General features: G+C 42.2%; 1 protein-coding gene and 4 pseudogenes across 1 annotated transcript; 3 read left to right on the forward strand and 2 right to left on the reverse strand.

The window, feature by feature from the left end:
• Positions 1-13,094: 13,094 nt before the first annotated feature.
• LOC133074431 (heterogeneous nuclear ribonucleoprotein D-like) lies at positions 13,095-13,851 on the forward strand (annotated as a pseudogene).
• Positions 13,852-27,714: 13,863 nt separating this feature from the next.
• Positions 27,715-37,257, forward strand: LOC133040055 (intelectin-2-like; annotated as a pseudogene).
• LOC133074432 (large ribosomal subunit protein uL13-like) lies at positions 37,084-44,286 on the reverse strand (annotated as a pseudogene).
• Positions 44,287-46,059: 1,773 nt separating this feature from the next.
• LOC133040056 (intelectin-2-like) lies at positions 46,060-54,400 on the forward strand (annotated as a pseudogene).
• LOC133040054 (large ribosomal subunit protein eL39-like) lies at positions 51,129-51,365 on the reverse strand. The gene has a single exon (XM_061119799.1). It carries the CDS (start codon positions 51,313-51,315, stop codon positions 51,160-51,162), a length of 156 nt encoding a protein of 51 aa, XP_060975782.1. The 5' UTR covers positions 51,316-51,365; the 3' UTR covers positions 51,129-51,159.
• Positions 54,401-72,089: the final 17,689 nt, after the last annotated feature.

Consider the following 72,089-nt stretch of genomic DNA (forward strand, 5'->3'; position numbering starts at 1 on the left):
AACTTTGTCCTATTTCAGTTCCCACTTTGCCTTTTGGGGTAAATCCCCATGGCTTACTACCTAATGTGCTTTGGCAGATGGATGTAATACATGTTCCTTCTTTTGGAAAACTATCCTTTGTGCATGTTACTGTAGATACCTTCTCCCATGTCATTGTGGCTACTGCCAGAACGGGAGAAGCCTATAAAGATGTAGTTCAACATCTTTTTGCCTGTTTTTCCTATTTAGGAATGCCAAAATCAATTAAGACAGACAATGCTCCAGCTTATACATTTAAGTCCTTTAAAAATTTCTGTGCCCAATTCGGTATATCCCACTCTACAGGAATTCCTTACAAGCAATTGTAAAAAGAACACATCAGACACTTAAGACACAAATTTCTTTCTTTTTTTTTTTTAGGGAGAGATAAAGGGCTTTCCAGAATCTGTTAGATTTGATTACCTTTACCTTGAAATAACCCTCAGGCTGAAGAGGCATGTTTTGGGGTGAGAAATTCTGCTCCCCTTCAACACAAAATAATTTACCTTGCCCCCCAAAGGACACTGAAAAGGGATAAATGCTTGATCTCACTTAGTAACTTTTCACAGAAAAAACCTTGGAAAAGACCTGATGCCGGGAAAAATAGAAAGCAAGAAGAGAACGGGACAACAGAGGACAAGACAGTTAGATGACATCATCAACTCAATGGACATGAGTTTGAGCAAGCTCTGGGAGATGGTGAAGGACAAGGAACCCTGGCATGCAGCAGCCCATGGGGTTGCAAAGAGTTGGGCATGACTGAGCAACTGAACAACAACTCTTTTCGCAATTCCCTTTCTCCCTCCCACTCACAACCCACAGAATACTGCTTTGCACCCATAGTTCTCGGGTCTGCTTAGGGACCTTGACTCTTTGTAATGCAAATTTAGTAAACTCTGCTGTTAAAGTCTTACCCTTGCCTCTCCCTGACATTCCAGCTCAACCCCATCACAAAAGTTCAAAACCAGTCTGGCTGGGATTTGCTCTCCACAAATGGGCACAAATTTCTAAATTACAGGAAGGGCAGTTCAAATACAGTTCTCCACACCACGTCTTGCAGCATGCCCTCTTTGTGCTCAATAACCTTAATGCTGATCAAGCCGGTTTAACAGCTAAGTTCCGTCACTGGAACCCAGAACAAAAAGATATGAAACCTCTAGTAGAGTGGAAAGACCTCCTTTCCAGACTATGGAAGGGACCTGATCCCTTGCTAACCAGTGGGCGAGGGTGTGCTTGTATTTTCCCCCAGGGTGCTAAGTAGCCAATTTGGATCCCGGACAGACTGATTCCCCACGTCGCAGTCCCCCAGACATCCGGTTCCCCCATTGCTTCGACCACAAAAGAAGAAGGACACTCCTCTGCCCCTGCCTCCGCCGCCCACCTAGAAGGTCCAGCAGACTCTGAAACAACCGGCAATGGAGATCCCAGAAGAACAAATGGAAACCACCAGGACGTCCTGCGCGGGCAACTCAACAAGCCTCCATACCCACATGGGGACAAAGTAAGTCACTCTGTTATCAAGCACAGGGAATAGCTTCCCTGCAGCGATCTTCAGCCTCTCCCGAAAGGGTTTTTATTGCCATGCTTGCTTTACTGTCTTGTCAGGCAAGTGCTACCTCTTCTACTTCAAAAAAATACTGGGCATATTTCCCTGATCCCCTGACCTTCCAAGTAGTTACCTGGAACAGCGACCCTATACAGGTCAACACAGACCAGCCTCATCTCTTGGGAGGATCCTATATGTCTTATGATAAAGATCACTACCCCATCAATTTTAACTATACTTTTAGGGGATTAACGGATGATCTCCCCCTTTGCTTTAACTTCCCCCATAGTCATACAAGTGATCTCATCACTCCCTCTAAGGAGGGGTGTATTAGAGCCTCCAAGAAAGCAATTCTGACAGATTCTCCAACATCAAAATTTTCAGACAAAACAGGAGATCGGCTGGTTTGGATATTACAGGCCCATATGCCTGGGGTCCTTGACCCCTATAAATCCTTGTTCCTTAATGCTCCACCAAAATATCCAAATTGTATTGATGTTGACCCGTCAGATGTCATACGGAAAACTATAGACAACCGCCTTGGATATCCAGTATGGAAATCTTGTACTTATAATTCAAAAATAGATTATAGAATACCGGGAGGCGGAAACTATTCGGTACAAGACTGGAGCAATCCAAATCCAGGTCAGAATCCAGGATCTGTTTCTGACCATGTCAGTAGGTTTAGTATTTGGAAAAATGATCCCCTCCCTTGGCCATTGGTGCCCAGCAGATGGCATTATAATCAATGTGTTCCCCCCATGTTGTCCTATACTACTAAGGGCAAAACCTTTTGGCAACCAGAAATTTGGAGAGCCCTTGCTCCCACCTCCATTGTTACTTTAACTCAGCCAGAAAACAATTCCACCTATTCTGTGCTGGCTTGTTTACCCTCCCCTTATGTTTTTTTTTTGTTTGTTTGTTTACTAATGATTCAAAAAGACTTCATATACAAATGAATTATTCAGGTGGACCAAATATAGTCTACTGTGAACCATGCATGCTCTCATCCTATTCAACCCCTCAATATAATATTTGCTCTTTTGTGGTGCTGCAACGTCCACCTTATCTTATGGTGCCTGTCACAGTGAATGCCTATTGGTATGACAATTATGGTTTAGCCGTTCTGCAACAACTACAAGATTTAATGTGTTCCCAATGGTTTGTAGGACTACTTATTCTAGGGATTTCAGCTTTGATAACAGCAATTACCTCTGTCACTGTGGCGGCAATATCCTTGACTCAACAAATACATACTGCTAAATATGTCAATGATATGTCAAAAAATGTTTCTTTAGCTCTAGCTATGCAAGAGATTATAGATAGGAAATTAGAAGGAAAAATAGATGCCCTAGAAGAAGCAGTCATGCATATTGGAACTGAGTTGCAGGCTTTAAGGGTAAAGTTAGCGTTACCTTGTCATGCCGACTATCGGTGGATCTGTATAACGCCCCTAAAAGTAAATGATACAGATTACAATTGGAAAAAGATTAAAAATCATATTTCAGGTGTATGGAATAGCTCCAGCATTAGTTTAGATCTTGAAAAGCTTCACGGTCAGATAAAAACCTTAGAACATTCCCGCCTGGACTTTACTGCTGCAGGAGCTGCTAATGATTTTTTTCATACCTTTTCTAACTTTATTACTGGAAAAAATATCCTATCAACTATTTTCAGTTACGCTGCTGTAGCAGCCCTTGTTTTACTTTTTATTATAATCCTTCCTTGCGTTGTCAGAACTCTCCGACAGAGCACTCAGAAGCTTGCGGCTAAGATCCATCTGGCTGTCTTAAAAAAAGTTAAAAAAGGGAGAGATGCCGGGAGCCAACACACGAGACCCTACCCCTAAAAAGGCCATAAGGGAGAAAACCTGACGGGCAAGGTTTTCAGGGGTTTCGAAAAGGCCAGCTCACGAGATCCCACTCATGACAAGGTCATGAGGAGAAAGCCTGGCAGGCAAGTTAGATCAGGTTTTCAGGGATTTCGAAAAGCTGCCCCCGGCGCTCACCTTAAAGATGATATCTGTCTTTCTGATACCTGCCTCAGTGGACTACTCCCTAATTTCTCTGACACAGGCAGGAAGGCCTTCCCCAATCTCTTCCCAAATAAGAATCAATTTAGAACTTTAATCAATAAGTTTCCCAGGTGGTGGTATTTTATGAGATTATCCAGGGTGAAAGGAGTGTTTTAATTTAAACTCCTTTGCTGGTAGTTTGTTAGCCAAATACATTTATGTCCTTGGTACTAATATGCATGATTGCTTATAATATCCTAATCATAGAATAGCATAAAGAGCCTGATTATATAAAAGCCCTAATAGATATAGAGCCCTTTTAAGGGGTAAAGGAGTCCTATTAGAAAACATAAGAAAAATTATTCTATAGGTGGTTATTGGGTTGTGATTTGCTTGCTGTGTTTTTCTTGCTGTGTTTTGCTTTTAATGTGCTAAGGTTGTGTTATAGAAACCATTGTTAATATAGTTAAAGATCTAGAGAAATAAGAACTTAGCCCTAGTGTGGTAACAATGAGATGGTTGTTAATTGTCAGTCAGGAGTGCTAGGCAGAAGCTGCCTCACCAAAGTCGCAGAGTCAGTATGGGGTAAACTTCTTAGATAAACGTAACTGACAACTTTTGCAGAAAGGTTAATTTTTATATTAACAAGAATATAATTCTACTCTGTACTATTTCCCTATGACACTGTTACCTTTCAGTTAAGGTCACCATAAAAACGGAAAATAGGTTTACAATCACCTGACCTGCATAAAATGTTAATAGCCCCAAGGCCAGAAGATCATGTGCTAAAAATTACTATAGAATTAGAAAGCAAAAAAATCCTGCTTTTCCTAAAAATCAAAATGATGTAATGCTAATCCTGTGTAATCATGAGTAAGCATCTTGTACCTTGAAAACGTTCTGTGAAAGGGTATAAAACCGGTTGTCAAAAAGTAAAACACAGACTTGGCCCTATCAAGGCTAGTCTCACGTGTCTTCTCTCTCTTGCTGACTCCGTTCATCCTGAGGGTACCCCCTGGATCCTGCCGAGGCTGGACCCCGGCAAAAGGATTTTGGCAATTTGATCTTTGTTTCCTCTGCCTTTTCTAAATCCAGCTTGAACACTTGGGAGTTCTCAGTTCACATACTGTTGAAGCCTTGCTTGGAGAATTTTGAGCATTACTCTGCTAGCATATGAAATGAGGTAATTTTGCAGTAGTTGGAGCATTCTTTGGCATATATACGGCTGGTGAGAAGTTGCTATATTAACATAAGGAACCCAGTTTGGCACTCTGTGATGACCTAGAGGTATGTGGTAGGGGGGGAGGGGAGGGAAGCTCAAGAAAGAGCTTCATTGGAAATTATACATATATATATGTATAGTTATAGTTGATTCACGTTGTTGTATGGCAGAAACCAACACATTATAAAGCAAATTTTCTTCAATTAAAAGATTAAAAAAAAAAAAAATAAGATCCCACAAGGTGTATGGCTCAGCCAAAAACAAACAACTTCCCCAAACCCTACGTGTGATACAAATAAAGACAAAGACCTCTGTTAAAAAAAAGTACGTATATATATATATATATATATATATATATATGTATAAAAGTTTACCAATAACTGTAGCTTTAACATTTAAATGAATAAAAATTAAATAAAATTAAACATTTGGTTGTGCTTGCCACATTTTAGGTGGTCAGCAGACACCTGTGGCTGTGGTTAGAGTATTGGACAGCCTAGAAGGAAAGGGTGAGATAATCCTTGGGGCAGCCTCTTGGACCATGCTTGTGTATGACCTTGAAAGCACATGCAGTCATCCTTTCACCTTATTTGTGAATTATGGATAATTTTTATCAAGAGTTCTGAGGGTATATAAATTATCTTGATTTTTAAAAACAGCTTTATTAAAATATAATCCACACACCATAAATGTATAGTTAAATAAATGTATAGATTAACTATACATAAACATTTATGTATAGTTAAAATGTATAGTTGGATGATTTTTTAGTATATTCACAGGGTTTTGTCACCATTATCACAATCAAGTTTAGGACATTTTTATCACCCCCAAAGAAACCCCATACCTATTGCAGTCACACCCCATTTCCCCAAACCCCCTCAGCCGTACGTAGCCACTAATTTACTTTCTCTTTCTATAGATTTGACTATTCTTAATATTTCATATATATGGTTCATTTACTTTGTAGCATGTATCAATACTTAGTTCTTTTTTATCACCAAAAATATTCTATTTTATGAATTTACTATATTGTATTTATCCACTTGCCAGTTGATGGATTTTCAGGTTATTCCTCTGATTTTTTTTGTGTTGACTGAACTGTGGATATTGTCAGCCGTTATGGGGCTGCATTCAGCTGGGAGTTTGGCAGGGGCTCCTTAGGTCTCCATGCCTCTCTCTCCACGTTGTATCTCACTCTCCATGAACCCTCTCTATCCATGAACAGGATAGCTTGGACTTCCCTATCCATGGAGACTGAGGTCCAAGAGAGGGAGTGCCACTTCTTAAGGGCTAGGCTACACCCACATGGTTTCTGCCACATTCTACTGGTCACAGAGGTGACAAGGTCAGATTTAGAGAGAGGAAAAATAGGCTACATCTTTTGATGGGAGGGATGATATGTGTGTAATTGACGGGTAAGGAATGTGGGTTACATCTTTGGATTCTATCTGCCACACCCGCATTTATCAGTCATTTTAAAATTAGGTGGGGCCATCTGACTTGTGGACAATGGGCTGTTGGCAAAAATGACATATTTCATTTCCAGGCTAAAGCAAAGAAAAACCTGCAAGATACTCCAGGTGTGTTATCTCTTCTGCAACTAAGAAGGCCTCATGGTGTAATTACTGTGACTTGCTCCATTATTTTGCAATCCCCAGACCTGCAACTGACTTTGCATTAGCAAACAATAAACCTGTGTTGTGATAAGCCACTTAATTTGGAAGCTGTTTGCTAGGGGAACATAACGGAGCTTATCCTGATGAAAACGTATTGCTTAGGTCCTTACCTCACTTCTAAACCCATTACTGCTGCTGCTGCTGCAGCTTTGACCTCATCTACTGAGCCTGCCTTCATGCTGTTGCTTCTGCTTCTCCGGATAAACTTGTTTAATATAGCTTGACTCTCGGATCTTCCACCCTTAGTGGTTGGTGTACCTGGCTTATTGGTCTTGGATTTCCCCCTTGGACCTGTTGTAGTGTCATAGCGAACAGAGGGATCTGCTTCAAAGTTAAAAATTGAAGGTCCTCATGGCCTCAGCTAGGCTTAACTGCAAAAAACTGTAGGCAGAGGGGAGATGTCTAGAAATTTTTAATTTAAAGAGTGCTTTGGGGAAAAAGACTTGAAGAATGATTTGCTTATAAGAGCAGAGTATATGGCTCTGACTTTCTGACTGATAATAAAAAAAAAATACATATATTTGGTTTTCCTCTCTATTTCTGGCACACAGCTCTAAGACCCTTGGAGTTTCTTAAGTGATGAGAAGGATACAGATATCTTCTGTTATGCAAATAAGGTGAAATTTGAGCCTCACTTAGGGATGGGGGCTGGTTGCTGGGAGAACCAACGCTGTGATTAGAGGGTTGGAACTTTCACTCCCACCTCTCTTGAGCCTTAGGGAGGGGAGAGGGGTTGGAGGTTGAATCAACCAGTGATCAATGATTTAGTCCATAAAGCCTGTGTAATGAAGCCTCCAAAAACCCCCAAAGGACAGGGTTCAGAGCTTCTGGGTTGGTGACCATGTGGAGATTTGAGAGTAGCATTCTCAGAGAGGGCGTAGAAGTTCTGAGCCTTTCTCCCATACCTTGCTCTGTGTATTTCTTCTATCTGGCTCTTCTTGAGTTATATCCTTTCATAATAAACTGATCATCTAGTAAGTAAAATGTTTCTTTGAGTTCTGTAAGCTGTTCTAGCAAATTAATTGAACCCAAGGAAGGAGTCAGTGGAAACTCTCATCTATAGCCAGTAGGTCAGAAGCACAGATGGCAATCTGGACTTGCAACTGATGTCCGAAGTGGGCAGAGGGCAGGGAAGTCTTGTCAGACTGAATCTTTAACCTCTCAATAGATAGCATCAGAATTGTGTTTAATTGTAGGACACCCAATTAGTGGTGCTTGGCAGTGTGGGGAAACCCTCCTCCTCCTACTAGAAATGGGTGCAGAATTCTTTCTTTTTTTTGGTGCAAAATTCTTAACGGCAGAGGAGTGAGGCTGAAGAAAGTGAGATCGGTTAGGGAAATGGTAGTGTATCTGTTACTGCCAAAGTCAGTAATTAAATTTACATTATATAATGTTTTATAGCTGGACTTAGATCATTTATTATTAATCATCATAATTTTATACGATAGTCATTGTTGTCTTTTTAGCTGGAATACCAAGGTTTGGGGATGCTGGTGATTTGCAGTTACTAACAGGCAAAGCCAGTACATTCATCAGTTCATTCATACAATCTTCTTTAATACAAATCCCTTTTCAGAATCCCGGCACATACAAACAAGGATGATATTTGCATGGCATTACTGAGGGAGGTGCTCCTTAGTATTGCCAATAGAGGACATTCTGGTGGTGGGCATTATACCTAAAGTCTTTTGCTAAGATAATAACTGAGAATAGGGAAGCCATGTAAATAGTATTCAAATATAATTTTAATTGAAGTGAAGATTTAAGTGGTTATGAAATATGGTTTTAGCTTTTGTATCATTATAAAAAATTACAGCCCTCAGGCTCTCCTGGGACACCTGTAACCTGTTTACACTCTACAAAGGTGCTAAGTTACAGAAGCTGGGAAACTCTGGGCAATGCACTGCCCTGTAAGCTGAGAACACAGGGATGAAGGAGACAGAATGTTTACCCACAAGAATTATGTCTAATAGGCAGAACCCAACAAAATGATTATTATGATGTAGTTTAATAAATCTGATGACAGAAGTGTATCTAGGGTACAACCTAACTCAGGCTAAGGGAGTGGAGGTATACTAATCATTTCTTTTGTTTCATTTTGTTTTTATTTTTTCACAGAAGGAAGTGTTGGGACTCAGGGCGGGCTGCCCCCAGATATGCCAAAATGGCATATTGATTATTTTTAATGGAAGATACTTAAGGAAAGGTCAATGCAAGAGGAATGCCCTGACCTTCCTCTCTGTCTCGTTGAAAGTAGAAAATAAATTTCCCATGTGAAAGGTACCCTCCTTGCACCTGGAGATATAAGGATACCCTTATCAACAGAGTTAGTGATATTGGGGCCAAGAAGTGTGTATAAACAAACTGCTACTTGAGTAATCTCTGTAGATTCTTCACTAGGTAAGCACCCAAACCCTATGTTTGTCTTGTCAATTCCTCACAAATATATTGTTTGTCTAAAAAGTCTAAAAAACTGCTTTATAGGTACCTTTCCTGGGATCTCTGTGCACACAAATTTGTTTTTTTTTTTCCCTCTTGTTAATTTGTCTGGTGTGAATTTAATTACTAGACCAGCCAAAATAACTTGAGAAGGGTGAGGGAAAGTTTCTCCCTCCCCAACAGTAACGTTTATTTGAAATTTTAACATGAAATTTTACAAATAAAATTTATATGAACACAAATCTACATTCAGTCATAAGACAGATAACAAATGATAAGTAAAAACAAAGAAAATCAGTTGGTGACTATGAAACCACGTAACTCAAATTGCGACTTGAACCAACGAGGCTGGGACTCAAATCCAGTCAAAACTCACAGTCTTCCTACTGAGATCATATACCTAGCTTCAGCATTTAATGAAGCCCAGTTTCTTGATGTCTCATTGCAGAAAGAATTCAGTGAGAAACAAAGTGACAGGTAAGAAGTGGTTTCATTTAGAGAGAAACATACTTTACAGAGTTGTGCTATCTCAGAAGGTGAGAGGCCCTGAAATATGGCATGGTTAGTATTATGGGCTGAGTAATTTCATAAACTAATGAGTGGGAGAGTTATTTCAACTCTTTTGAGGAAGGGGTAGGGATTTCCAGGAACTGGGCCACCACCCACATTTTGACCTTTGATGGTTGACCTCAGAATGGTCATGGCACTGGTCAGTCAGTCAGTTCAGTCACTCAGTCATGTCTGACTCTTTGGAACCCCATGGACTGCAGCACACCAGGCTTCCCTGTCCATCACCAACTCACATAGCTTGCTCAAACTCATATCGATGGAGTGGATGATGCCATCCAACCATCTCACTCTCTGTCATCCCCTTCTCCTTCTGCCTTCAATCTTTCCCAGCATCAGGGTATTTTCCAATGAGTCAATTCTTCACATCAGGTGGCCAAAGTATTAGAGCTTCAGCTTCAGCATCAGTACTTCCAATGAATATTCAGGACTGATTTTCTTTAGGATTGACTGATTTGATTTCCTTGCAGCCGAAGGGACTCTTAAGTCTTCTCCAGCACCACAGTTCAAAAGCATCAGTTTTTTGACACTCAGCTTTCTTTATAGGCCAACTCTCCCATCCATACATGACTACTGGAAAAACCATAGCTTTGACTAGACAGACCTTTGTCAGCAAAGTAACATCTCTGCTTTTTAATATGCTGTCTCGGTTGGTCATAGCTTTTCTTTCAAGGAGCAAGCATCTTTTAATTTTATGGCTGCAGTCACCATCTGCACTGATTTTGGAGCCCTCCAAAATAAAATCTCTCACTGTTTCCTTTATTTCCCCATCTATATACGATGAAGTGATGGGACCAGATGCCATGATCTTCATTATTTCAATGTTGAGTTTAAGCCAACTTTTTCACTCTCCTCTTTCACTTTTATCAAGAGACTCTTTAGTTTCTCTTCACTTTCTGCCATTAAGGGTGGTGTCATCTGTATATCTTCGGTTATTGACATTTCTCCCAGCAATCTTGATTCCAGCTTGTACTTCATCCAGCCTGGCATTTCACATGATGTGCTTTGCATATAAGTTAAATAAGCGGGGTGACAATATACTGCCTTGATGTACCTCTTATCCAGTTTGGAACTAGTCTATTGTTCCATGCCCAGTTCTAACTGTTGCTTCCTGACCTGCATACAGATTTCTCAGGAGGCAGGTCAGGTGGTCTGGTATTCCCATCTCTTGAAGAATTTTCCACAGTTTGTTGTGATACACATAAAGGCTTTGGTGTAGTCAACAAAGCAGAAGTAGATGTTTTTCTGGAACTCTATTGCTTTTTTGATCATCCAATGGATGTTGGCAATTTGATCTCTGGTTCCTCTGCCTTTTCGAAATCCAGCTTGTACATCAGGAAGTTCATGGTTCATGTACTGTTGAAGCCTGGCTTGCAGAATTTTGAGCATTACTTTGCCAGCATATGAGATGAGTGCAATTGTGCAGTAGTTTGAACATATTTTGGCATTGCCTTTCTTTGGGATTGGAATGAAAACTGACCTTTTCCAGTCCTGTGGCCACTGCTGAGTTTTCCAAATTTGCTGGCCCATTGAGTTGCAGCACTTTCACAGAATCATCTTTTAGGATTTGAAATAGCTCAGCTAGAATTCCACCACCTCCACTAACTTTGTGATGCTTCCCAAGGTCCATTTGACTTCTCACTCCAGGAATATCTGGCTCTAGGTGAGTGAGCAAACCATCATGGTTATCTGGGTCATTAAGATCTTTTTTGTATAGTTCTGTGTATTTTTGCAACCTCTTCTTAATATCTTCTACTTCTGTTAGGTCCATATCGTTTCTGTCCTTTATTGTGGCCATCTTTGCAGGAAATGTTCCTTTTCTATCTCTAATTTTCTTGAAGAGATCTCTAGTCTTTTCCATTCTATTGTTTTCCTCTATTTCTTTGCATTGATCACTGAGGAAGGCTTTCTTATCTCTCCTTGCTATTCTTTGGAACTCTTCATTCAGATGGGTATATCTTTCCTTTTGTCCTTTGCCATTCGCTTCTATTCTTTTCTCAGCTATTTGTAAGGCCTCCTCATACAACAATTTTACCTTCTTGCATTCCTTTTTCTTGGGGATGGTTTTGATCACCGCCTCATGTACAATGCTATGAACCTCCGTCCATAGTTCTTCAGGCACTCTATCAGATCTATTCCCTTGAATCTATTTCTCACTTCCACTGTATAATTGTAAGGGATTTAATTTAGGTTATACCTGAATGGTCTAGTGGTTTTCCCTGGTAGGTATGTCATTTAGCTTGCTAATATGTTACAATGAACATATACTGAAGGCTCATGGCCTAGTGGAAGTCAACTTGTCTTCCATCTTGGACCTGTTTGGTTCTAATCAGCTTATGTCATGTCCTCAGGCTATGTCACTCTTTTAAAGAATGTGCTTTGCCCCCTTCCCTCTTGTTTCAATTATGTGCAGTGGGACATAGTTTTGTCTTGTACAGTAGAAAATGTTTTACAAAATAATCATTTTAAATCAACAGAAGAACAATCATTAATTCCTTAGCACCTACTCTTGCTTTCTCCAATGCCCCCGACTAGCATGGCTGGAACTTGTTTTGGTGATTGTCTCCTGCTTGAGATGCATTGCCATAAGTGCTCTGTTTGCCAATATCTGCATATTCTAGTCCATATCCAGATTTCCCATAGTTCTACACAGTATCTTCATACCACCTATAGCCACTATAGTTTTGATCGCCACTATAGTTTTGATCACCACTATAGGCACTAAATAAGGTTCTGAGACTCAGTTCCTCTGTGTGTGTGTGTGTGTGTGTGTGTGTGTGTGTATAGGCTTCCCCATACCAACAAGCAATATTTAGATGCCAGCAGAGTGTCTGAGCATTTGACTCAATTTTGACACTATCTGCCCAGAGATAGAATCAGATTCCACAGGTAAAGTGCTCAGTCCCACAAGCTGTAGTTGTTTGGTCACTAAGTCACGTCCAACTCTGTGACCCCACGGACTGCAGCAAGCCAGGCTTCCCTGTCCTTCATTATTTCCCGGAGTTTGCTAAGATTCATGTCCTTTGAGTAGGTGATACTATCTAACCATCTTATCCTCTGCCGCCATCTTCTCCTTTTGCATTCAATCTTTCCCAGCATCAGGGTGAGAGGCCAAAAAAGGCAGAAACTGGGTCAATCAGGAGGCAGAGATAGTGAGGGGAAATTTTATGCAAGAGCCCTTATTGTGGTTTCCATAGGAAGAGGTAAAGCAGGACAGGCAGGTTTAGTATTGGCTAGTTTGAATAATTTCAGTGGGCTCTGGGGCACAGGAGCTGTCTCTAGTTGTCTGGTTCCTGATCCTTGGTGATTGGGGCAGGTTGATAGTGTCCTGGAATGTGAGACCCTAATAGACAGGAGACTGAGGGTACCAGCTCTGTATTGGTTGGTTTGCACACGACAGGAAAGTTCACAGGCAAGTTGTTTGCTACCCTTAGGAATTAGCTAACCCTGACAGGGATAGTTCCTCCAGGGCAAGTAAGGCCCCCAAGAAGTCAAAATATTAAAAAAATTTAAGGAATGGGTCCTTCTGCCATCATTTTAAACTCAACTCCATAAAATGCACCATCATCGCTGCTGCCTGGACTCAGGATGAGCACCAGCACCCTAACCATGCAGCATGTAAATAAGTATGATGACCCAGAAGAATTTGCAGAGGGCTACAAGATCAACATCAGTAAGGATCAGCAGGATGATAGTAAAATGTTTATTGGAGCCTTGAGTTGGTATGTAAGCAAGAAGGACCTGACTGAATACTTATCTCACTTGGTAAGCTGTAGACTGCATAATCAAAACATATCCAATTACTAGAAGATCAAGAGGACCTGGATTTGTGCTTTTCAGAGATGCTGCTAGTGTTAATAAGACTTTGGAAGTGAAAGAACACTAACTAGATGACAAGTTGATAGACCCCCCCCCCCCGCCAAAGTCAATGCTTTAAGAGGCAAGGAATCTCCTAAAAAGATTTTTGTGGGTAGTTGAGCCCAGATACTTCTGAAGAACAAATTAAAGAATACTTTGGAGATTTTGGAAGAGTTGAAATATTGAACTCTCCATGATACAAAAATAATGAAAAAATGAGGATTTTAAAAAAAATCACGTATACAGATGAAGAGCCAGTAAAGAAATTGTTAGAAAGCACATATCATCAAATTGGTTTTGTGATGAGTAAATTATTAAAAAAAAAAAAAGCACAACCCAAAGAGAAGTACAAGCAGCAATAGCAACAGGAGGAAGGGGAGCTGCAGCTGGGGGACCAGGCGGTACTAGGATCATGGTGGACATCAGGGCCAAACCCAAAACCAAATATTATGATGAAAGATATGCAAGTTACAAGAGTGCCTATGATATTGTGATTTATAGAAAATAAACTTGATCATTCAGGTGATAATCAGAATATATGAGAAATATATATTTGGTCTTCATCCACAGTTCCTGTCTTACAGTTCTCTAAACCCTTGGAGTCCATTGAGTGATAAGAGCACTGGGATAACGTTTGGTCTCTTGTCCTCAGTTCCTGAAAATGCTTCAGGGAAAGCCAAAACAATCTTGAGGAAGCAAAAACAGAGCCAGAGGAATCAGGTTCCCTGACTTCAGACTATACTACAAAACTATAGTCATCAAAACAGTGTGGTGTGACTGGCACAAAAATAGAGATATAGATCAATGGAACAAGATCAAGAGCCCGGAACTAAACCCACCCACCCATGGTCAATTAATCTATGATGAAGGAGTCATGATGACACAATTTTGAAAAGACAGTCTCTTCAACAAATGATGGTGAGAAAACTGGACGCAACAAGGAAAAAAATCAAATTAGATCATTCTTTAATGCCATACAAAAAATAAGCTCAAAATGGATTAAAGACCTAGAGATGAGACTGAGCACTATAAAACTCCTAGAGGAAAACGTAGGCAGAGCACTCCTAACATAGATGGCAGCAGTATCTTTTTTGATCTATTTTCTAGAATAATGGACATAAAAAACAAAAATAAATAAGTGGGAATTAATTAAGCCTAAAAGCTTTGGCACAGCAAAGAAAACCATAAACAAAACAAAAGACAACCTACAGACTTGGAGTAAATATTTACAAATGATGTGACTGATGAGGGATTAGTCTCCAAAATCTACTAACAGCTCATGAAGCTTAATATCATCAAAACAAACAGTCCAATCAAAAAATGGGCAGAAAACCAAAATAGGAAGTTTTCCAAAAAATACATACAGATGGCCAAGAGACACATGAAAAGATGTTCAACATTGCTAGTTATTAGAGAAACGCAAATCAAAACTACAATGAGATATCAACTCACACCAGTAAAATGGCTATCATCAAAAAATTTGCAAACATTAAGTACTGAAGAGGGTGTGGAGAGAAGAGAACCCCCCTACACTGTTGGTGGGAATGTAAATTGGTATAGCTACTATGGAGAATAGTATGGAGGTCCCTCAAAAAAGCTAAAACTAGAGTTACCACATGCCTCTGCAATCCCACTCCTGGGTATGCATCTGGAGGAAAACATGGTCTGGAAGGATACATGCACCCCAGTGTTCATTGCAATATGTTTACAGTAGCCAAGACATGGAAGAAACCTAAATGCCCATTGATAAAGGAATGGATAAGGAAGAAGTGGTACATGTATACAGTGGAATATTACCCAGCCATTAAAAAGAATGAAGTAATGCCATTTGCAACAACATGGATGTACCTAGAGATTGTGATATTGAGTGACAGAAGTAAGTCAGACAGAAGTAACTCGGACAAAGAAAAATATGATATCCCATATCCCTTATATGTAGAATCTAAAAAGAAATGATACAAATACACTTATATACAAAAATAGAAACAGACTTTCAGACTTAAAGAACAAATTTATGGTTACTGGGGGGAAGGGTGGAGGGAAGGGATAGTTAGGGAGGTTTGGAGATCAGTATGTATAACCAACCTGACTGCTATTAACAAAGTACAACATGCTGAAGCTGAGGATGGAGACTGACTTCATTTTACTTCGTTTTAATGTAAGCAGACAGCTGGGTCATGGAAATGAGATACTGAGATTAAGAAATGACAACTCAGTCTCTTTATCATAGAAACTATATATATACATATAAACTATATATATATTTCTTTTTTGACTGCACTGTGTGGCTTGTGGGATCTTAGTTCCTTAACCAGAGATTAAACTCAGGCCCTCAGCTTGAAAGCTTAGAGTCCTCACCATTGGACAGGTAGGGAATTCCCTAGAAACTATATTTTATTCATCCTTTTTGTTATTTAGTTGCTAGGTTGTCCTACTGTTTTGTGACCCCATGGATCATAGCCCACCAGGCTCCTCTCTCCGTGGGATTTCCCAGGCAAGAATACTGGAGTGGGTTGCCATTTCTTTCTCCAAGGGATCTTCCCAACCCAGGGATCAAACCTGCATCTTCTGTGTCTCCTACATTGGCAGGTGGATTCTTTACCACTGAGCCACCATGAAAGCTCTTATTCATCTTATATCCTGGCATCTATTAGGACACCTTGTTCATAGAATATATACAGTAAATGCTCTTGTATAGAGCATGGCCTAGGGGGAGAGATATAAACTCCTGGGTTAGGAAAAACATCTAAACAGGCCAGTTTGCTTGCAAAAACTCAGCCTAGACAGGAGATGGTGCAGCAAAGAAGAGTTAGGCTTCCCTGTATAAGACAACATTGGGAAGTTAGTAATTGATGTCGGAGGTTAGCGAGAGGTCTTTATAGCTCTGGGAGCCAGAGGCAGGGTCACTCTTCTGAGGGGGAAATTCAGCAGTAGGAAGTTCCTTGTTTCAGGAATGCTGAGGAACATGAGAACAGAGATGTCTAATGTCCCATATTTATTTACTTTTGGGGCTGGCAGTAATTCCTCTCTATTATCCCAAAACCTGCAGTAGCAATCTCAACAACTGCCTTGGATTGGTGATGTTTTGCAGATAAAAGGGGAGGCTTCATACTTGGTCCTAAATACAGTGTAAGGATGAGAACTGTGTGGGAGGAGAGACGTGAGAGAATTCAGCAAGAACAGGAAGTCAGAGCCAGAGGTAGCCATGAGGGGTCCCTGGGAATCCCTTGAAATCTCAGAGAGGGCATGGGGTTTTTCTAGAGTATGTAGAGCAGGAAGCTGAGTCAGCAGATTTTTTTGATTTTTTTTTTTTTTTGGTTCAATGAAAGTTGGAAGATTTGGACTTGGGGACATTCTGGCTAAAATGTGTTACATATTCATTTATTAAAACATACATTTAATAGTTTTTATTGAACACCTATGACATGGCACACACAGAGGGTAGAATAGTGAGTAAAAACAGATGTGGTCTCAGGGGTACCTTAGAGTGTTCTTCAACTCATGACTATATGGAGATGTCAAAGGGATCTATCCAATGAGACTGTCTGAAATATCACCCTTGAGAGAGAACCATGGTTTGAGATTATTTATAGACAAAGAGTCATTAAGGATGTGTTTGTAAACTGACCTAAGCCAAATTGGTTGTTCACAGTTGTTACCAAGTTCTTTTTGGTAGGTGTAAGTGATCTTGATGATTTGAGGCAGTGAAGGCTACGGGTCTGCTTTTCCACAGCCTCCCCTGCTGAACTGATAGACTACAAGGAAAGCAAATCTCAAACTGAAATCTACCATACTATTTATTATGGAAGAGGTGCAAACCAAATATACAACTTGTTCTTTGGAGTTCAGTGAAGTAACAGCACTCTGCATTTAGGCACATCAGGTTCACTAGAGCCAGATGTGACAATATTCTATTGCAGGACTAAACATTCCTTTTATTAGGATCAGGATCAGACTCCTCCTTTAAATGGCAGAATGCAAGAGTCTCAGGCTGAAGGCATAGTGCCAATCATCAGGTCTGTACAGCATTTCTAGCCCTTCCTCTAAGAGGAACATCACTCATTACCATTTCTTTTTTTCCCCAGACTTTAAACTTTTTATTTTGTATTGGGGTATAGCTGATTAACAATGCTGTGGTAGTTTCAGGTAAACAGTGAAGGGACTCAGCCATACATAGACATGTATACCCCTCTCCCATCCAGGCTGGCACATAAGCTTGAGTAGAGTTGCATGTGCTACACCATAGGTCCTTGTTGGTTTTCCATTTTGTATATAGCACTGTGTACATGTCCTTCCCAAACTCCCTAACTATTTCTTTAGCTGTCAGCAACCATAATTTCATTTTCTAAGTCTGATTCATCACTATTTCTTTGGTTAGGAACATCACCAAAGAAAAAAATGTTTATCATCTCTTATGCCAACTAAAGACTTTTCTTGGGTAGATTCAAGGGAAAGATAGTTCAAGCTCTAGTTAAAATCCTTGGGTAGTTCCAGAGTGGAGACTCCTCAGTATCTTTCAAGTAATAACCTATCACAACTTTTTTAACTGTCACAAAACATACATAACATAAAATATACCATTTTTAAGTATATTAAGTATTTAAATAGAACAGTGGTTACCAGGGGCTGAAATTAGGAGGGAGAAATAGAGGTTATTGTTTAATGAGTACAGGATGGGATGATGGAAAAGTTCTGGAGATGAACAGTGATGATGGCTGCACAACATTATTAATATATTTAATGTCTTTGAACTACATACTGAAAGTGAAAGTGAAGTCTGACTCTTTGCGACCACATGGACAAAGAAGCCTGGTAGGGACATAGACTGCCTCCGCCACAGGAGTTATGGCCCTACCAGAGTCTTTTTTTGAGCCTCCTGTAGCTGGCGATCAGAAAGCCTTTTTGGCCAGTCTTTCTCTGTAACTCTGCCTGTTCAGGCGTAAGAGGTCTCCCTTGCCTGGGGTCCTTCTCTGTTGTTCCGCGTGTCAGGCACGTAGAGTGGTCCCCCGGCTGGGATCCTACTCTGTAGATCGGCACATTAGTCACTTAAAGGAGCACCTTGGGTGGGTCCAAGTTCAGTGCGTCAAACATTTGGTGTTCCAGCCTGTCTGTTGCTCAGCTGCCGATGCTGGCGTGTGGTGAGGGAGAGGCCATGGTGGTGACTCCACCCGCTACGAGTAACTCAGCAGCATCGCCTTGCTTCCATCTATGCCTGGCTTTCCCCCACAGGCATTTCCCACCACAATCTCCTCCCTCACATCCCCTCGATCCGTCTCTCCATAGTCAACAGCAGCCCTCGCCCTGGGATTGCTCCATAATCCCTAAACTCCAGCTCCCGGATGCTGTGTCTTCCCAGGGGACCTGTGTCCCTGTCTGGGGTATGTATGGCTGCGGCAAGGACGGTCTGATTTTCACTCCATTTAGGTTACCACAGATCAGCTGTTTCACTCTCAGCCTTAAATGTTTCTCCTCTGACTCAGATGCCCCGATGTGGGGATCGGACCCCTGCTTCAGTTCCCCTACCCACCAAGGGCAGGTCCAGTCCTACTAACACTCCTGTTTTTCCCCCTAGTTCCTTCATCCTACTGAGTATTGTGTGGTTCTATATATTCTTCTCTGCTAGTCAGGTAAGCATGTCCGCTCTGAGCTGGTGTTCTGTATGCACTTCTGTGTCTGAAGGTGTATTCCTGATGTTTCCATGGACAGAGATGTATTCCATGGCCAACTACTTCTCTGCCATCATCTCCTCCATCACTTTAGTTTTTATAAATATTTAATATTGCAGAATAGCTCTTTAAAATTAGTTCTGCTAAAATTTTGTTATATTGCCAGAGAAATGTCTTGAAATTTGAGTGTACACCACCATGATAATTTATAGTATGGGTAGGCATTGACTTTAAAAACTAAAGGACCAATTGGTGATCCCTGGAAACAGGGACGTTTTGGGCAATGGTGGCATCCCCAGATCCTACTGTCATCTGAGCCCTCTTCTCTCCTCTCAAGCCCACAAGCCATTAGACACAAAGCCATAAGACTTCCAGCAGGAATGGCCCACCTCTGAAGGTGTGGGTGCCTCCCGGGAATTTTGCAATTCTCATAACACATCAGTTATATGTTATGAACACAATAGAAATATTACTAATGAAGAAGATATTTAAGACAAAAGAACATAAAATTATTTTTTTGCAATCAAGAGGGCTCAAGTGGAATAACTAGCCTTGGGAGATAGAGAATTAATTCACAAGCAGAGGTCAGATTCATTGATTTGATAATAATATACTGAGGTTTTACCCAGACAAAGTCGTGATAAATTCCAGAAGAAGGCAGGTAGATTTGGAAACAGAGGGGAATAACATTAATGCTTTATTCTTGTCAAGATCAGGGGTTGGCAAACCATTGCCCATGACCTGTTTTTTTATGGCCAGTGAGCTGAGCATGGGTTTACATATTTAAAGGTTGGGAATTCTCTGGTGGTCCAGTGGTTAGGACTCACTGCCAAAGGCCTGGGTTGGGGAGCAAAGATCCTGCAAGCCATGTGGCATGGCTGGGGAGGCAGAAGTGATTACCATTATTTCTAAATTATTTTCTAGGTTTAGTAAAACTAAGAGCAAGATTCCACAAAGTCACCATTTTTCAACCTCATTAATAATCAAAGAAATGTAGATGACAAGTTTGCTTTTAAAAAAAATTGAAATTGACAAAAACATGATAAATCATAGTTTCTAGTAGTGAACTCAGCTCATCATTCCAACCCGTTTTCCCCCTTTCTTCTAATGTCAGTACAAAATATTAAAATTTTCAGACTCCTTAGTATCTAGAGTTGCCATGATACAAGTGCTAGTGAGTAGAAGTCTAAATGTTCTTTGTTCATCCTTTATTCTTCTTTATCCCTGGAAACAGATAGGATGATTGGAGAGACAGTAGCCATTCTGTGATCAGGAGGATGGAAAAAAATTATGTGCAATAGAAGGTGAGGTAGGAATATCAAAGAAGTCAAGTATCTTCTTGAAGTAGTTGAGTCTCACACTAGTCCTTCATTGCCTACCCCTGGAATTTTTATTTTGTGATAAATAAATCCACTGAATTATTTAAGCTGCTGTGATAGGTTTTTCTATTATTTGCAGCCAAATATAATCCTTGACAAAAGGTTCACAAAATGGACTCTTGGGAATTCCCTGGTGGTCTAGTGGTTAGGACATCATGCTTCCACTGCAGGGGGCATGGGTTCTATCCCTGGTTAAGGAACTAAGATCCCTCAAGCCACACAGTGAGGTAAAAAAGAATAAAAACAAAAAACAATGGACTCTTTTAGGACAGATTTTTAGTTGCTGAAGGAGGAGTGGGGTGGGAGAGTGAAATAGATGAAGGGGATTAAGATGTACAAATTTCCAGTTATAAAAAAAGTAAGTCATGGGGATATAATGTGCTTAGTCATGGGGATAAAATGTAGGGAATTTGTTAACTTTGTGAGTTAACAGATGGTACGTAGACCTACTGTGATGACCATATTATAGTGTACATAAATGTTGAATTGCTATGTTGTATACCTAAAACTAATATAGTATGTCAATTATGCCTCCTAAAAAAAGAAATAAATGGATCCTCTAATTCTCTACAGGTAGAAACAAAAATTGGCGGAAAGTTCCAGGTGGACAATACATTAAAAAATGTTCGTAAGTGTATTTAGTCCAAATCATGGTTCCTGAAATTCACCTGGCCCTTATAAATTTATTCATATATCAGAGTCTTAGTTTTTTTTAAACTGAATACAGGTCATACAGACATTAATAACATACAGATAATAATAGTAGAGTCCTCACTTGTTTTTATAAATAATAAATGAAATAGCTTTATAGCCCTTAAAAGAGTGCCTGGATTGTGATAACTGCTTGATACTTGTTAACTATTATTACATTCTTAAGAGTTTTGAAAAGTCTACTTCAATTCAGTTTTACTCAACTATTAAAAAGAGATTTTGGGGACACTTTTGCTGAATAATCACTATACTATGAATTGTGGTAAACTCTGAATGGAACAGATGAGAACAATATGTTCACTGAGCTGTAGAGTACAGTGGGATGGAGGGTGAAGTCAAGGGAATGGCAGCGAGAGACATACACATGAGCAAATTATGCAAACGCTATGAGTGCACTTTTTTCTATACAATCTAAGAGATTAGGCATTAAAAACATTATTAGTTTAAGTTTTAGGACACACAAGGTATAAAGCTGTAATTTTGCGGCATCAGCAACAGAAAGGGGTGGGGGCAGAGCTTTAAAGAAACAGCGTTGTATAATACTGAAGTTAAGCTGTTAAAATTCAAATATGGCATTATAACTTTAGCAGATTACATGTAATCTTCATGTTGAGCACAAATTAAATAGTATAGAATATACACAAAAGAAAATGAGAAAAGAATTTAAATGTTCCACTACAAAAAAATTACCAGCTGAACACAAAGGAAGACAGTAATGAGATGATGAGAAAGGAAAATCTTTTTTTCTTTTTAGTTGGAGGAGATTTGCTTTACAGTGTTGTGTTGGTTTCTGCCATACAACAGTGGAGAAAGGAAAACCTGTAAGGTATACAGAAAACAAAACAAAATGAAAGAAGTAAATCCCCCCTTGTCAGTAATTACTTTAAATATAAATGAATTAAATTTTTCAATAAAAAGACAGAGATGGCAGAATGGATTAAAAAGTCATGATCAGGACTTCCCTGGTAGTCTAGGGGTTAAGAATCTGCCTGCCAATGCAGGGGACATGGGTTCGATCCCTGGTACTGGAAGATACCACATTCCATGGAGCAACTAAGCCTGTGTGCCACACCTACCGAAGCCCACACACCCAGAGCCTGTGCTCCACAAGCGAAGCCACCACAATGAGAAGCCCGTCACCATGAGGAGAAAGTAGCCCTTGCTCGCTGCAGCCAGAGAAAGCCCATGCACAGCAACAAAGACCCAGCACAGCCGAAAAGTTAAAAAAAGTCATGATCCAACTCTATGATATCTCCAAGAGACTCACTTTAGATCTGAAGATGCAAATAGATTGAAAGTGGATAAAAGTGAAAGGCAGGAAAAAGACATTCCATGCAAATAGTCATACTAAATCAGGCAAAATAGATTAAAAAAAAAAAAACCAGTAGCAAGAGACAAAGGACATTATACATTTATAAAGTTCAGTACAGCAAAATGATACAGCAATTATAAACATTTATACAACTAATAACATACCACTATAATATATAAAGCAAAGATGGACATAACTGAGAGATAGTTCTACAATAGGCATGCAACCCCAAAGGGAAAGAAGTGGGAAACTTAATAACCAAACCAGAACAGCCCCAGAATTCTCCTTCCAAAGAGCAGAGGAACTTTCCCTTCTCTCTCCCTCCTTTCATGAGCTTCTTGGAGTGAAGAATTCCCTGTTAAGTTGGGATCCTTTCCTTGTTTTATAAAGTCTCTAGGGATTGCTGCTGGGTCTTTTAGGAGGAAAAGCCAGTGGTGCCTCTGACCACGTATTTCACCCCACGGAGATGAAGACAGGTTTTCTCAGGACTAGACCAGGCTCAACACAGAATCAGAACTTAGGACTTGTCACAAAGTCTATGGGACTTCTATGGGAAAACAAGAAAAATTTGTTACAAAATTAAAAAAAAATTTCCATTAAAAATTAAAAAGCAAAAATATCTGTTATCAGTATTATTTTACTTGAAAGGTATTTTAACAACACCAAAATAGAAAGGCCATAATCACGGAGTAAATGTAGTTTTTTGGTTTGAATATATCTAGTTCCAAGAAAACCTATATTTTTGTTCTTATATTTTTTATGTTGTATGCCTAACACTGTCATGACCTGCCCCAATCTTCAGATGGCAATTTGTGAATCTTTGGTTTAGTACAAACCCCTCTCGTGATCAAAAAGTGTGACATTATTCATACTCTGGAGACAGTGAGCTCTTCAAGAATAAATTTTTATCTCCCTTTTCCAGTGACAAACTCAACTACCTCCTTGTATGTAATTTCATAATTTTAAGACAAGCTTTTATTATGTACCTGATTTCATTGCATTTCAAATATTTATTTATCTTTTATGCAATTCTCAAGAAAACATTGGTTGTTTCCCTTGTTTGCTAAGGTAACATTTTCTATTTTGAGGACATGAAGGAAATGAATTACTCAATAAGTCCGGGTGAACTAAGATAAAAAAGAGTTCTTAGATGTATAGGGGTAAGAATTAAACGAGTTGCGAGAATAGACCACAACTAGGCCTAAAACCTGGGTCTGCCACCAGGATGTAGTGACTAACAAACAAGCTTTCAGTATCCAAGTACACTGTGGTAGTCTGTAAGACTGAAATGCTGCTGCTGCTGCTAAGTCGCTTCAGTTGTGTCCGACTCTTAGCGACCCCATGGACTGCAACCTACCAGGTTCCTCCGTCTATGGGATTTTCCAGGCAAGGGTAATGGAGTGGGGTGCCATTGCCTTCTCCAGACTGAAATGCTAGTGTAGGGTAAAACCAAGATGGGGTTTTAAGTGAAAAATGGGTATGGTGACAATTTTTTGAAGGAGTGTAGTTTTAATTTGAAATTTTAATGTAAATTTTTCCTTTGGATATATAAATTAAGATGTAAAAAATCAGATTTCATATTCTTGAAAAATACTAAACTATGTTATTATACCCCAAATATTGGTATTTTGGAACTTAAGAGCACAGTAATTCAGAATGTCAGTACGTGAATGAACGTCTGGAAACATGCTTAGTCTAAACGTAATTAAAAAGGTATTGCTTTAGTCTCTCAAATTTTACTAGTAAAATTTTAGAAGTTTGATATGTAGTGCAGGAACAATATTTCTCAGCTCCCTCAGTTGCTAGGTTGTGTTTTTGCCACTACTTACTATATTGCGCATGAGATACTAAATAGTATATACTTGTTCTTGACTAAAGTGGATGGAGACAAAGATTTTGGGAGTGGTATATATCTATATCTTATCTATATTTATATTTCTGGAGGAGTAAATGGCAACCCACTTCAGTATTCTTACCTGGAAAATTCCTATAGTCTATGAGTCACAAAGGGTTGGACACGACTGAGTGACTAACATACACACACACATATAATTCTGTGTGTGGGTGTCCTGGTAGAAGATGATTTTTTTTTATTAATTTATTTTTTTTATATTAGTTGGAGGCTAATCACTTCACAACATTTCAGTGGGTTCTGTCATACATTGATATGAATCAGCCATAGATTCACACGCATTCCCCATCCCGATCCCCCCTCCCACCTCCCTCTCCACCCGATTCCTCTGGGTCTTCCCAGTGCACCAGGCCCGAGCACTTGTCTCATGCATCCCACCTGGGCTGGTGATCTGTTTCACCATAGATAGTATACATGCTGTTCTTTTGAAATATCCCACCCTCACATTCTCCCACAGAGTCCAAAAGTCTGTTCTGTACTTCTGTGTCTCTTTTTCTGTTTTGCATATAGGGTTATCGTTACCATCTTTCTAAATTCCATATGTATGTATTAGTATGCTGTAATGTTCTTTATCTTTCTGGCTTACTTCACTCTGTATAATGGGCTCCAGTTTCATCCATCTCATTAGGACTGGTTCAAATGAATTCTTTTTAATGGCTGAGTAATATTCCATGGTGTATATGTACCACGGCTTTCTTATCCATTCATCTGCTGATGGGCATCTAGGTTGCTTCCGTGTCCCGGCTATTATAAACAGTGCTGCAATGAACATTGGGGTGCACGTGTCTCTTTCAGATCTGGTTTCCTCAGTGTGTATGCCCAGAAGTGGGATTGCTGGGTCATATGGCAGTTCTATTTCCAGTTTTTTAAGAAATCTCCACACTGTTTTCCATAGCGGCTGTACTAGTTTGCATTCCCACCAACAGTGTAAGAGGGTTCCCTTTTCTCCACACCCTCTCCAGCATTTATTGCTTGTAGACTTTTGGATAGCAGCCATCCTGACTGGCGTGTAATGGTACCACATTGTGGTTTTGATTTGCATTTCTCTAATAATGAGTGATGTTGAGCATCTTTTCATGTGTTTGTTAGCCATCTGTATGTCTTCTTTGGAGAAATGTCTGTTTAGTTCTTTGGCCCATTTTTTGATTGGGTCATTTATTTTTCTGGAATTGAGCTGCAGGAGTTGCTTGTATATTTTTGAGATTAATCCTTTGTCTGTTTCTTCATTTGCTATTATTTTCTCCCAATCTGAGGGCTGTCTTTTCACTAGAAGATGATTTAATGATTTGTCAAGGAAATTTTTCCATACCATTTGCCTGTTGAAGACCCAGGATTAGTTATTCCTTTCACTCCTGCTTGCAAAATGACCACCTTTTCTCCCAGACCCTCCCCTTTGTAATACAGAATCAAGTCAGCTGACATTGTTTCCGAGGCCTTCCTTTAAGGCCCCAGTGCAGTCTGTACATCTCACACCTCCTGAGATACCACAGGCAGCACATTTAACATTTCCCCTAAAACAGAACACAGAACGCCATCCTTCCAACCTCCAAGATTAGTTTCCTCCTCAGACATAAATGTACCACCAAGCCAGGGCTCCGTATTTGCCTTGTTTCCTGAGGCTGGAAAAAGGACGGTGGGGACTTGTGCTCTGCCTGGTGAGGGCTTCAGCCTGAAACTGACCCTTCCTGCTCACCTCTCTTGGCTAGAACAGGTCCCAGGGCCCATTTAACTTCACAGAGGAGAGGGGCAGCCTTTCCTGTGCTCCAAACAGAGGGAATTAATCACAGTGAACAACCCAAATGATGACCTGAGAAATCCCCTGATTAAGTGGTGTTAGTGGTCATTTCCCTATGGCTGGAGCAAACAGCAGAGATGTATGGGCGATAGGTCAGTCCTCTCTCCATCTCTCCCTCCAACCCTGTCGTCTATGTCCTCAGGTGGTTGTGATGTGGTAGAGTGCACGGGTAAGTGTAAGTTGTGAATAACATTCCAGGCCTTGGACTAGATAGTGGTTTATGTGTGTGTAAAGCATTTGCCTTCCTCCGCACTGAACATGCTGGAGGGCTCCTACATCTTGGACAGCAAAGAGATGTGGGGCTGGAGGCCCAGGGATGAGAGGAAGTAATGTCCTGAACACCAGCAACTGATCCCCCAGAGCAGCCCCAGCAGCAGAGGTGGCGGAAATGAGGTATCATAGGGTCAGTGGTCAGCCAGAGTCTGGACAGTGGACAGTGCTGAAAGGAGTTGGGCTGGCTTGGGTGTGGAATGGAGATGTAGAACATTGTAAGCAGGTGTAGAACATACCCTGGGGATTATGGGCTTCAAATGTGGACAAGAAATCTCCTAATAACGGGAGGGAATGAAAGACAGAGAAATTTCAGTTTACTATGGGTGCTAGTTGAACTGAGTGGAACTCCCAGGCTGGTGGACCCTAGCAAGTTACACTGTTACACTGGAAAGAGTGAATGATAACTGCACTGTGGTTATATATGAGAATATCTCTATTAGTAAAATACAAACTTACCTATGGGCAAGAGCCTTCACGTATGTAACTTACTCTCAATTTGCTCAGAAAAAAAGTGTTTGAGTTTGTGTACACGTATAGAGAGAGGGTATATGTGATAAAGTAAATGGGTGAAACACAACAGGTAGATCTAGGCAAAAGCTATATTTGTGTTTATGAACTATTTTTATTTTTACAATATTTTCTAAATTTTCAATTATTTCTAACCCCAAATAAGTAAAAGAATGACATGACAGTATGACCTCACATAAATAGGGGTTGGAAAAAGCCCATAGTAGGACAGGAGAGTATCCATCAGCTTTTCCTGGGGGTGGAGGTGTCAGGGAAGGCTTCATGGAGAGGTTTCAGGAGAGACTGGAAGGATGACGACCTAACAGGTGTGTGAGGCCCTGGAGCATCTGACTGAGGTGGGAGCAGGACAGGCTGCAGGGAAGAACCGTGAGGTCCCGTCCATCCTGAGAGTCTGTTACGGAAGGAACACTGTGTGTGCTCTGACCCAGCCGGGCTGGCCCTCCTCATGGCGAGTGTCACCTGTGTGCCCAAGAGCGCTGCCTCCTGCCCCTCCAGCCAGTTACACAATCCTTCTCATTGCTGGGGGCCGAGGCTCAGGCAACTTCAAAGGAAGAATGCTCAAGGGTGGAGCCTGCAGCCCAGAGTAGGCTGGGATGGGAAGGGCCCATATGGTTTGCTCTCCCCAAAAGGCTCAGCACTTTGCCTACCTCAGACCTCCCTGCAGACGCAGCAGCTCTGAGACTCCTCCTGCTTGGGCGCTCTCCGCTCCTGGCACCTGCGAGGAAGGAAGGCTCAGCTCTCTGTGCTGTGAGGAAGCTGAGTCTGAGATGAGATCTGAGTGTGTGGGGAGCCACGATGCCAGCTCGGGTCTGGTCTTAGGGAGGGGGAGTTTCAGAGAAAGGAGACTGTGGTCCCTTAAGGATTTGTAGGGTTGGATGGGGTGGGCTCTATTCCAGGAGGTTCCAGAGTGCCCAGAATCCCATCATTTTCCATTTGAGGTTTTCCTTACTCAGAGAGTTCAAAGAGAAAGGATGGAAGGGAGAGAAAGGATGAACCAGCCAGTGACCCTGTGCATCTCCTTTCTACTTAGGGGACAGGAGTCAGGTTTTACCTCCTGCTGTTCCTCCCTGTGGCCACCAGAGGGCCGAGTGCAGGCAAGTCCCTCAAGAGCAGCAGTTTCATCCGCTCAAGTGTGCAGAGGAGCAGAGAGAGTAGAACCAGGTTGGATGCTGAAGTTCAGGCCCAGAGGGGGATTCATGGAGATGCAGAGAAGCCACACTTTGCAGCCAAATTGAGCTGTGGCCAGAGTGTTCATTGCTGGTCTCTCTGGATGTGTGGTCTGAAGCTAAGGCCTGTCCTGGGGCTCCATCTGTGCTTCTGTGTGGCTGCTCGGGCTCAGGGGAGTCATAGTGATGAAGACTGCTTCCTTATAGCTGCTCCTGCTCCTACGGCCTTGACCTTGGGGTTCCCAGAGGATGCTTGGTGGTCAGGGCTGTGTCCAGGGAACATCTTTCCCTAGTCCTCATCCTCACAATTTCATTTATCACAGTAGGCATAATGAGGGTTTTCATGTTTAATTGGTTGTGGAGAAGAATGCAAGTGTTGAGTATGTACTAGATTGTGGTCAGCTATTCTTAGCTGAGAGGATCCTGACCTCTGGGGCCTCACAGTCTAGTGATGAGCCTGTGAAGTGGGAAGGGGCTAGGAGCCAATGGCCAGAAAGGCTGGTGTGACGGCATGAGACTGAGAATTATCCTCACATTCTCTAGCAGGGACACTTTCTGTTGAGAAGTTCTGGGACAAGGAAACCTGTGCTCCTTACCTCTCTTTCCTTCCAAGAAGCTGCAAGGAAATCAAAGAAAGTTGCCATAAAGCAGGTGGTGAGTAATAACCCAACGCAGCATCCTTTCCTCTTAACCACTTTTTAGCTAAATAGATCTTGGTCATGGGGATCAAGAGGGGGTGTGCCTACCACTCCTGTCTGCTATGACTTCCAGCCTAGGAGATTTCTATTGGGGATTTTGAGGCTTTTGGATCCAACCTAGTTGTTAGAGACATGATCTTCTGAACATAGGGAGAATGTGCTGTTCCTGGTGATTCTTAGCACAGTGACCATAGCTCCAACAGGTGTAAGATTTTCCCCTTCTTGTAAGCTAAGAAGTTAGTTCTGTCTTAGTGTCATAGATTCTGGCAGAGAACATGAGCCTCCAGAGGCAGAGACATAGAACTTTATTACTTACAATTACAGAAGTAGCCAGAGCATCAGCTTTTTCCTGTGCTGGTGTTCTGGGTCCCATCCCATCACAGCAATGTGAGAAGGGCCAGGAGATATCTTACCATGTAGTTTGTTTGCCAAGCGGCTCATAAATTGGCTTCGTTAAGTAAATGTAAGCCTTTTTGGAGAAGACAGTTTATTTTCTCTGGGGCTGAGTACAAGGAAGAACTCTGCATTTAGGGAATACGAATCTCATATAATGGGCAGTGACCATGCCTGCTCATAGCTCTGGGTGCAGAGGCCACATCCTGGTGTGGACTTGAGATGTGGTTGGGCATGATTTCTGGCCTCTTCTGGCCAGAAGGAGGCTCTATCCTGAGGGAGATACCGTCTCTGTCTCCTAGGATGTTCGCTCTGCTGAGTCTTTGAAAAGGCAGTCAGTGTCCACAGAGAATTGTCCTCAACAAGCGGGTATTTGTGGGAGCCTTCAGGATACATTTCTGAATTCCCAGAGTCTTTCTGGTTGTGGGTCTGAGATGGACCCTATGCTCTGACAGGGTCTCTGACTGGTTCCCTCTGCAGATGGCCTGTATCACCTCCGCACTGAGAATGGTGTCGTCTACCAGACCTTCTGTGACATGACCTCTGGGGGTGGCGGCTGGACCCTGGTGGCCAGTGTGCATGAGAACAACATGCGTGGAAAATGCACTGTGGGCGATTGCTGGTCCAGTCAGCAGGGCAACAGACCTGACTACCCAGAGGGGGACGGCAACTGGGCCAATTACAACACGTTTGGGTCTGCAGAGGTGGCCACCAGTGATGACTACAAGGTACTGAGCACCCAGGTGGGAAAGGGTGGGAGCTGAGTGTGGCTGGAGCAGGGCATGCGGAAGGGAGGGTGGGAGATAGGGAGTTGGAAGTGGGGTTGGAGAAGATGAAAGATGGAAGTCCATGTCTTGAATGACAAATTCCTCTCGCCAAGGTTGCTTGTGTGGTGGGGTCTCATCATCTGCTGGAGGGAGGTGAGGTTCTGAGCACTGCTGGGCACCTGTTCCCTGGAGCCCTGAGCTCTCAGCTCCACTGAGGACTGTGTGTGGGTCTTTGGCTGGTAGCACCTCCTGGGCTGGTCAGGCTGAGTGTGGGTCCCTCTGCAGAGCTCTGGCTACTACGACATCCAGGCCCAGGACCTGGGCATCTGGCAAGTGCCCAACAAGTCCCCCTGCAGCACTGGAGGAACAGCTCCCTGCTGAGGTACCACACCAACACTGGCTTCTTCCGGAGACTGGGACAGAATCTGTCTGGACTCTACCAGGTACATGGGGCTGCTGGCTCAGGGTGGAAGCACTTATTTTAGTGAACAGAAAGTCAAGTATTTGGAAAGAAGAGTTAAGTCTGCCCTGTTCCTATCACTAAGTAGTGCTTCTGTTTGGCTTTCTTCTACCTCTGGGTCACTGCAGACTAGGGTGCTGCCTCTCAGAAGAACTCTGAGTCAGGAAGAATCCTGGGGGAGAAAATTATGGGTGGGTAAAGAGGGAGAAAAACAAGGGTCTTGAGGCTGGTTAGGGTCCTAGCTATGATTGCAGGTGGGAAGGATTCACTGTTATTCAGTCTGATTTCTGAATATGACACCCAAGGGCATTAAATCTCCTACTTCCCTACATGGCAGCTTGCCTACTGTCCCACACAACTCTGTATTTTGGTCCCTGCAGAAATTCCCAGTGAAGTATGGAGCAGGGAAGTGCTGGACTGACAATGGCCCAGCCATTCCTGTTGACTATGACTTTGGCGATGCTGAGAAAACTGTATCTTATTATTTACCAAATTGTCAGCGTGAGTATCTCCCTCCAAAACCCAGTCATCAATCCTTCCCTCCTCTCTTGGGGAAAGTGTAAATAACAATTAATGATTGCTAACATTTATGGAACACGTAGCAATACAGTATGCCAAACTGTTTTCTAGAGACTTGAGATGGTTTTGTGTCATTTAATCATCATGAAAAACCTATGAAGTTACAATTACTCTCCTCTCCATTGTAGAGGATATAAAGCCAGGCTTCTTATCCAATATGCTCCATGACTTTTATAATAGTTAAGGAAAAGGCAAGCTAATGTTCACAGGTGAGAACAACTTGGAAAGTATTGAGAAAAATTTTTGTTCTCATTTTATCAAGAACACCATGATTTATCTGGAGAACCTCCAGTTGAGAGTAAGATGATCAAGGCTCAGGCTCACAACAGTCACTTGTCTAAGGCTCATAGGAAAAATTTGTTTTTGTTCTTTATCATGTAAAAAGAACCTCATGTAAAGAGGTGAGTTCTTTTTACATGAGGCAGGTGTAAAGGTGCAGATGTGAAATACTGAGAACCCGAGCCAGGGTGTTCTTGATAAAGTGAGAACAAAAACGAATTTTTCTTGATAAATAGATGGATAGCTATTTTTGAAAGAAGACATTTTTTCAGTATGATAAAGCCATAGAACGTAAGTCTTTGGTGGGAAAATACAAGCCATCAGTTTTTACCTTTACTGTTTCAACAAGAACAGGTAATGGTAGGTAGGGCAAATAAAGTCATGGTAATTGGATGGCCTGTGTGGCTTCAGAAACAGGTGGCCGCCTCTGATCATTGCTTATTCCTGCTGGACCTCTGGGGGTCTTCTCGCTGATCTCTCAGTGGAGTCTCATTTCTCCTATGAGCCTTAGCAGAAAAGTGACCCTTGTGAGCCTGAGCCTTGGTCCTCTTACTCCAGATGGAGGAAGGTCTCTTCCAGCCAAGTTCAGAGCCTAGATGTAGCAGCCACTGTTCACAGAGGTGCTGGGCTTCATCCTTGCATCTTGGAGTGTTGGGCTATAACCCGACCTGTTGATTTAGGGAATCCCTGGTCTGATCAGTGGAAAGCTGTGTCTAGTTCCTCCTTTGCATACTTAGGCCTTTCTCTGCCTCTTCTTTTCCAGGGGAATTTGTTGCAGGGTTTGTCCAGTTTAGGGTATTTAACAATGAGAGAGCAGCCAACGCCCTGTGTGCTGGGATGAGGGTCACTGGCTGCAACACTGAGCATGTGAGTTTGTGGACAATCCCTGGGGTGTGTGTGTGTGTATGTGTGTGTACATGTGTGCGCGCGTGCATGTGTGCACGTGCATGCGTGTGTGCGCGTGCATGTGTGTGCGTGTGTGTGCATGTGTGTGTGTGCATGTGTGTGTGCGTGCATGTGTGTGTGCATGTGTGTGTGTGTGTGTACATGTGAATGTCTGATTGGGGTGTTGATGTATGTTCCTTTGGCTTGTGTTTTTATTCTTTTGCTGGTATTTTGTGGACAAACTTTTAAAATTGTTAATATTATTTTTCTGTGTATGTATAAATATTGTGCTTTAATGAACTCCTTATACAGAAATGTCACGATAAAAATATATAATTGGAAGAGATAGGGTGTCCCGTGTATACTCCATATCCATAGAAAACTATAAGGGAAGAAATAGAAATTGGAATTAAAGAAGCAGCAAGAGGAGGTGAGAAGGAGGTCTGTAGGCCATCTTGTTGGCACTGGTAAACAATATACCTGATATCACAATTTACTAGCGTGATATCCAAAATTTCCATCCCAAAGGCGTGGCATTGCCCTGAAAAAAGAAGTCTTCTGGATTGTTTTTGTTTCTTAATTCTTCAAATGACAAGAACTATTTAAACCAAACAAGGCAGGGTAAAAGTTGGATAAGGTTAGCACCACTCATCTGCAATAGAAACTCAGGTCAGTGATCTTGTTTATGAAAGCTGAGGCAGCAAGACCAGATAAGAAAAACCGAAGTGAAGTCACTCAGTCATATCCGACTCTTTGTGACCCCATGGACTGTAGCCTACCAGGATCCTCCATCCATGGGATTCTTCAGGCAAGAGTACTGGATAAAATTGTTAATATTATTTTAAAATTGAGATTCAATGGACATATGACATTATACTAGTTTCAAGCACATAACATGATGATTCTATATTTTTATGTATTGTGAAATGATCATCACAGTAACTCTAGTCAACACCCACTGCTATACATAGTTGCAAATATTTTGTCTTGTGATAACAATTTTTAATATCTATTCTCTTGGTAACTTTTTGATGAACAAAATTGTACTATTAACTATAGTCACCAGTCTGTACATTACATCCCCAGGACTTATTTTATAACTGAAAGTTTGTACCTTTGACCAATGGCTATAATTTACTGTATTGAAGTCCAATTTATCTATATTCTCAATGTATGATTAGTACTTTTATGCTGTGCTTAAGAAGCATTTCCTTACTTTGAGGTCCTGATGATATTCTCACATATTCAACATAGAAACTTTATGCTTTTATTGTTTTTCTAGTATTGAGAACACCAGAGTTTTGTTAGTGGAGACTGTCTCTGAGGGACATTCTATGGCTGGGGGCAGGAGGAGGAGGGAGTCAGAGTTCTAAGAGCAAGGATGCTCACTCAGCACATTTTCCTTCCACAGCTGTCACTCTGAGAAATGTGACCCCGAAGTCAAGGACATCTTCACTTTCCCCTGCAGTTATCAGTTTGTCCATTTGTCAGTCGAGGCGTAATAGCTGTGTCTTCATGGAAGGGCCCTTGGTTATGATTTGGAGGATTATGCAAGTGTGGGCCCTGGGAGTAGGGTGGGGAGTGTTCCCCCTACACTGCCTTTCAATGAGCCTTATCCTGTTCATTAATGCTCATTTGCATGTACCCCTACAAGCACTGATTCCTTAAAATACATGCTAGGGAACCTACAGAGTGCAGCTATTAGAGATGCAAAGCTGACAGAGTCATCTTAAGGAACTCAGACTGAGAGGGAGAGAGATATAAACGCACAATTGCAATTTCATGTGGTATTACCTGAGATAGCAACATAAACAAGGGGCCCTGGGGTCACAACACAGGAGCTTCTACCTCTGCTAATGGCACACAGTTGATTCTCCAGGAGGTGACATCTTTGCTGAATCTCAGAAGATGTGTGTAGAGTTCAATAGGCAGCAAGGGGCAGAGTAGTGTCCTTTGAGCATGAGTGACTAACATGTTCTAAATCACTGGGATTTGATACACCATGGTGTGTTGAGGGGGACATGAGCTGTTGTTTAATTTTGGAGCATTATATGCACATGGGGTAGAAGCAAGGAGCTATGCTAGAAATACCTACAGGAAGCAGAGCAATCAGGGTGTTTACATTATATCCAGGACATAGATTTTATGTTGCAGATGATGGGACATATCAGAAGAGTTCAAACAGTAGTGACCTGATCCACTTTGGTTTTGCTATGATGATGCATAGCCAGGTGAGGGACCTAGATTCAAGAGTAAGGAATTTAGAGGCAAGGAGACCATGAGGCAGGTGTAGAGGTGCAGATGTGAAATGTTGAGGACCTGAGCCAGGGTGGCCTTGATAAATTTGAAAGAGCAAGCATGGATGCATAGAGAGTGAAATCAGCAGTTCTTGATGATTAAATGACCATGGGGGATGGGAAGTGAAGGAGACTACAGACTTCAGGGTTTTGTCTTGGGTGACTGAATGTTATCACTTAAGATGGGTGACAAGAAAAGGAATAGATTCAAGGGCAACAGAGAGTGAATTAGTTTTGTTTTGCTTAAGTGGAGTTTTAGATCTAGTGATATGTAGGTGGAGATCTTCATCTGGCAGTTGGATATGGGGTTTCAACTCCAGAAAATACCTGGCTGGTCATCCAGATTTAGGATGATTATGCTGGTTCTAGCAAAAGTCAAGGGAGAAGACAGGCCATCATCGGGAGACTGAGGTGTGGACAGAATTGTGAGGAATAGCATTTGGGGGGGTCCAGGTGACTGCAGCCACAAAATTTAAAGGTGCTTGCTCCTTGGGAGAAAAGCTATGACAAACCTAGACAGCATATTTAAAAGCAGAGAAATCACTTTGCCAACCAAGTTCGTATAGTCAAAGCTATGGTTTTTCCAGTAGTCATGTATGGATGTGAGTTGGGCCATAAAGAAGGCTGAGCTCTGAAGAACTGATGCTTTTGAACTGTGGTGCTGGTGAAGACTTCTGAGAGTCCCTTGGACAGGAAGGAGATCAAATCAGTTAATCCTAAAGGAAATCAGCTCTGAATATTTATTGGAAGGACTGATGCTGAAGTTGAAGCTCCAATCCTTTGGCCACCTGATGTGAAGAGCCAACTCATTGGACAAGATTCTGATGTTGGGAAAGATTGAAAACAAATGAATAAGGGGGAGACAGAGAATGAGATGATTGGATGGCATCACCAACTCAACAGACATGAGTTTGAGCAAATTCAGGGAGATAGTGAAGGAGAGGGAAGCCTGGCATGCTGCAGCTCATGGGGTTGCAGAGTCAGACATGACTTAGCGAATGAACAACATAACAATTGAGGAAAAAGAGTGAGCAAGGGGTCTGAGAACAAACATTAAGGAAGATAGAAAGGAATTCAGGAAAGCATGGTTTCAGAGTCCACTGGAGGGAAAGGTTTGTGCAGGGGAACGGTCAAGGCACATAGGAAGAGGGCTGCAATTACAGGGGATTCGACCATTAAGAGCTCACTGGTGTGTTTAACAGACAACCCCTTACTACCTCTTCTCCCTGCCCCCCAGCGCTGCATCGGTGGAGGAGGATTCTTCCCAGAGGGCAGTCCCGCGCAGTTTGGGGATTTTTCCTCCTTTGACTGGGATGGATACGGAACTCACCGTGGTTACAGCTCCAGCCAGGAGATCACTGAGGCAGCTATGCTCCTGTTCTACCGCTGAGAGCTGTGTGGTGTAAGTCGTGGAACCCAGCTCCTAAGCCCAGACCCTCAGAAAGGGAAAAATGGAATGCTATCAAGGAGGGAGGGGTATAAACTATGTCACTTTGTGCTGTCTGTGGTTGTAAATATCACTGAGCTCCGGAGGGATGTTTTAAAATGATGCTTCCTCTTCTGGTGATTTCTACTTCAGACATTCTGTTTGGAACTTCAAGTCTCAGGTATCCCAGACATGTTTGCTTATCTTTCTAGGGAACCCCTGTGGGAGACTGAGGAGCAGGGGAAAATCATTCTCCTTAATTTTCCTACCATACTGTTATTGGTTAGTCAAATCAAGCCCTCAACATAAACATCTTAAAGAGGAAAAGATGACTATTATCTAAATTCAGTAGAAAAAAAGAGAAATTGAGGTCATAACTGTGCATTTCCTCTAGTATGACAGTTGAGACAGTGTCCCTAAAATGATTTGGCACTATTTGCAACATCTCTGTATTGGGAAGGGGTCTCACAATATCAAGAAGTTCACAGACACCTAACAGGATGTCCTGCAACTCAACCCCATTTTGACCCAATCAGGGACCAGCACCATTCAAATCAGTTTTGCTCAAGGGTCAACTGTGTTTGCTTTTTTTCAGTATCTTCCTTTTTTTTTTTTCACTTCCCTAATAAATCTTTTCCCCTTATTAGCTCATTCCAGATTTCTGTCCTTCTCCTTTATCCCTTCTTTCTTACTTCTTTGTGTTACCGCTTCTCTTATTTGTCTATCCTTATGTCAGAGTGTTACATTTCCAAACTTCAATCTGCTGGCCTGTGTGTGTAAAGCCAATATACTGACACAGGGATGTGGTGAAGGAAAGTGCAGCATTTACTGCAGGCACTAAGCAAGGAGTTTGGGTAGCTAATGCTCAAATCCTGGCCCCTGAATGCCCCACTGTCTTTCAGGGGAAAGTTTTTAAAGACAGGATGGGAAAGAGGATTGTTCTATGCAAGATCAGAAAGTCAACATTCTTCTTCTTGGTTGTTGGTGAGATTTGGGACTCAACATCATCAGTCTTCTTGTCCAGCTGATCTGGAGTCTCCCTGCTTGTGGTCAGCACACAGTTAACTTCTATCTGTTGTGGGTTTCCTTATCTGCAAATCATTTTGAAGGATATGGCTCAGAAGAGATTTGTCATCTGGAAGGAATATGTTTGGAGTCCTGGCAAACTTTTTTTTTTTTCTTTTTTGAAAAATAGGCAGTCATTTTTATGGGGCTCAGATGAGTTATCCAGGGGTCTCGAGGATCTCTGTGCATTTGTCAGTTTTCTTCTCTATGTTCTTTTCAGCCTGCTTCTGTAGCCTCATGAGCTGCTTTTTAAAATTTTTTTCCAGTAACAGATGTTGCTCTTCTTTCTCTTCTCCTCCAGTGTGGCTGCTACTGACTAGGACTTCCAGCCAGCCTCGTGAGCCAGGCAGCCTAGGTAGGCAGACTTGCACGTGGGTGTTTGTTTGCACAATCTGGCACAGTCCTGAGGATGGCAGGAATCACCATCCACTTTTCTCTTGTCATAGGGTGGTGGGATCTCATAAAGTACCCCAAGATAGTCCACAGTGACCTGGCCTTGCCGTGTTTTACAAGGTCCACCAGAAGATGCAGCTGGGGGATTGGATGTGGCAGGGGCTGCGTGAGGAATTGGTATTCATGTGCTTGCTGAAGAAGGCCGGATACTTCAGCTTGTTTCTGTAGAAACTGCCAGACATGTTGGTTTCCTCAAGTGCAGGAATACTACCTTCTGGCCCAGAAGCACCTGCTTGCCCAGGATGGCTGCCAGGCGTCCCAGGTGACTACCTTGTCATCAGGCATGAGGACCTTCCCCTCCACCATCTTTGGCAGCCACCTGGGAAAGAAACTTTTATTGCTTAAACAGGATGATGAGCCTCTAGGCATTTACTTTTTATAATTCATTAAACTGTAGATTTATGTCTGATATCCCTTTCTGTATGTTTGTCAATTTTTTACAATATTCTTTTTGAAATTTATTTATTTTAATGAAACAAAGATGAATATTTTTAGAGATAAAAAGTACAATTCACAAAGAAGATAGATATCATAAACCATTAGACACCTTAACAACAACAACAAAAATAAGGCAAAAATCAGAAGAAATACAAGGGAAAAGAAAAAATATATAATCATAGTGAGACATATTAACATTTCTCTGAGAATATTTTATCAAATACAGAAAAAAGAAGAATAGGAGCATCTTGAATGATGTCATTAATAATTTAAATATAATAGACTTATATTTTATTAATTTATATTAATCACATCCTACACAAATATATTTAAAATTTTGTATCTCACACATTGTTATTAGATGTCCATAAGACATTTAGAAAAACTGGCAAAAAGATAAATGTTACTAAATTTCAGAAAGTAGAATTCTTTCTTGAGAGTGTGATTCAGTTATACATATACACATATATTATTTTTGAAGTTATTTTCCATTTAGGTCAATATAAGATATTGACTATACATTTAACTTTTGTTGCTTGTTACATATCTATATTTTAAAATTAGAAGTCTAACATTTTATTCATACTAAGCCAAGCAAGTGGAATCAAAATATCATAAATTTTTTAGTTATACAAAAATTCATGTTTTCTAAAATATATGTATTATACATATTATTTACATATATGTGTTCAAAAGCTTTTCTACTATGCTTGATAAAGGCTTGAGAAAGAACTTCAAAATAAAAAAAAAGAAGAGATGGAGGAATTGGAAAATAAGTTAAATGAAATGGGAGCTCTGAATATGGAATAGAAAAAGTGAAACAAACTAGATAAAAATAAAAGATCTTCATACAGTCCAGTTGTTTTTAAACATGGCTGCTCATTAGAGACATATCCAGAGCTATGGCAAAAAACCAAAATCCAAAAACAAGTAACACCTGGGCATTTGTATTTTTCAAAAAATTCCAAGATAATTCTGATATGCATATGAATTTTAAAAAGTGATTACAGGTTCTTCTAGTAAATGGTAGCTTTGATGATGTAAAATTCTATAGTTTTTCTGTTGACCAATCATGATACAATGATATTAAGTAAGTAGTAGTTACATAATCACAATAGTAAAAGATGTTTATCAGTTTTCACAATCAATATCCAGACAAAAATAGAAGATAATTACAATTGTAAGCCATAATGAGAACATGATTAACCTAACAATATAAATAATTACATACAATTTTGGGGGAGTCAAGCATAGTGATGTGGTAAGTAGAAGTGCATACATGCACCTGTTTTCTTCTGCTCAGCCAGTCTATGTCTTTTGGCTGGTGCATTTAATCCATTTACATTTAAGGTAATTATCGATATGATCCTTTTATCATAATAGGTATGATCCTATTACCATTTTCTTAATTGTTTTGGGTATATTTTCTGCAAGTAGGGCTTTTCCTTCTCTTGTTTCCTGCCTAGAGAAGTTTCTTTAGCATTTGTTGTAAAGCTGGTTTGGTGGTGCTGAATTCTCTTAACTTTTGCTTGTCCGGAAAGTTTTGATCTCTCCATCAGATCTGAGGGAGAATCTCGCTGGGTAGAGGTTGTCTTGTTGGCTGTAGGTTCTTCCCTTTCATCACTTTAAATATGTCATGCTGTTCCAGCTTGTATAGTTTCTGCTGAGAATCAGTTGGTAGCCTGATGGGAGTTCCCGTGTACATTACTTGTCATCTTCCCTTTGCTGCTTTTAATATTTTATCTCTGTCTTTAGTTTTTGTCAGCTTGATTACTATGTCTTGGTGTGCTCCTCCTTGGGTTTATTCTGCCTTGGATTCTCTGTGCTTCCTGGACTTGGTTGATTACTTCCTGTCCCATGTTAGTAAAGTTTTCAGCTATTATCTCCTTGAATATTTTCTCAGGTCCTTTCTCTCTCTTTTCTTCTTCTGGAACCCCTATAATGCAAATGTTGGTGTGTTTAATGTTGTCCCAAAGATCTCTTAGGCTGTCTTCATTTCTTTTCATTATTTTTTTATATTCTGTTCTGTGGCAGTGATTTCCACTGTTCTGTCCTCCAAATTATTTATCTGGTCTTATCTGGTCTTCTGCCTCAGTTATTCTGCTTTGGGTTCCTTCCAGTGTATTATTCATCTCTGTTTGTTCTTTAGTTCTTGTAGGTCTTTGGTTAACATTCTTGCATCTTCTCAGTCTTCGCCTCCATTCTTTTTCTGAGATCCTGAATCATATTCACTACCATTATTCTGAATTCTTTTCCTGTAAGGTTTTCTATCTCCACTTCATATGGTTGTTTTCCTGGGGGTTTATCTTGTCCTTTTATCTGTCCTTTCATCTGTCATGTAACTTTCTGCCTTTTCATGCTGATTAACTTTCTGTAATGTGGTTTTGTTTTAGTCACTGTGGGATTGTGGTTCTTCTTGCTTCTTCTGTCTGCCCTCTGATGGAGGAGGCTAAGAGGCTTGTGTAAGCTTCCTGATGGGAGGGACTGGTGGTGGGAAAAACTGGGTCTTGCTTTGGTGGGCAAACTTTATTTTCTTGGGCTCCAAAATCATTGCAGATGGTGACTGTAGGCCTGAAATTAAAAGATGCTTGCTCCTTGGAAGAAAAGCTATGACAAACCTAGACAGCATATTAAAAAGCAAAGACATTACTTTACTAAGAAAGATCCATGTAGTCAAAGCTATGCTTTTTCCAGTTGTCAAGTATAGATGTGAGAGTTGGACCATAAAGAAAACTGAGCACCAAAGAATTGATGCTTTTGAACTGTGGTGTTGGAGAAGACTCTTGAGAGTCCTTTGGACTGCAAGGAGATCAAACCAGTCCATCCTAAAGGAAATCAGTCCTGAATATTCACTGGTAGGACTGATGCTGAAGCTGAAGCCCCAAAACTTTGGCCACCTGATGGCCAAAGAGAGAAGTGACTCATTGGAAAAGACCCTGATCCTGGGAAAGATTGAAGGCGGGAGGAGAAGGGGATGACAGAGGATGAGATGGTTGGATGGCATCACCGATTTGATGGACATGAGTTTGAGCAAGCTCTGGGAGTTGGTGATGGACGGAGAAACCTGGAATGCTGCGGTCCATGGGGTCACAAAGGGTCGGACATGACTGAGCAACTGAACTGAACTGAACTGACTGAACTGGTGGGCAGGGCCTTGCTCAGTAAAGCTTTAATCCAATTATCTGCTGGTAGGTGGGGTTGAGTTCTTTCACTGGTAGTTTCTTGGCCTGAGGTGACCCAGCCCTGGGGTCTATGGGCTCTATGGTAAGGTTAACGGTGACTTCCAAGAGGGTTTACACCAAGGAGAACCTTCCCAGTTCGCTGCTGCCAGTCTCCTTGTCTCTGCAGTGAGCCCCTGCTGACTCCCCAATCCTAACAGGTAGTTTTGGTTCAGTTTCCCATGGAGTCAGTACTCTGTTCCTCTGAGTCTTGGTGTGCACAAAGTTTTGTTTCCCCCAGTCCTGTGGAAGTCTTATGATCAAATCCCATTAGCCTTGGAGGCCAGATTCCTTGGGGATTCCCAGTTGTTTTGTTGGGTCCCCAGGCTGGGAAGCCTGACGTGGGGATCTGAACCTTCACAAGAGTGGGAGAACTTCTTTGGTATTATTGTTCTCCAGTTTGTGGGTCACTCACCTGGCAGGTATGGGATTTTATTTTATCATAATTGTGCCCCTCCTACCATCTCAGTGCAGCTTCTTCTTTGTTTTTGGATGTGGGGTATCTTTTTTTTGGTAGATTCCAGGGTCCTCCTGTTGATGGTTGTTCAATAGATAGTTGTGATTTTGCTGCTTTCAAAGGAGGAAATGGGCATACATTCTTCTACTCCACCATCTTGAAACAGAAGCCTACAACATTCTTTTTAACAATAGAGCGTAAACAAGTCACTGGGAGAAGCTAGACTGGATGAAGTCTGGAATGGGGATGGCTTTTGGTTTTGCTATTCTCTCTCTACACAGACAATGTTGTTGTTGTTGTTTTTTTTTTTTGGTCTACAGTGCATTTTGAATTATGTTGATTTGGACTGGTGATTGATGATAAATCTGAATTCACAAAAAGCAATTCTCTCTCAGAATCAATTGCTTATTTCTTCTATTACATTTTAATCAACGCTTCTCTACCTTACAAACATTTCTAGCATGTTACCACACACAATCCAGCTTCAATCTCTTTCTTGTCTCCCCAGTTTAGGCTGTCCTGTCCTGAAAAGGTCAGTTGGCTGCAATCCCCACCTCCTAACATTTCCCTTACTTTCCCCAGCTCCTCTTCATGGCCAGTGCTCTAACATTCCTTGCTGCTTCTATAGTTTCCCTCTTAACTTTTCTGTCTAATTCCTAACTTCTGGTGCACAGGAAGTTCAGAGATGAGAGAAATTGATCTACAGGGCACAAGGGCACTAAATGGGGAAGAGAAAGGTGCAGAGGGCAACTGCTGGGCGTTCTCACAATCCCACTGGCCAGCAGCAGTGTGTCAGTCTTCCTTCTAGATACATGAGCAATGTAAGTCTAAAGGCTATCCTGAAAGCCTGTTTTCAGGTGTTATTTATCTTAGCCCGTATCTTGCACACATAGAAACCTGAGGCAAAGATGAAAGTTCTATCATGTGAGTTGCTAGCTATTGATTCAGAAAATAAGGGTTAGGGGAAAATGGAAGAGATGAAGAAAACATTAGGAGCTATGTGATTTGTGATCACTCTGCCTATCCTTTCATAGTGATTCTGGAAGAGAAATGAAAAGGCAGTGTCCTGACCAGAAATCATCTCAGGTCCTGTGGTGCATTGTCCAGGGTGGGCGAAAGTTTGGCTGACATCTGCTATTTCTATATGAGGAACAGGAACAAGGAGGGGCAGAGAAAGAGGAACGGAGAGTGAAGGGGTCAGGGGATAAAGAAAGACCAGAGGAAAAGAGGAAGGGGGATTAAGGAAAGAGATAACCAAGTTGAGGTGCCAGGGGGAAAGGTCATTGATGAAGGAGTGAAGGAGTGAGAAGGCCTTCAAATGTCCCAGTGACACCATATGCAGCAGAAACAAGCTGTCCCCACTGAGCTCTGCTCAAATTGTAGACTCAGCAGCAAAAGAAAGGATCGTCACTGTGTTAAGCCCCTGGGTTTGGAGTGGCTTGTTGTGCCACAGTTGATAACTGATCCAACTTCCTGGTGTGGAGGTTGAGCCTGGTACTCTAGCTTAGGAATGAGTATTCTTAGTGGGATTGCGGAGGAGCTTGTGGTTTACAAGGACCCTTGCTGGCAGCAATGTGGGGACAGGATTGGAGGGGGCCAACATTGGACACAGTGAGGATTAGAAATGGTGCCTTGCAGGAGGCCATTTCAGGAGTGCAGGCCTCAGCATGAACTTGTTCTGTGGTCACCAACATCATCCCAGGTCCAGATGATTAGTTTGAGGCAATCAAAGTGATTCCATGATGGATTTTTAAATGGGTAATGGATATGGTGACATTTTTTCAGAGGAGTGTAGTTTTTTTCAATTTGAATTTTCAATTTGAATTTGAATTTCAATTTTTCAATTTCAAATTGAATTTTCAATTCAATTTCAATTTGAATTTCAATAATGCAAAGTGATCTTCATGGTTTATATTATGATATATAATTCAGATTTCATACTTTGAAAAACATGAAAGTATTTTATTTTATCCCAATATTCATATTTTGGAACTTAAGCACACTGTATTTCAGAATATAAGCACGTGAGAAACCTGTACTGCCATCATACCTCCTCTCAACCAAGCCCAGGTTGTCAGGCTGCTTGAGGTCTCATCCAGCAATTATACACCATTTTGGAAGAGGTCCCTGAGTACGTATTTAGCCACATACTCTCAATAGTCCCATGTTAGAAACAGTATTCAGCAGAGGATAAAGCCATGTACTGATGCCCAAATAATGAACATCTGGAAGATGACTCAAACCAAATGCAATTAAAAATGCATTGTTGTATTACCCTAAATTTTGCTAGTCAAATTTTAGGGGTTTGATGCACAATGTAGGAACAATATTTCTCTGCTCCTTCCCTTGGATAAGGAAGATATCTGTCACTGATTATTATAATGCAGAAGAGATACCAAATAGCAAATACATGCTCTTGACTGAGGTGGTTGGAGACAAAGATTTGGTAGCAGTATTTTTGTATATATAAGTATATAATGGTTGCCTCTGTGTGTGTGTATGTGTCCTGATTGGAGATAATTTATCAGTGAAATTTTTCACACTGTTTGCCCGTTGAAGACCCAGAATCAGTTATTCTTTTCATTCATGCTTGCTAAGTAGACCAACTTTTTCTCCCCGAGACCTTCTCCTTTGTAACACAGAACCAAGGCAGCTGACTCACAGTGCTGACGCTGTTCCCCTGAGGTCTTCCTTGAACCCTCCAGCTCAGTCAGTAGATCACACACCTCCTGAGACACCACAGGCAACACCCTTAGCATTTTCTTACAACAGAACCAGGACACCATTGTTCTAAGCTGCAAGACGAGTTTCTTCATCAGCTATAATCATATCACCAAGTCAGTGTCCCACATGTGAATTATTTCCTGATGCTGGAGAAAGGACGACATGAACTTGTGCTCTGCCTGGTAAAGGCTTCAGCCTGAAAGTAACTCTACTTATATTTCTCAGCCAGAATAAGTCTTGTGCCCTGTTTATCTTCACAGAGAAGAGGCACAGTCTTACATGTGCCTCCAAAAGAGAAGAGAATGAATCACAGTGAACAGCCCTAGTGATTACTTGAGGAATTTCCTGATGAAATGATATTAGTGGTCAATTCCTTATGGTTGTACAAAACAGCAGAGATGCATGGGAGACAGGTCAATCCTCTCTCCATCTCTCCTTCTCTCTCTCCTTTTCCCCAGCGCTAATTCAGACAGAATGATGTAGGGAAGCACATGGGTATGTGTAAGTTATTAATAACATTACCATTCTTGGGTTGGCTAGTGGTTTCTAAGTGTGTAAGGCGTTTGCTTTCTTCAGGGCTGATCATGGAGAATGACTCCTATACTCTGGACAACAAAGAGAGGTGATGTTCCAGGTCTGGGACTGAGAGGGAGGGAGCAGTGCCCTGAACATCAGCAACTGGTCCCAGAGAGCAGAGCCAGCGCCAGAGGTGATAGCAACGATGAATCTTAGGGTTTGTGGTCAGCCACGACCTGGGCAGTGAACAGTGCTGAAATGAGTCAGGCTGGCAAGGCTGTGGAATGGGGATATTTTGTTTGTTAGCCCACACAGAACATCCTCTGAGGATTATGGGCTCCAAGGCAGAAAGGAACTCTCGTAATAATGGGAGGGAATGAAAACCAGAGACATCTCAGTACCATAAGTATCAGCTCACTAGAACTTCTGGGCTGGTGGATCCTAGGAAAGTTCCAGTTTCATGAAAAAAAGTTAATGATAAGAAGTAGATGAATGCATATGGCCATATACGAGAATATCACTATTAGGAAAATACACTCCTATCTATGGGAAAGGACCTTCATGTATGTAACTTACACTTAATTTGTTTATAAAAAAAAGTTTGTGTGAATTTGTGTATGCCTATAGAGAGAGGGCATACATGATAAACCAAATGGGGTAAAATATGAACTCTAGGTGAATTTAGTTAAAAGCTGAATGTGTACTTTTGTACTGTTCTTATTTTTTCAATGTTCTGTAAATTTTCAATTATTTCTAACCCAAAAGTAAGTAAAAGAATGACATGACAGTGTGACAACATGTCATAATTAGGAGCTGGACACAGTAGTCCTGGAGAGGGACTACTCTGGGGAGAGAGGACAGGGGACCCCCAGCTTTGCGTGGGGATGGGGGTGTCAAGGAAGGCTTCATGGAGAGGTTTCAGGAGAGACTGGAAGGATGACGACCTGACAGGTGTGTGAGGCCCTGGAGCATCTGACTGAGGTGGGAGCAGGACAGGCTGCAGGGAAGAACCGTGAGGTCCCGTCCATCCTGAGAGTCTGTTACGGAAGGAACACTGTGTGCTCTGACCCAGCAGGGCTGGCCCTCCTCATGGCGAGTGTCACCTGTGTGCCCACGAGTGCTGCCTCCTGTCCCTCCAGCCAGTCACACACTCCTTCTCATAGCCAGGGGCCGAGGCCCAGGAACCTTCAAGGGAAGACAGCTTGAGGGTGGGGCCTTTGGCCTGAAGTGGGCTGGGATGGGCAGGGCCGGCGTGGTTTGCTCTCCCGTTAAAGGCTCAGCACTTCACCCACCTCAGGACTCTGCAGAGCCAGTAAGTAGCTCTGAGTCTCCACCTGAGTCTCAGCTCCTGGCACCTGTCAGGAAGGAAGGAGGGATTCTCTGAGTCTGAGACAAGATCTGAGTGTGTGGGGAGCCATGATGCTGGTTCAGGTCTTGGTCTCAGAGACGGAAATTTTTAGAGAAAGGAGGGTTGGATGAGGTGGGGGCTATTCCAGGAGGTTCAAGAATGCCCAGAATCCCATCATTTTCCATCTGAGGTTTCCTTACTCATAAAGTTCTAAGAGCAAGGATGGAAGGAGAAAAAAAAATGGACCTGCCAATGACTGTGCATCTCTCTCTTCAGGAGCCAAGGGCCAGATTGTATCTCCTGCTGTTCCTCTCTGTGGCCACCAGAGGGCCGAGTACGGGTAAGTCTCTCAGGAGCAGCAGTTTGATCAGCTACCCAGGTGTGCAGAGGAGCAGAAATAGAGCTGGGCTGGATGCTGGAGTCCTGGTCCAGAGGGGGCGTCATGGAGATGCAGTCAAGTCACACTTTGCAGCCAACTTGAGCTGCAGTCTGAGTGTTGATAGCTTGTCTCTGCAAGGTTCCTGGGGCCCCGGTCTGTGCCTCTGTGTGGCTGAGGGGGCTCAGGGGAGCCGTGGTGAAGACTGTGCTTCCTTTTAGCTACTCTGGCTCATATGGCCTTGGCCTCTGGGTTCCTGGAGGGAGCTGGTGAGGGTTGTGCCAAGGAGGTGAGGGTTGTGCCAATGTGTGGTACCCATTCTCACAAGTCCATTGGTCAAGGTGGGCATAATGATATTAATAGTTTTCATTTTTAATTAGTGGAGCAGAACAATGCAAGTGTAAAGCCTTACTAGATCGGGAGTCAGTTAGTCTTAGCAGAGAGGACCCTGACCTCTGTGGCCTCACAGTCCAGTGATGAGCTGGTGAAGTGGGCAGGGGCTGAGAGTTGATGCCCTGGAAGGTTGGCGTTGAGCGGCTCCAGACTAATAATGAGAATTATCTTTCATCCTCTAGCAGTGTCCTGTTCTCCTGAGATGTTTTGGGAGAGTAAAACCTGTGTCCCTTTGCGGTCTTTCCTGCCTCAAAGCTGCAAGGAAATCAAAGAAATTTGTAGTGAAACAGGTGGTAAGTAATAAACCAACCTCGTACCCTCTTGTTTTAGGCACTTTTAAGCTGAACAGATCCGCGTCATGGAGACGAGGAAGAGTGTGCCTATCTCTTCTGTCTTCTCTGACTCCAGCTTCCAGCCAAGGTTATTTCCAGTGGGAATACTGAGGGTTTTCTGTCCAACCCAAGGACAGCAAACATGATCTTGTGAACACAAAGAGAAATGCAGTGTTCCTAGTGACTCTTAAGGTGGTGGCAGGAGCAATGATGGGTCTAAGATTTTCATTTTCCCCTTCTTGTAAGCTGAAGATTTTGCCAGTCACAGTGTCACAGATGCTGGTAGAAAATGTGAAATTCCTAACAGTGAGACAAGAAAATTCATTATTCACATTCATAGCAGTAGTCAGAGTATCAGCATTTTCTTGTGCTGGTTTCCTGAGCCTCAGTCCCAACAGAATGATGGGAAGAGGGCCAGGAGACAGCTGCACGGGTAGTTTGTTTGCCAAGCGGGCCGACAAATTGGGCTTGTCAAGAAACAACCACCATTTTTTCCATCAGAGAATTTATTCTCTCAAGGGCTGGGTCCAGGAGAGGAACTCTGTACCTAGGAAATCTGAATCTCATGGCAGTGACCATGCCTGCCCTTTGCTCTGAGTTGCAAAGGCCACATCCTGATGTAGACTTGAGATGTGGTCAGGAGCTGATTTCTGGACTCTCCTGGTCAGAAGGAGGCTCCGTCCAGAGGGACATATCATCTCTGTCTTCTAAGGATTTAGTTTTTGGAAAGGTAGCATGGAACAAAGGCAGTTAGTGTCCACAGAGAATTGTCCTCAACAAGCGGGTATTTGTGGGAGCCTTCAGGATGCATTTCTGAATTACCAGAGTCTTTCTGGTTGTGGGTCTGAGATGGACCCTGTGCTCTAGACATATGGTCTCTGACTGGTTCCCTCTGCAGATGGCCTGTATCACCTCCGCACTGAGAATGGTGTTGTCTACCAGACCTTCTGGGGGTGGTGGCTGGACCCTGGTGGCCAGTGTGCATGAGAACCGCATGCTCGGGAAGTGCACGTTGGGCGATTTCTGGTCCAGTCAGCAGGGCAACAGGGCTGACTACCCAGAGGGGGACGGCAGCTGGGCCAATTACAACACGTTTTGATCTGCAGAGGCGGCCACCAGTGATGACTACAGGGTGGGTGGCACTGAGCACCCAGCTGAGAAAGGGTAGGGAGCGGGGTGTGGCTGGAGCAGAGCATGCAGAAGGGAGGGTGGGAGATGGGGATGTGGAGGTGGGGCTGGAGAAGAAGAAAGACAGAAGTCTGTGCTTTGAATCCCAATCTCTTGGAACCAAGGCTGTTTGGGTGGTGGGGCCTCATTGTCTACTGGAGATGGGGGTATCTGAGCACTGCTGGGCACCTGCCCCCCCTGGAGACCTGAGCTCTCAGCTCAAGGGAGGGCTGTGTGTGAGGGTCTTTGGCTGGTGGCACCTCCTGGGTCAGTAAACCTGAGTGCGTCTCCCTCTGCAGAACCCTGGCTACTACGACATCCAGGCCCAGGACCTGGGCATCTGGCACGTGCCCAACAGGTCCACCCTGCAGCACTGGAGGAACAGCTCCCTGCTGAGGTACCACACCGATACTGGCTTCTTCCGGAGACTGGGACAGAATCTGTCTGGACTCTACCAGGTACATGGGGCTGCTGGCTGGGGGTGGGGGCACTACCTTTGGTGGACAGAGAGCCAAGTGTTTGGGGTGAGGAGTATGTCTGCTCTGAGTCCCTGATCACTAGCAGATACTCATGCTTGGCTGTTTCTTCCACCTGTGGGTCAGCTGAAATCATGTGCTACCTCTGCTGGGCAAGAGAAGAAGCCTTAGGGGAGGAGAGAGGGTGAAGGACAAGGGTCTTGAGGCTGGGCTAAGGGCAGGGAGAAGGACTCACTATTATTCAGGCTGATTTCTGCAGAATAACACCTGAGGGCTCTGAATCCCTTATTCCCAATGTGGCAGCTTTTTTCCCTGTCCTCACACAAGCTGCATTTTGGGTCTCTGAAGAAATATCTAGTGAAGTACAGAGCAGGGAGTTGTCAGACTGACAACGGCCCAGCCATTCCTGTGGTCTATGACTCTGGTAATGCTGAGAAAACTGCATCTTATTACTCACCATATGGTCAGTGTGAATATCTATCTCCTTCCAAACCCCATTCATCAGTTCTTTCCTGCTCTCTTGGAGGAAATTATAAATCACAACAATGATCAGTTTCTAGCATTTACTGAACACTTATCAACACAGTGTCTCTCTCCTTTCCAGGAACTTGACCTTGTTCTGTGTCATTTAATCATCATGAGAAAAGTATGAAGTTAAAATTCTTATCCTCTCCATTCTACAGGATGTAAACCCAGGCTTCTTAACCAACACCCTGTATGATTCTTAGAATAGTAAAGACTAGGCTAATATTCCCTGGTGAGAGCAACTATCAAAGTGGTGAAGAAAATTTTTTTTTTTTATGATGGATAGACATTAAAGAAGACATTTTTTCAGGTAATAAATCCATAGAACATAAGTTGTTGGTGCGAAAATAAGAGCCATCACCTTTAAAAAATTTATTTATTTTTTAATTGAAGGATAATTGCTTTACAGAATTTTGTTGTTTTCTGTCAAACTTCGACATGAATCAGCCATAGGTATACATACATCCCCTCTCTCTTGAACATCTGAAGAGGTTCTCCCTCCCATCTCCCTCCACATCCCACCCCTCTACGTTGATACGGAGCCCCTGTTTGAGTTTTCTGAGACATACAGCAAATTCCCATTGGCTATCTATTTTACATATGGTAATATAAGTTTCCATGTTACTCTCTCGATACCTCTCACCCTCTCATCCCCTCTCCCCATGTCCATAAGTCTGTTCTCTATGTCTGTTTCTCTACTGCTGCCCTGAAAATAAATTCTTCAGTAGCATCTTTCTAGATTCTGTATATATGTGTTAGTATAATATGTTTATCTTTCTCCTTCTGACTTACTTCACTCTGTGTAATAGGCTCTAGGTTCATCCACCTCATTAGAACTGACTCAGATGTGTTCCTTTTTATGGCTGAGTAATATTCCATTGTGTATATGTACCAAAACTTCTTTATCCATTCATCTGTCGATGGACATCTAGGTTGCTTCCATGTTCTAGCTATTGTAAATAGTGCTGCAATGAACAATGGGATACATGTGTCTTTTTCAATTTTGGTTTCCTCAGGGTATATGCCTAGGAGTAGAATTTCTGGGTCATATGGTGGTTTTATTCCTAGTTTTTTAAAAAGAATCTCCATACTGTCTTCCATAGTGGTAGTATTAATCTACACTCCCACCAACAGTGCCAGAGTGTTCCCTTTTCTCCAAACCCTCTCCAGGATTTACTGTTTGTAGATTTTTTGATGATGGCCATTCTGACCAGTGTGAGGTATTATCGCCTTGTAGTTTTGATTTGCATTTCTCTAATAATGAGCGATGTTGAGCATCTTTTCATGTGTTTGTTAGCCATCTGTGTGTCTTCTTTGGAGAAATGTCTGTTTATGTCTTTTCCCACTTTTTGATTGCGTTGTTTGTTTTCCTGGTATTGAGTTGTATGAGCTGCTTGTATATTTTGGAAATTAACCCTTAGTCAGTTGTTTCATTTGCACTATTTTCTCCCATGCTGAGAGTTATCTTTTCACCTTGCTTATAGTTTCCTTTGCTGTGCAAAAGCTTTTAAGTTTAATCAGGTCCTACTTGTTTCCTTTTGTTTTTATTTCCATTACTTTAGGAGGTGGGTCATAGAGAATCTTGCTTTGATTTATGTCATTGAGTGTTCTGCCTATGTTTTCCTCCAAGAGTTTTTTTTTTTCCCCCAAAGTAATGTATCATATTTATTACTGGTCTCAGACTGATAGTGAGGAAATAAGAAACATCAGGAGCCAAGCATTATAGTAGTGATGTTCTCACTGTGATATGGCTGCTTAAATAAGTGATCTTAACATGTGTGCCACTTGTTATGTGAGGCTTCTTATAGACCCAGCTTGGTTCTTCTCCAATGTCTTCTCTTGGAGTTGTACCTAATTTTATTGCCAGTTTTCATTCGAATCCATTGAGAAATGGGACGATTCTGCTTTTGCTTCTTGGCCAGGAATCGCTTGATCCTGAAAGTCTTGTGAGAAGACATGGTGCGGACAGAACTCAACCGCACATAGGATGGCGGAGAAGAGAAAAGAGCCCTCCAAGAGTTTTATAGTTTCTGGTCTTACATTTAGGTCTTTAATCCATTTTGAGTTTATCTTTGTGTATGGTGTTAGGAGGTGTTCTAATTTCATTCTTTTACATGTAGCTCTCCAGTTTTCCCAGCACCATTTATTGAAGAGACTATCTTTGCCCCATTGTATATTCTTGCCTCCTTTGTCAAAAATAAGGTACCCATAGGTGCATGGGTTTATTTCTGGGCTTGCTTTCTTGTTTGATTGGTCTGTATTTCTGTTTTTGTGCCAGTTACCATACTGTCTTGATGACTGTAGCTTTGTAGTATAATCTGAAGTCAGGAAGGTTGATTCCACTAGCTCCATTCTTCTTTCTCAAGACTGCTTTGGCTAGTCGGGATCTTTTGTGTTTCCATATAAATTGTAAATTTTTTTGTCCTACTTCTGTGAAAAATGCCATTGGTAATTTGATAGGGATCACATTGAATCTGTAGATTGCATTTGGTAGTATAGTCGTTTTCACAATATTGTTTCTTCCTACCCAGCAACATGGGCTATCTCTTCATCTGTTTATGTCATCTTTGATTTCTTTCATCAGTGTCTTATAATTTTCTGTGTACAGTTGTTTTATCTCCTTAGGGAAGTTTATTCCTAGATATTTTATTCTTTTTGTTGCAATGGTGATTGGGATTGATTTCTTAATTTCTCTTTATGATTTTTCATCATCAATGTATAGGAATGCAAGTGATTACTGTGTATTAATTTTGTATCCTGCAACTTTGCTAAATTCACTGATTAGCTCTAGTAATTTTCTGATAGTATCTTTAGGGTTTTGTATGTTAGTATCATGTCATTTGCAAACAGTGTGAGGTTTCCTTCTTCTTTTCTGATCTGTATTCTTTTTATTTCTTTTTCTTCTCTGAGAGCTGTTGCTTTTTTACATTTACTATTTCAACGAGAGCAGGTAATGGTGCGTGCATGTGTGCATTCCTACTAAGTTGCATCAGTCATGTCTGATGCTGTGTGACCCTCTGTCCATGGGGCTTCTCCAGACAAGAATGCTGGAGTGCGTTGCCATGCCCTCCTCCAGGGGATCTTCCCAACACAGGGATCAACCCATGTCTCTTATGTCTCCTGCATTGGCAGGTGGGTTCTTTACAATTAGTGCTACCTGGCAAGCCCCAGGTAATGGCAGGTAGGGCAAATAAAGTCATGATAATTGGATGAGAAGTGTGCTAGCAGAAACTGATGGCCACTTCTGATCATTGTGTATTCCTGCTGAACTTCTGGAAGTCTTCTACTGTTATCTTCTTCTACAGTTATATGAGCTTTAGGCAGAAAAGTGACCTCTTGTGACCTGAGCCTTGGTCCTCTTGACCCAGATGGAGGGAGAGTCTCTTCTAGCCAAGTTCAGAGCCAGTATGTAGCAGCCACTCTCTAGAGGTGGCTCCAATTCCCACAGATTGGAGTGCTGAGCTGTAACCTGATCTGTTGACTTAGGGAATTCCTTGGCTAGTCAAGGGCTTCCCTGGTAGCACAGACAGGTAAAGAATCTGCCTGCAATGCAGGAGACCTAATTTTCATCCCTGGGTTGGGATGATCCCCTGGAGAATGGAATGGCAACTCACTCCAGTATTCTTGCCTGGAGAATCCCCATGGACAGAGGAGCCTGGCAAGTTCCAGTCTTCCTCTGTAGCCTGGCAGGTTACAGTCCATAGGTTCACAAAGAGTCGGGCATGACTAAGAAACTAACAATTTCAGTTCATTTTGGGTTTGTCAAAGATATTTCCAGTTTGTCCTTTTATTACTTGGCCCTTCCTCTCCCTCTTCCTTCCCAGGAGAATTTGTTGCAGAATTTTTCCCGTTCAAGGTGTTTAATAATGAGAGAGCAGCCCTGTGTGCTGGGATGAGGGTCACCAGCTGCAACTCTGAGCTCGTGAGTTTTGATAAGTTACATGGTCTGTCCATGTGTATGTGTCTGTATGAACATAGTTTTTACATTGTTACTACTATTTTTTAATTGAGATGCCGTTGATATATAACATTGTGTTAACTTCAAGTGTATGCCATAATAATTCTATATTTTAATATATTGTATGTGATCACAGTAAGTCTAGTCCACACCCATAAGAACATATAGTCACAAATTTTTTTCTTGTGATAAGAAACTTTAATATCAACTCTCTCACAACTTTTCTTTGTACAATATAATATTATTCACTATAATTATCATGCAAGAATACTGATGTGGGTTGCCAAGCACTCCTCCAGGGGATCTTCCCGACCCAGGGACAAATCTGCGTCTCTGGCTTTGGCAGGAGGATTCTTTACCACTGAGCCACCTGGGAAGTCCCATTTGCATGAACCCCTGCAAAAATTGATTTCCTTAAAATACATGCTAGGATACTTACAAAACAATATATATTAGACATTCAAAGTTGACAGAGTCACTTTAAGGAACTCAGATGAAGTGGGACAAAGATATAAATGCATGATGGTAATCTCATGAGATAACCACCTGTGATAGCAACATAAACAAGGGGTCCTAGTTTATGAAGATGATCCAGCAACCAGAGAGTGAGGTGTGGACAGAGCCTTGAGGAATAGCACTTAGAGAATCAATTGAGGGGGAAAGGTGGGCTGACAGGGCTAAGAATTAATGTGAAGCAAGGTCAAAAGGAGTTCAAGAAAGTGCATGGTTTCACAGTCCACTGGAGGAGAGGGGTTTGTGGGAGGACAAAGCCAAGTAAGAACAGGACCAAAGATTCCAGAGGATTCGAAGATAAAGAGCTTAGTGGTGTCCGTAGCCAACCCCTCACTGTGTCTTCTCCCTGTCCTAAAGCACTGCATCAGTGGAGGAGGATTCTTTCCAGAGGGCAATCCTGTGCACTGTGGGGATTTCTCCTCCTTTGACTGGGATGGATACGGAGCTCACCGTGGTTACAGCTCCAGCCGGGAGATCACTGAGGCAGCTGTGCTCCTGTTCTACCACTGAGAGCTGTGTGGTGTGAGACACGGAAGCCCAGACAGTCAGAGAGGGAAAAATGGAATGTTAACAAGGTGGGGAGGAGAATAAATTGCATCACTTTGTGCTTCTAAGTTTCTCTGAATTCTTTTTGGAAATTGGCTGAGACCTAGAGGGTCTCATTATTAAAATAATGCCTCCTATTGGGTTTGATTTCCATTTTAGATGTTCTGAGTTTGGAACTTCAAGTCTTGGGTCCAGAACACAAGTTTGCCCCTCTTTCTTTGGACCCATGAAGGAGATTAAGAGCAGGGGAAAATCATTCCTTAATTTTCCTACCATACCATTATTGGTTAGTCAAATCAAACCCTCAACATAAACATCTGAAAGCAGAAAAGATAACTATTACTTAGATTCAGTAGGAAAAAATCAGATTGAGGTCACAACTGCCATTTCTTTTATTCCTCCAGCTTTGACAGTCAGGACAGTGTTCCTAAAATGATTCTAGTACTAATTGCAATATCTGTGTGTTGGGAAGGGTTATCACAACACCAAGCAATTCACTAACAACCTGGTGTGTGTCCTCAAGTCAACTCAATTTTGACCCAATCTACAGGAGAAATTCTCAGAGCCCCATGTGAAGGGCTCAGTCCTGCCAGTCTGCACCTTGAATCCTCCACTCCAGATACCAGTGGATGTGGAGGTGGCATGATAACTACCTGGATAGAGGCCAGGGCTGCTGTGAAACACCCTCCATTGCACAGAACCCTTTCCCCAAATGGAGAGTGATGTGATCTGAAATGTCAGCAGTGCTGTGGTTGAGCAACCCTGATAGAATGTTTTGTCTTTATTTATTTTTTAACACTTTTCACGTAGGTCAGTTTCATTTTGGTAGTTAGTACGTTCAACAGTTAAATAGATTTAAATAATGGAAGATGACTGCATGAATGTAACATTGATAACTAGTAGATATCCAATTTCACTAGATGCTAGATAATACAAAATTTAAAATCCTTTGTTTTGGTCACTGGGGTTCAGGGGAGGGGGAGTTAATCCTACTGGTCACAGGGGAATTCTGTTAAGTAAGACCCAATCTTCTGATATTCATTCCCAGAGGTTTCTACAGCTGGATGAACTTCCGACCCCACAGAAAGGCCAAGTTCGTGGCCTCTAGCAGTAATGCACTTCCTGTTTACCAGGACAGTGTTAGGTTCACACCAGAAACTGGTTGAATGTTGCCTACGCCAACTAAACTAGAGCTGTTGGTTTTTGCAGAAACAGATGCAGTGAAACCCAGATGATATTTAGCTGTAATGACCAAATGAGTGCAGCTGGTACCTAATATCCAAGCAACATTCACCCAAATGTCAAGATGAATTTCTTTCTGATAAACTGATCCTCCAAATTCTGTCCCCAGAATCACTGACATTGAATTTAGCTGGAAATCCCCAGTCCTGTAATGCACTGCAAAGTTATTCCTTGTCAGCTTGGATTTGTCACTGTCCCAAGTCATGGGCTGGAACCCAGAAAACCAGTCCTCACAGTCAATGACAGCTGAACTATGGATTGTAGGTCCAACAGAATCCAAGTCAGCATCAAACCAAAGTTTGCTCCAGAGTCTATAGACTCTCTTTTATAAGAAGACTTGATATTAACATTATTCTTTACCATGTTAGTGTGAGAAGGTAGTACCAAACTCAGATTCAAGCCTTCACAAATCTGCTCTTCATTTTAATGCAAGTCTGCTCTGAGTGTCATCAGTTGCATTGTTCTGTGATAGGTGATACAGTGTCTGTATTTGGTTCTAAGCTGCCAGGCACTTGACCTGTGTTTGTGTTAGATGATCCAAATGTTGAGAATGTTGTGTCAGTGCATGATTTTGTTTTCACATCCAGACAACCCCAAACCAATCCTTCCTTGAAAATTTCTCTGGCAGTTTTCCAATGACACCTCCTGACAGAGGAGTACACATCATTTACACACAGCTCACTGTGTAGATCTCAATGGCAAGCCTGTGAGAAGAGGTCATCTGGTGTCTACTGAGGGGGACGCTGCAGCCACAGCTGAGGCCGTGGGCTTGTTATGGGTTGGGTGGCAGCTGTCCTGGCTGGAGGGTGAAGTGAAAGCCTTGCGGTTGCTCTTGGCTAAACCTGATTTGTATGTTGTTTGTCAGCTACTGTTAATGTACAGTTGACTCTTGAACAATGTGTGGGTTGTGGGCACCAACCCGCCTGACAGTCTAAAATCCATCTATAAATTATAGTTGATTGTCTGTACCCATAGATCCTCTGTGTTTGTCTGTGTTTGTGCTTTGCATTTGCAGATTCAACAAGTGATGAATTGTGTAGTACTATATGATTTAATATTGGGGAGAAAAACCCCATGTGTAAGTGGATCAGTATCAGTCAAACCTGCTTTGCTCCAGGGTCAACTGCATTTGCTTTTTTTTTTTTTTTCCTGATATCTTTTCTTTTTTTCACCTCCTTATTAAATGTTTATTCCTTACTAACTCACTCCTGCTTTTCCTTCCTGCTTATTTCTTTTTTGTTCTCTACTTACTTTTGTTACCTCTTGCCTTATTTCTCTCTGCTCATGCCAAGGTGTTACTGAGCCAAACTTGGGTCTTCTGCCTTATGTGAAGGAAAACCTATCTACCGACACAGGGTTGCAGTGAAGGAAAATGCAGCGTTTACTGTAGGTGACAGCAAGAAGTTTGTGTAGCTAGCGCTCACCACCTCCAGCCCCCGCCCCCGGCCCCTGAACTCCTCATTGGTTTTCAGGGAAAAGGTTTTAAAGACAGGATGAGGAAAAATGTTGCAGGGTACAGGATCAGCTAGAGGACATTCTTCTGATTGGCTGTTGGTGAAGAAATTGAAAGTCAACATCATCAACCGTCTGCTTCCAATGATCTGGACTCTACTTGCTTGTGGTCAGCATAGGTAACTTCTTTTACCTGCTGGGGGTTTCAATATCTGCAAATCATCTTGAAGAGTATGACTCAGAAGGAATTTGCCATCTGGAAGGAATATGTCTGGAGTCCTGACAAAATTTTAATTCTTATGGAAGTTGGTGAGTCCGTAAGTATTTGCTTTTTAAAATTCATTAAATGGTACAATTCTATTTTATATCCTTCTCTGTATGTGTGTTAATTTTTTTACAATGAAATTTTCTTTTTAACAATAAAACATAAGGAGGTCACTTGGAGACGCTCCCCACTTGTGATGTGGGGAGGGGGCAAGGTTTTCCTCCACATTATTCTCTGTCTATGCACACACATACTGTCATTTTTTTGGCCTAATGTGCATTTTGAATTCTGTTGACACGGACTGCTCATTGGTGGTGCATCTAAATTCACAAAAGCAATACTCTCTCAGAATCAATCAATTACTCCTTTTAATTCTTCCAACCCATTCCAGCATATCATCACACAAAATCCAGCCTCAAACTCCAACTTGTCTCCCTAGTTTGGGCTGTCCTATACTGGAAAGATCAGTTGGCTGCAATCACTACCTTCTAACATTTCCCTCACTTTCCCCAGCTTTTCTTTATGGCCAATGCTCTAACATTTCTCGCAGCTTCTACAGTTTCCTTCTTAATTTCTCTCCCTGATTCCTATTTTCTGGTGCACGGGGATGTTCAGTATGAGAGAAATTGATCTACAAGGCACAAGGGCACAAAATGGGAAAGGAAAAGGTGGAGAGGGCAAGCACCAAGGCGTTCAAGCAATCCCACTAACCAGTAGCAATGGGTCACCCTTCCTTTCACATATGTGAGCAATTTGATTCTAAAGCCCATCCTGACATTTCTCCAGGAGCATTTCTGGGGTTATTTATCTTAGTTTGCGTCCTCCACACATGAAAACCTGAGGCAAAGATTAAAGCACTAACATTTCACTAGGGAGCTGCCAATTCAGAGAGGCGAGGACTAGGAAAAAATGGAAGCGATGGAGAAAATCATAGAAGCTATGTAATTTTTGATCATTTTGTCTGTCTCCTTATAATGATTCTGAAGGAGACATGGATGAGGCACAGGGCTGACCTGAAATCTCTCCTGAGTCCCATGGTGCATTGTCTAGAATGGGACAGTGAGTGGATGATGACAGTTGATACTATATGAGAAGCAAGGACAAGGGTGGACAGAGAAAGAGGAAGGAAGGAAAAGATGGAAGGGTTCAGGGGATAAAAAAAGCAAAGAGAAATAGAGGAAGGTGTCAGGAAACATTTAACAAGAGGCTTCCTGTGTGCTGTTTTGGATCTGTCAGGAACCCTCTGGCCGTTATTGATTCCTGAATATTCAGGAATTAAGAGGAGAGGCACACCTTTCCCGGGGCTGAGAAATCCAGGCATTTCTCATTACGGTGATAAGTACCCTCTTCCTTTTTATGAGCCACGTGGTAAAAGGTGATTGTTTGCAACTCTGTCTTTGATAGGGATCATCTTATGTTTTGTAAGTCTGGAATTTTAATCTTTGTCTTTGCTGAGAGTAACTACAGTATATATGCCCACGCCATGTTGATTAAAACACCTTTGCTCCATCAGAGCTTAGGTCCCTGTGTCTTTCTTTCTTTCTGTCTTTCTCTCTCTATATATATCTCTATTTCTGGCTAATTCCTTGGAGCGCGGAGGCCCGCTGAGCTCACTTTCTTGCCCGGGCTTCTAAGACCCTCTCGAGAAGGTGCACTGTGCCTTCACCCACTCGAGAGGGCGCCCGGTGCCTACGTGCAGCAGCGCGAGCTCTAAGAACAGGGCTCTATTGGCTTACCCGTAAACCAGGGGATATCAGCCTCTTTCTCTCTCTTGCTCTCCGGACCACCAGGTTCCGGTCCATTAAAGGACCAACAAGAAAGGAGAGTAGGAAGAGAGAAGGCAAAGTTGAGATCCTAGTAGGGGGGAAGGTCATCGAGGGAGGAGAGAAGGAGAGAGAAGGTCTTTAAATGTCACATGGGCACCAGGTGTGGTAGAAATACCCCCACCCCCCCATCACCAGAGCTCTGCTCAAATTGTGGACTTATGAGCAAAAGAAATGATTGTCTCTTTGTTAAGCCACTGGGTTTGGAGTGGCTTATTGTGTACCTGTATATAATGGTTCCATCTTCCATGGTTGGAGGTTGAGCCTGATGCTCTGGCTGATGACATGGGTATTTTCAGTGGGATTGTGGAGGTACTTGTGGTTTACAAGGGCCCTTGCTGGCAACAGTATGAGGAAGGGATTGGAAGGGGCTAACACTGGACACAGTGAGGATTAGGAAGGAGCAGGAGGCCATTTCAGGAATGCAGGCCTCAACCAGACCTTGGTCTATGGTCACCAACACCATCCCAGAGGATTAATTTGAAGCAATTAAGGCTGTTCCACTCTCCTGGCCAAAAGCTGATTCAGGAGGTGGCATAAGTCTTATCTCTGGCCAATGAGAAATGAGGAAAGGTGTGCTGGGCTTCTGGGAAATCCTTTATTTCTTCTGAAAAAAAGCCAGAGGAAGAGAATCTTCTTTTCCCTCTATATATGTCTTACAATTATAGATTATTATGGGTTGAATTGTATTCTCCCCAAATTCATACCAGAACCCTAACCCTGAGTACCTCAAAACATGACCGCTTTTGGGGGTTCAGTGCTTAAAGAGGTATAAAGCTAAAATGAGGCCATTAGTATGGGTCCAATCCACTCTTATTCATATCCTTACAAGAAGAAGCCATTTGGATATACACAGATCACTAGGGGGGCATGCAGAGAGTAAAGACCGTGTGAGGATACAGTGAGACAGTGGTCATATGCAAGCCTATGAAAGAGGCTTCTGAAGAAACTAGGCCTGCCAACACTTGACCTTGAACTTCTACCTTCCAGAACTCTGAGAAAAAAACATCTTCTGTTTAAGTTCCCCTCTCCCCACCAGCCCGTGGTGTTTTGTTTTGGTAGACCAAGAAGACTACTGCATGCATGCTGCTTAGAACACTGGTCGGCATTCTATCCTCAGGTAAAGGATGAGCCAGGATAGCGAGCCTGAGAGCACCTAGATCCTTGAAGACCTTGAGCTGGCGCTGAGTCAATCAAGCTTGACATTGCTTTGCCCCTGTAGTTCCTATTTCATGAGGTGATGTATTTACTTTTAAAGTCACTTTGAGATGAGTTTTGCATTAGTCCTAGCTGAAAGCATTATAACTGATATAGACCTGAACTAACCATGTGCTGGGGCAGTGAGACTTGAGGGTAGTGGTGTAGGACAGATTTAAGAGGAAGCAGGAAGTAGAATGAAATGGACACAGTCACTGGTTATGACTGGATGGAGGTGGTTAGGAGTGATGTCCCTAAGGCTATTTGTACCATTTCCCCAGATGCTTATGTGCCATCGGCTGTAGGTTATTCCTTAATTTCATACCACATAGGATGAAGGATGAAAGGTACAATGAAGTTAAAGATGTCAAAATATGAAAAGCTATGTCTTACAAGTAACAAAAGAACATACTTCAAGCATAAGATTTCTTTGGTGTTTTCTTCTTGGGTGGTGTCTTATTTTCCTTTATCAAGCTAGCTAGTATTTTGTGTAAATCAGTACTTTGAACCTACAAAGACAGAAAATGTTGGCTTAACAATAACAATAGGCTCAATCTTTTCTTAAGGCTTGAGATGTCATCAGTGGTATAATAAAGTTATATGGTATCACTGTAAAGGAACTGATTAACTATTATAGTGAAGGAAGAATCTGAGAACAGAAGAATGCCACTGGAATAGAAATGACTGAGGAAGCTTGAAGCATCAGGGTGGTTTGTACTGACTTATGCTCACATGCAGTTTCTTCATTTGCTCATCTGTAATAAATGTTCACTAGTTTCTGGGAAAATGAGAAGATAAAAGGCAAAGAAGTGTCTTTGTGTGAAACTAAAATTTATTTCAATTGAAGATTTTTATGTATTCTGAGATGATCAGTTCCAATTTTGTTCTTAAAGTATGTCCCCCCCCCCCCCCCCCAGGAAATAATGGTTGATGATGGTCCATTTTTAAATAAAAACATTTTTTTGGGGTGTTTTTTTAGAAAGAAAGACACAAAGAAAAAAAGCAAAGTCATCACCAGCTCTCATTAATCTTATCTTTATGTGTTTTGTTTGGAAAATACACAGGTCCATGAAATCCCCAGATCTGAACACTGTGCTAAGAAGTGACCTTCAATATGTGTCTTTTAGAGTCTGTGGAGACTCTAGAGAGAAAGCTCCCAGGGTCCACCTAGCTATCAACTCGCAGCTCCTGGACCCAGTTTGAGGGAAGAATGGGGGTCGATGTGCTGGAAGTAAGTGCTGCTAGGGTCTGTGAGTGTGGGAGCACGGATTATAGCCCAGAGTTGTGTGGAGGGCAAGGGATCCTTAGCCTCTGAGTCTTTGTACGGCTGGACAGGAATTGGAGGGTGCCATGTTAGTCACTCAGTTGGGTCTGACCCCATGGACTACAGCCCACAAGGCTCCTCTGTCCATGGAATTCTCCAGGCAAGAATACTGGAGGGCATTGCCATTCCCTTCTCCAAGATTGGAGGCAGAGACTGAGGAAAAAAAGGATCTAACCTGGCATTTCTGTGGGCAAGAATCCCTTAGAAGAAATGGAGTAGCCATCATAGTCAACAAAAGAGTCTGAAATGCAGTACTTGGATGCAATTTCAAAAATGACAGAATGATCTCTGTTCGTTTCCAAGGCAAACTTTTCAATATCACGGTAATCCAAGTCTATGCCCCAACCAGTAATGCTGAAGAAACTGAAGTTGAATGGTTCTATGAAGACCTACAAGACTTTCTAGAACTAACACCCCAAAAAGATGTTCTTTTCATCATAGGGGACTGGAATACAAAAGTAAGAAGTCAAGAGCTACCTGAAGTAACAGGCAAATTTGGCCTTGGAGTACAAAATGAAGCAGGACAAAGGCTAACAGAGTTTTGGCAAGAGAATACACTGGTCATAGCAAACACCCTCTTGCAACAACACAAGAGAAGACTCTACATATGGTTATCACCAGATGGTCAATACTGAAATCAGATTGTTTATATTCTTTGCAGCCAAAGATGGAGAAGCTCCATACAGTCAACAAAAACAAGACTGGGAACTGACTGTGGCTCAGATCATGAACTCCTTATTGCCAAATTCAGACTTAAATTGAAGTAGGGAAAACCACTAGACCATTCAGGTATAACCTAAATCAAATCCCTTATGATTATACAGTGGAAGTGACAGTTTCAAGGGATTAGATCTGATAGCCAGAGTGCCTGAAGAACTATGAACATTGTACAGGAGGCAGTGATCAAGACCATCCCCAAGAAAAAGAAATGCAAAAAGGCAAAATGGTTTTCTGAGGAGGCCTTACAAACAGCTTTGAAAAGAAGAGAAGCAAAAGGCAAGGAAGAAAAGGAAAGATATACCAATCTGAATGCAGAGTTCCAAAGAATAGCAAGGAGAGATAACAAAGCCTTCTTCAGTGATCAATGCAAAGAAATAGAGAAAAACAATAGAATGGAAAAGACTAGAGGTCTCTTCAAGAAAATTAGAGATACCAAGGGAACATTTCATGCAAAGATAGGCACAATAAAGGATAGAAATGTCATGGACTTAACTGAAGCAGAAGATATTAAGAAGAGGTGGCAAGAATAAACAGAAGAAGTATACAAAAAAGATCTTCATGACCCAGATAACCATGATGGTGTGATCACCCACCTAGAGCCAGACATCCTGGAGTCTAGCGGGCCTTAGGAGGCATCACTATGAACAAAGCTAGTGGAGGTGATGGAATTCCAGTTGAGCTATTTCAAATCCTAAAAGATGACGCTGTGAAAGTGCTGCACTCAATATGCCAGCAAATTTGGAAAACTCAGCAGTGGCCACAGGACTGGAAAAGGTCAGTTTTCATTCCAATCCCAAAGAAAGGCAATGCCAAAGTATGTTCAAACTACTGCACAATTGCACTCATCTCACACACTAGTAAAGTAATGCTCAAAATTCTGCAAGCCAGGCTTCAATATTACATGAACTGTGAGCTTCCAGATGTTCAAGCTGGATTTAGAAAAGCCAGAAGAAGTAGAGATCAAATTGCCAACATCTGTTGGATCATTGAAAAAGCAAGAGAGTTCCAGAAAAACATCTACTTCTGCTTTATTGACTATGCCAAAGCCTTTGACTGTGTGGATCACAACAAACTGTGGAAAATTCTTCAAGAGATGGGAATACCAGACCACCTTACCTGCCTCCTGAGCAATCTGTATGCAGGTCAAGAAGCAACAGCCAGAACGGGACATGGAACAACAGATTGGTTCCAAATCGGGAAGGGAATACGTCAAGGCTGTATATTGTTACCGTGCTTATTTAACTTATATGCAGAGTACATCATGAGAAATGCTGGGCCAGTTGAAGCACAAGCTGGAATCAAAATTGCTGGGACAAATATCAGTAAACTCAGATATGCAGATGACACCACCCTTATGGCAGAAAGCGAAGAAGAACTAAAGAACCTCTTGATGAAAGTGAAAGAGGAGATTGAAAAAGCTGGCTTAAAGCTCAACATTCAGAAAACTAAGATTACGGCATGTGGTCCCATATCTTCATGGCAAATAGATGGGGAAACAATGGAAACAGTGAGAGGCTTTATTTTTTGGGGCTCCAAAATTACTGCAGATGGTGACTGCAGCCATGAAACTAAAAGACACTTGCTCCTTGAAATAAAAGTCATGACCAACCTAGACAGCATATTAAAAAGCAGAGATATTACTTTGCCAACAAAGGTCCATCTAGTCAAAGCTATGGTTTTTCCAGTAGTCATTTATGGATGTGAGAGTTGGACTATAAAGAAAGCTGAGCACTGAAGAACTGATGCTTTTGAACTGTGGTGTTGGAAAAGACTTTTAAGAGCTTCTTGAACTGCAAGGAGATCCAACCAGTACATCCTAAAATAAATTGGTGCTGAATATTTATTAAAAGGACTGATGCTGAAGCTGAAGCCCCAATACTTTGGCCACCTGATGCGAAGAACTGACTCTTTGGAACAGACCCTGATGCTGGGAAAGATTGAAGGCAGGAGGAGAAAGGGACAACAGAGGATGAGATGGTTGGATGGCATAACTGACTTGATGGACATGAATTTGAGTAAGCTCCGGGAGTTGGTGATGGATTGGGAAGCCTGGCTTGCTGCAGTCTATGGGGTCGCAAAGAGTCGGACACGACTGAGAGACTGAATCGAACTGAACTGAACCAAGGGTTCCTGGTATTTCTCATATTGGCCACGGGCCACCAGAGGGCGCAGTGCAGGAAATTGTCTTCTGGAGCAACACGTCCTCCTTTCAAGTGTCAGTAATAGAAATGGGCTGGACTGCTGGTGTCTCTGGGGCAGAGGGGATGTCTTTCAGCTGCACAGAGGCCACTTCATGCTGTAGACTTGAGGTGTCTGTAGGCCGAGCACTGATTTCTGTTGGCTAGTGGGCAGTAGTGTGCTGGGTGAGGCAGGTCCTGGGTCCCAGTTCTGTGCCTCTGAGTGATTCTCAGAATGGCCTTCAGGGGCCTGTGTTAAGAACTGTGTCCCCTCCCAGTCTCTCCCCACTCCCGTGTGCTTGGTCTTGGGATTTCCAAAGGGATTTGAACGGTCTGTCTTGTGCCCAGGACTACTCTGTTTCCGTCCTCCCCACAACAAGAATAAGAATGGAATTTAGAAATCTCTTTGTTCATTGCCATTTATGCTTTTTTTTTTTTTTAAAGTAAAGTATGTTGCTAAATGTCATCTCATTTGATCTTCACTAATTTCTAAATCACTGTTTATTGGCTTCATTTTTGGCATAAACAGTCAGGTATGTTAAATATAATTGAAAGTCTCTTGACTGTTGTGAATAATGTTCATTGAACACTGGTATATAAGCATATGAGTGTCTGTATTCTTTCTTTCTCTTTTAAAGTTGACTCACATTTTTCTTTTGGTCACATTGAATGACAGGTGGTATCTTATTTCCCTGACCAGGGATTGAACCTGTGCCCTCTACAATGAAAGCATGCATGAAGTCTTAACCACTGTACCACCAAGGAAGTCTGAGACAAGGTGCTTAGCTGTGGCAGGTGACTCTCAAGATTTATTTCTTCTTCTTCCTCGGTCTTCAGCTTGTCCTTCTCCCAGTCAAAATGAGGCAGCTTCCCTGTCAGGGAGAACCTTGGATCTGATGGGGAATGATGAGAGTGAGGCCACTAAAAGGGCAGGTCTGTGCATTTCTCCTGCTTGTGCCAGCCTGTTCTCCATGGTTCCCTCCAGTCCTGGTCCAAAGCACGTGTGAGGTTCTGTGCACATGTGCCTGTGTGCATCTTAACAAGAGTGCAGGGGGCAGCTACACTCTGCTGTTGTGGGAGAGAAAAGCACATGAACGGCATGTGTGTTGCCCAGTGTTTGGCAGGACAGACATCCACACAAACACATAATTATAATCTGAAGCATCTTAGGTGTAATGGAAATATTACTGAGGGTCTACATGACACCCTAACTCTGCTGTGGTCTCAGGGGTGGTGACTCATGAAAGGTAACTAGTGAGCTGTGTTCTGGGAGCTGTATAAGAGTCTATGGGAAATCAGTACAATTTAGGTTGAGTGAATAGTCTATTCACTATTCACTTTGAATAGTCTATTCAAAATCATGACTGTTTCAGAGAGAGCATCTTATGGCAGCAACTTGGTTTTTAATTTTGGAGCATGGAATATTTGTTGGGTATAGGCAAGAGGAGATGCTGGAAGTATTAACAGGACCCAGGTGATAGGCGAACTTTTGCACGATGCCAGTGATTTTGGGCCTTGTGCTGTATTGATGCAAGTATTAAAGGATTTTAAAGGGAAGATTGACCTGTTTTTTTTGTTTGTTTGTTTTTACAAAGATCATGCTGGTATCACAATGGTGACAGGTCCCAGGGAAACAGACTAAGGACAAGGAGGTCAGTAATGAATAGATTCAGTAAACCACATGAAGGCTTGAGGTAGGCAATGCCCATGAAGAGGAATGGTGGGATTTGATGAATTCAAAGATTTTAAATTTATGAACAGTGGCACAGGGAAGATGGGAAGGGAAGAAATTTAGAATCACCACTTGATTTTCATTTGGGTGACTGAGAGTTTGGCTGTCTAGACAATGAACTGGTTTGGGATCAGCGAGGGATAGAGCTAACTGTTTTGGTCATGTGTGGAGTTGAGCTGGCTTGATGATATCCAGGTGGCTGTTGGATTTCTAGATTCAGCCCAAGAAACATCTGGACCAGAGAGAGCGATCTGGGGGCCATCAGTGAAATTTCCTGAAGCCAGGGCGGGGGTGGGTCATGCAATCTTTTAGTGGGGATATATGTCCTCTCGGGGAACGGTCTTGCTTGTTGTTTGGGTGAGGCATCCTGCACTGTGTGCCACCAGCATTAGGGTGACGCTGATCTTGTAATCAGGGGTCGGCCGTCATGGGAGTCCTCACTAATTATGCTCTCTGGGTTAGGAATCTCTGGTACTTTATGGGGTTGGGCTCATCACTCCCACTCCAAAGGCTCCATCTCTGTCTGGGAAACTGAGACTCCACAAGTTATTTGTTATGGCATTAAAGGGGATTAAAACAAACATACAAAACCAACAAAACAAGAAACAAAAAACGAGCCCCAGACAAATGGTGAATACAAAATCGGGCAATAATAACAGGAATAATGGAATATGAACACACACATATACCAAAACAGTCTAAAGAAAAGAACTTACAAGAGATTGACTAACGAGCAAAGGGAACCAAAAATATCAACCAGTTAAAGACAAAACTATCTGAAGTACAAACCGAAAGCAAAACCAAAGCAAGGTGCCAACTGGGGAATAAAGCAAAGAAGACAAAACTAACACGGTGAAAGAAAGAAAAGGAAGAACAGAGAGGAAGAATTAGAAAAGCAAAGTTAAATAGAAGTATATAAAGAATATTATGCATATTAAGGAATAACTACAACAAGACAACTAAGATCATGGCATCTGGTCCCATCACCTCATGGGAAATAGATGGGGAGACAGTGGAAACAATGTCAGACTTTATTTTTTGGGGCTCCAAAATCACTGCGGATTGTGACTGCAGCCATGAAATTAAAAGACACTTACTCCTTGGAAGGAAAGTTATGATCAACCTAGATAGCATATTAAAAAGCAGAGATATTACTTTGCCAACAAAGTTCCATCTGGTCAAGGCTGTGGTTTTTCCAGTGGTCGTGTATAGATGTGAGAGTTGGACTGTGAAGAAAGCTGAGTGCCGAAAAATTGATGCTTTTGAACTATGGTGTTGGAGAAGACTCTTGAGAGTCCCTTGGACTGCAAGGAGATCCAACCAGTCCATCCTAAAGGAGATCAGTCCTGGGTGTTCATTGGGAGGACTAATACTGAAGCTGAAACTCCAGTACTTTGGCCACCTCATGTGAAGAGTTGACTCATTGGAAAAGACCCTGATGCTGGGAGGGATTGGGGGCAGGAGGAGAAGGGGACGACAGAGGATGAGATGGCTGGATGGCATCACCGACTCGATGGGCATGAGTTTGAGTAAACTCCGGGAGTTTGTGACGGACAGGGAGGCCTGGCGTGCTGCGATTCATGGGGCCGCAAAGGAGTCAGACACGATTGAGTGACTGAACTGAACTGAACTGAACTGAACAGCAAGAAAAGAACATTAAGAAAACAAACAAAAGAAAAAATCTAAAAAATAATAAATCAATAATAACAACAAATTAAAAAAAATTAACAACAACAACAAAAATAACCCCAGAGAATCACAAAAGGCCACTTTAGAGGTAGCAGTATACAAAGGAATTAAAAAGCGTGATTTAAAAAAAAGTTCTCAAAAGCTTAAACAGAGTTATTGGTACTATTAAAATCAACAACAAAAGCAACAGAGGAAAAAAAAACAAGCAAAACAGAAGAAGAAAAAAATCCAGAACCAACTGTAGAGCAAGTCAATATGTAAGAATAACGTATGTTTTTGTCGGATCTCAGCTGTCAGTGTCCTTTCCCTCACTGTGAGTCACAGTCCACTGCACCTCCTGGGATGCCCTCCAGTACTGGGCTGGTCTTTGAACCTGCTATAGGGGCAGCTCAGACTCTAATTTGGACCCACTCCTACGTGTTCTTGCCTCCAATGTCCACAGCTGCCAGAACTAGTGCATTTTCTTTTGTGGGAATTCTTATTGTCCTTTTATATATTCCATAGACACAGGTTCTGCCTAGTCGATCGTGTGGATTTGATCTGCAACTTCTACAGCTGGTGGGAAGGCTTTTGGTTCTCTTCCTTAGCCACACTGCCCCTGGGTTTCAACTGTGGTTTTATCTCTACCCCTGCATGTGGGTTGTCCACAGGGATTTGCTCCTGAGGCTGCCCTGGAGGACTTGGGTCTGCCAGAGTGAGGATCGGGTGTGGAGTGCTGCAGCTGCTTGGATTGCAGGGACCTTTGCAGCATCAGGTAGGCAGGGAAGCCGGTGGCTAGGGAAGTGGGAGATACGGTGCTCTTAGGGCTTTTCCTAGACTCTGGCAGCTCTGTCCCAGTGGAGACTGAGTGTCGAGGTGGCATGGTTGCTTGGATTACTGGGACCCTGGCAATGCCAATACGCAGGAGCGCCATTGTTGCAGGAGATAGGCACTATTAGGCTTTTTCCTAGCCTCTGGCAGCTCTGCCCCCGTGAGGATTGAGTGTGGAAGTGGCTCAGCTGCTTGGGTCATGGGGACCCTGGTAGTGTCAAGTGTACGGGGACACCGGCTGCCTCAGCCGTAGGAGCTGTGGCATTATTAGAGTCTTTTTCTAGCCTCTGGCAGCTGGCGTTCAAAGGGCCTACTATTTGGCTGGTCCTTCTCTGTGGCTCAGTGAGTTAGGCACTTAAACGGCCAGCCTGTTTGGGGGTCGTTCTCCATTGTTCAGCTGCCAGTCTCCATATGGGGAGAGAGAGGGAACAGTGATGGCTTCACCCCCTGCATGTGACTCAGCATTAATCCTTGACTCCACGGCTGCCTTGCTTTCCTCCACTGGCATTTCCCACTGCAATCTCCTCCCTCACATCCCCTCAGTCTGTCTCCCCTGCAGTCAACAGCAGGCCTTGCCCTGGGATTGCTCTCCAATCCCTATGCTCCAGCTCCCAGCCGCCAAGCTTTCTAGCAGACTTGTGTCCCTGTCCTGAGTAGGAAGGGCTGCAGCAAGAATTGTCCGTGTGATTCTCATTCCATTCAGCCTGTCACAGAGCAGCCTCTGCCCTCTCCAACGGTCTCATATGCTTCTTGTCTGCCCCAAATAATTGCCCCGATGTGGGGACCTGACCCCTGCTTTCAGTAGCCCCCCACCCGGCCCCCCTCCCCAGGTGCAGGTCCAGTCCGGCTCACCCGCCTCTTTTTCCCCTCCTTCCTTCATCCTGCTGAGTTCTGCGTGGTTCTGTATGTTCTTTTCTGGTTGTCAAGTACTCCTGCCCATTCTCAGCAGGTGTTCTGCAAGATCTGTGTCTGAAGGTGTCCTCCTGATGCATCTGTGGCGAGAGATGTACTCCATGTCCACCTACTTTCCCACTATCTTGTCTCTCTCACGGTGATTCTTGTTTTAGAGGAAATGGAATGAGTTCTGTTTCTTGAATTTCCAGGGCACATTTTGCAATTTAGTAGAACAATTCTTATTTCCCAGTTTTTATCACAGATAAAATAAATAATAAATAAGTCAATAATACTGGGGTGATACTGAAAACGTATTTACTAATGAATATAATTGAAACTTATTTGTATGCTTTAATGTTTTTTGACTTTTTTATGCAGCTGTTTTCACATTAGTTTTTAGACATATTTTATACTGCAGAGTAGCTCTATGAAGTTAGCTCTGTTGAGAATTTTGTTATATTGCCAGAGAAATATCTTGAAATTTCGGAGGACACCACCATGATAATTTATAGTGTGGGAAGGCATTGCCTTAAAAAACTAAAGGACCAGCTGGAAACAGGGACGCTGTGTGACATCTTGGGGTGGTGGCATCCCCAGATCCTGGGCGCTTCCCTCTCCTCCCAAGCCCATAAGCCATTAGACACAAAAGCCATATGACTTCTGCAGGTGTGGGTGCATCCTAGGAATTTTGCAATTCTCATACTACATCATGGAAATATTATTTATGGAGGATATATTCAGGACAAAAGAACATAAAATTATTTTTTGCAATCAAGAGGGCCCAAGTGGGATAACTAGTCTGGGGAGGTAGAGAACCAACTTACAAACAGACTTCAGATTCATTGATTTGATAGTATTATACTGAGATTTTACTGATGTCAGGTTATGTGATAAATTCCAAGAGGGGTCAAGTTTGAAAACAGAGGGGAATAACATTAATGCTTTATTTTTGTTAAAATAAAAAACAAACCATTGCCTATGGCCTGGTTTTGTATGGCCAGTGAGCTGAACATGGTTTTTTATATTTAAAGGTTGCTAAAAATTGGGAATTCCCTGGTGGTCCAGTGGTTAGGACTCCAAGATTTCGCTGCTGAAGGCTTGGCTTGGGGAACTAAGATCCTGGAAGCTATATGGCACGGCCAGGGAGGTGGAAGTGATGACCATTATTTCTAAATTGTCTTCTAGGTTTAGTACAATGAAGATCAAGATTCCACAAAATCACCATTGTTCAACTTTATTAATAATCAAAGAAATATAGCTGACAGATTTGCTTAAAAAAATCAAATTGACAAAAACATCATAAATCACAGTTATACTACTGAACTCAGCTCATCATTCCAATCTGTTTTTCCCCTTATTTCTTCTAATGTCAGTACAAAATATCAAAATCCTCAGCCCTCTTAGTATCTATAGTATAACATGATACAAGTGCTAGTGAAAATGTCTAACTGCCCTTTGTCCATTCTTTTTTCTTCTGTATCCCTGGACTACAGATAGAATGATTGGAAAGACAATAGTCATTCTGTGATCATGGGGCTGAAAAAAAATTATGTACAAAGGAAGGTGAAACAGGCACATCAAAGAAGTTGCGTGCCCTCGTCTTTTATATGTGTTTATTTAATTTTGGTTGTGCTGGATCTTCGTTGCTGCTTGGGCTTTTCTCTGTTTGCTGTGAGCAGGGGCTACTCTGTAGTTGCTGTGTGAGGGTTTCTCATTGCAGTGACTTCTCTTGTTGCAGAGCAGTCACTAGGGTGCAAGGACTCAGTAGTTGCAGCACATGGGCATAGTTGCTCCGCGGCACGTGAGCTCTTCCCAGACCAGGGATCAAACCTGTGTCTCCTGCACTGGCACGTGGACTCTTTGCCACTGAACCACCAGGGAAACCCCTCAAGTACCCTCTTGATGTACCCTCTTACATCTCTCCTGCATTGTCTACTCCTGGAATTTTGTTTTGTGATAAATAACCTACTGATATGATAGGTTTTTCTATTCTTTGCAGCCAAATATAATCCTTGGCAAGGGGTTCAAGAAATGAACTCTTGGGAATTCCCTGGTGGTTCAATGGTTAGAGCTCCATGCTTCCACTGCAGGAGGCATGGGTTCCGTTCCTGGTTGGGGAACTAAGATCCTTCAAGACACACAGTGTGGCAAAAAGAAAACAAGATGAATAAGAACTGACTCTTTAAGGAGAGACTGGTTGCTGCCAGAGGAGGAGTGGGGTTGGTGAGTGAAATGAGTAAAGGAGATCAAGAAGTATAAATATCCAGTTTATAAAAAACATAAGCCGTGGGGATGTAATATACAATATAGGGAATATATTCCACAAATATTGTATTTATCATAAGGTAACAGATGGTAACTAGATTTATTGTGGAGGTCATTGTTCAGTG

This window comes from Dama dama, chromosome 20, assembly GCF_033118175.1.
Source record: "Dama dama isolate Ldn47 chromosome 20, ASM3311817v1, whole genome shotgun sequence".
In the NCBI taxonomy this organism is placed as follows: domain Eukaryota; kingdom Metazoa; phylum Chordata; class Mammalia; order Artiodactyla; family Cervidae; genus Dama; species Dama dama.

Excerpts from the sequence above, each read along its gene's own strand:
- LOC133040054 (XM_061119799.1), bottom strand. The coding sequence starts at position 51,315 with ATGTCTTCTCACAAGACTTTCAGGATCAAGCGATTCCTGGCCAAGAAG.